Source organism: Lineus longissimus, chromosome 3 (assembly GCF_910592395.1).
Source record: "Lineus longissimus chromosome 3, tnLinLong1.2, whole genome shotgun sequence".
Taxonomy (NCBI): domain Eukaryota; kingdom Metazoa; phylum Nemertea; class Pilidiophora; order Heteronemertea; family Lineidae; genus Lineus; species Lineus longissimus.
The window spans coordinates 10,385,541-10,457,629 of record NC_088310.1 but is presented as its reverse complement, the minus strand read 5'-3'; the positions used below and the strand labels follow the sequence as shown (position 1 = coordinate 10,457,629).

At 41.3% G+C, this 72,089-nt stretch overlaps 6 protein-coding genes across 7 annotated transcripts; all 6 read left to right on the top strand.

Moving 5' to 3' along the window:
• Positions 1-17,838: 17,838 nt before the first annotated feature.
• LOC135485384 (ethanolamine kinase 1-like) lies at positions 17,839-25,152 on the top strand. 2 transcript variants are annotated; one of them, XR_010446561.1, is made up of 6 exons: positions 17,839-17,903; positions 19,874-19,960; positions 20,830-20,990; positions 24,208-24,293; positions 24,609-24,737; positions 24,952-25,152. XR_010446561.1 is itself a non-coding variant. In XM_064767359.1 (5 exons), the coding sequence occupies exons 1-5, from the start codon at positions 17,840-17,842 to the stop codon at positions 24,658-24,660; spliced, it is 450 nt and encodes a 149-aa protein (XP_064623429.1). In that variant the 5' UTR covers position 17,839; the 3' UTR covers positions 24,661-25,152. The 2 variants fall into 2 exon arrangements, 1 of the variants encoding a protein (XP_064623429.1); XM_064767359.1 differs by having other exon boundaries at positions 24,609-25,152.
• A 914-nt stretch (positions 25,153-26,066) lies between these two features.
• Positions 26,067-28,232, top strand: LOC135484648 (uncharacterized protein K02A2.6-like). The gene has a single exon (XM_064766283.1). It carries the CDS (start codon positions 26,067-26,069, stop codon positions 28,230-28,232), a length of 2,166 nt encoding a protein of 721 aa, XP_064622353.1.
• An 802-nt stretch (positions 28,233-29,034) lies between these two features.
• LOC135484647 (uncharacterized protein K02A2.6-like) lies at positions 29,035-30,132 on the top strand. The gene has a single exon (XM_064766282.1). The coding sequence runs from the start codon at positions 29,035-29,037 to the stop codon at positions 30,130-30,132; it is 1,098 nt and encodes a 365-aa protein (XP_064622352.1).
• A 21,604-nt stretch (positions 30,133-51,736) lies between these two features.
• Positions 51,737-54,499, top strand: LOC135484646 (uncharacterized). The gene has a single exon (XM_064766281.1). The coding sequence runs from the start codon at positions 51,737-51,739 to the stop codon at positions 54,497-54,499; it is 2,763 nt and encodes a 920-aa protein (XP_064622351.1).
• A 39-nt stretch (positions 54,500-54,538) lies between these two features.
• On the top strand, positions 54,539-55,183 carry LOC135484645 (uncharacterized). The gene has a single exon (XM_064766279.1). It carries the CDS (start codon positions 54,539-54,541, stop codon positions 55,181-55,183), a length of 645 nt encoding a protein of 214 aa, XP_064622349.1.
• A 107-nt stretch (positions 55,184-55,290) lies between these two features.
• Positions 55,291-56,382, top strand: LOC135484644 (uncharacterized). The gene has a single exon (XM_064766278.1). The coding sequence runs from the start codon at positions 55,291-55,293 to the stop codon at positions 56,380-56,382; it is 1,092 nt and encodes a 363-aa protein (XP_064622348.1).
• Positions 56,383-72,089: the final 15,707 nt, after the last annotated feature.

Sequence of the window (72,089 nt, the reverse complement as noted above, 5' to 3'; positions counted from 1 at the left end):
CCCTACCCATAGAACCCTAGAATAACTTTCATTTTAAAGTCTTCGGCATTTCAAATCACTATTCCAGAAGAAATACACAGGCCTCTTTTGGACTGCAGAGGTCAAGCCGGTGTAACATCTGTGGTTGTTCCCCATGTGTCAGTGTTTCCAAACAATAGGCAGCTAGAGAGACCACGACTTTTCAATAGGGGGGATACACAGAAAAACTTGTCAATCTATTTTTGAGCGTTCCCAAACAATGAGAGGAAACACTCAAAAACAGAAACACTCACATATATTACACCGGGTCTTTTTTTATTATAACGATCATTATCAGACCACACTCATCAAATCGGTCATCCCTGGGTTTTACATTTATCGCAGGTCCCGACGACTGACTCTGGCAATGACTCTTGCAGACAAGCGATTGATATATTGCATGCAAACTATGCGTCTGCGAGTCGCTTTACGAACTGATGACATACCTGCCGCCGACACTTGGCTGATTACCAGGTGTACCAAAATGCCGAATAGCATTAATGGGAGTCGTTGCATCTTCACGTTTTTACTACGAATTCTGAAATCAGAGGGACTTCAGGTTATGATAGACAGATTTTATTCCAGCAAGAAGACTTCAAACAAGATTCAGCCCCTTTCACAACTACATATAAATGCAAAAGACTATTTAACGTGTGTAGGCCCAATAGCACGAAGCACATTGTTCGAGTGCTCGCGGTTTATTGGGTGGCACACAGGCCAATCGGAGCCCAGAAAAGTGCCAAATAGTACGAGATGTAGTACAGTGCGGATCGCGGAGAAAATAGTACTTTTTTTGTCCGTCAGCAGGATATCGCTGCTACAGCATTACAAAATTCCTTGAATCGGATGCTAGCGACGTTCTGATTGGACGAATTTATTTCGTGCCTTGAACTTAAATGAGACGAAATATCTCTACCGTGGAGGTTGTGTGTAGGACCGATACACCACGAAAAAACGTTACCATAACGATATAATAAATAAAGTTGTGTTCCACCAGTTGGAATGTTTAATAAGCGAACACCTAATTTCCTAAGGATCGGGTATAACATATACAGCCCGCCTCGAACAATAATTGAGAACAGTGCATATTCAAAACCCAAAAATTACTTCTATCCAAATATCTGAACAACTAATGCATTCACTTTTGTGAGAATGGCAAGCCTTGAATGACCTGAAAATAATTTCATCCCTCAGCACCTTCACACGGTGACCGATCAAAGACAAAATTATTTTTGGTCGCGTATTCGTAGTTAATCTGGCATATGGAACGGATGGCGGATGATTACTTAAAAAGCTGTTGCCCCGGCTGCCTGCAAATAATGCAAGAGTAATCACCAAGAATACACCCTGCAGTTATGCCTGAGTGAAATCGCGTACTACGAATAAGATAACTTTGACTTTGATTGGAGACCGTACATCAGTGCCCAGCGGATAGGACTGTTCTTAGCAAGATACGTAAACAAGAGCACATGGTTTGTCCGAGCAAAAATAACATTGTTGATAAATCATGAACCCTCTCACTGCATTCTTTTCCAAAAATGTATTCCTTCAGTTATCAACCGAGACTGCTGATAATATTATCACCCTGCAGGCATGGCAGGATGGTGAGTTTAGGTAGCTGAGGGCTCTTGGGTGGGCCTACTAGTTTGACCAATAAAATTAATGAAAATACAAGAAAACAGCCATTAAGTGATCGAATTTACTCACTTTAAAAATTAGCTGAACGTGTACGGAATGTATGTGGCCACATGGTGAAACATGTTTTACACCAACTAAATCCATAACTGTCTGTTTGTTGTTTTTTTTTCGCGAGTTTAGCAAACCCAATAGTAGCCGATCGAGACCCTCCACCCTCCCACCAAAAAGACCACATCTTTACATGTTTTCCTTCTTACTCGATCGGCTGATATTTGTCCCTTAACTCTTCCTCAATGTCTCTAAGTTTCTGATTATGTGGGAGTTCACTTACATGTAGCATCGACTGGGCTGATCTGAGAAGCAAACCTTGTTTCACAAGTTCTAATCATAGACCCTATCTTACTTACCGGGTGCTGATATAGCCTTGCTTTTCCAAATTGTCAATTAGTCGGAAATACAAACTCACACGTTTGAGAAAGTTCGTGTGGATGACTGCCTTGATCATGCAAGTTGGTTTATTACAAAATAATGGGATATATATTCATAACATTAATTCAACAACTGCAAGCCGGTGACTTTTTTTGGGTAATTATCAAATTGATGCGAATATTGATAGGCAGAGATGTGCCAACCTCCATTTAGTATGCTGAATTAAGACGATAACCTTTTATTGGGTTGTCTATTTTACGTGGTTAACGGTCTGGCGGTTATATCTGCTGCTTGAACGCAGCGCCTTGAACAGCAGGCCCAGTATTTGTATACCCAAATAACATCAGTTCATCAGTACACGCTTGCCGGGAGAGCGATTTTTGGCTACGGAATATTTCGGGTAAATTCAGAACCCTGGAACATGAGGAACAAGAGATGCTCGAGACGGCGTAATGCTCGGAATTAAGAATATTGGTTCTCCGGGGCTGGGATGTTCAAAACAAGGGTAACTTTAACGGAGTCGTTAGATTTTAATGGGATTAACTGCAAAGATAACGTCCTTAATGATGCCTAACATAACTGTTAGGGATAACGCGTCCTTTGTGCCATTAAACATTCGGACCCTGGGTGCTTCTGCGCTTCATAGTTAACAACATTTGAAAGAAAAATCATCATGAAACGTATCAATGAAGATCCAGTCTAACGCATTCACCCTTTCAGAACGAGAAATGTAAAACGGCAGACCAATAATCATGAAAATTCATTCACAAATACTAGTATGATTTCAAAACGAACTTCCCTCGGTATAACGGCCACTACAAGCACGGGCATTGGATTCCTAACCATGCAGTAGAAAGATGCAAGGTTATTTTGTGAAACACTGCTGCTGGGAGCAATTGATGACAATTCAACTCGATATTATTCCGGTGGGTAAAGGTACTGGACAGGTTTACCTTTGCATCACAATGATATGTAAAGTGAAAGCTCTAGTAAACTCACACAACTGTTGACATGGGGAAGCCCCCAAACCCCGTCCTTTTGACATATTTTAGCCAGTGCATTGGGGGAAGCCCCCCCCCCCCCCCCCACCATTGGACTCTCAGTAAGTCCTTCTGAGACGCTTACCCCGGAGCGATGGAGTGGAACCTCAAACCATCTTGATGGTACAGTCCATAAGTCCTTCTGACAACCATTACCCAGTCATTTCGTGCTATAGCTAAATCCCACCATGACCCTGCCTTCTGATTTGCTAGAGCTAACTCCAACCATGACCTTTGATTTTGATGCCGTTGTTTACCCCAACCATTACCCATCCTTTTCTTGCTATTGCTAAACTCAACCATGACCCTTCCTTCTCATAATACTATAGCTATACCAACTATGACATTTTCTTTTGATGCTTTTGCTGACCCTAACAATTAACTCAGTCTCTTCATGCTGTAGCTTACCCCAACATTGGCCCTACCTTCTCATATGCCATAGCTAACCCCAACCATGACCTTTGATTTTGATGCTATTGCTAACGTCAACCATTACCCATACTTTTCATGTTAAGGCTAACCCCAACCACTGACTCTTAATTTTGATGCTATCGCTATAAACCCAAACCGTGACACTATTACTCTTCGTCAAATAACCATAATGACTCACCCGAAAAAAATGAATAAATGCATGTTTAGGATTCCAGCTCTTTCTAATGACATACTATACTTAAACTAAAATTTGGTAGTTAACATATAATCGATTAATCGATGAGTCAAGGAGGGTATACTTTTTTGAGTCACCCTGTAGTACACAATATTTTGATGTCTATTCTCGCACGAAAAATATCTACGAATCTTGAAAACCTATAGACGGGCACTTTTAATTTCTATAAACGTCATAAATGCCTTGCTCAAAGAAGACGAAACAGTAGTGACCCTTCCGAGAATCGAACCCACGACCTCCTGATTATGAGCCCGGTGCTCTAACCACTACGCCACTGATCTAAAAGGTTTAAGAAGGGTCTTTCCCTCAGAGTTGGTGATGCGGACGTTGATCTTGTTGAATCTGTTAAGTATCTTGTTATTGTTCTTGCAATGGATCCCTTAAGAAAGCAGAGCAAACATTAACAAGCAAAGCAAAGCAGGCAGTTTTCCAGTTGAATAAACATTTTAACATTTATCAGGGTACACAAGTAAAGGCACTCCTCAGTTTATTTAATCTTTTAATAAAAACACAACTTCTGTATGGTTCTGAAGTTTCGGGTGTTTATCTTTGTCGTAGAAAGCAGGTATTTGGTGGGGGTTTTTGTCTATGACACTATGAACAGCAACTCTCGTTTTTCTGTCGGAAAACTCTCGGAATCTGCATCGGTCTCGAAATCACTCGAAAATCACTCGAAATGCTTCACGGTCATTAAACCGTCTCTCGGAAATCTTACGGAATTCGACCCGGCCTTGGCAAGCCATGCTTGGCAAGAACTCGGAAAGTTTCGAAGAAAATCGAAACAGTTAATTCTATCGTGATTGCTGGTCTAATCCCTGTCGAATATTACCGAAAACGATCGTAAATGACCGAAAATTTTAATGCTTTTGCCTGAGAAGTATTTTCGATTTTTTTCGACAGAGTTCGAGAGGTATTCAGAACGAGCAATTATTCCAGTTGTGATAAGAATGTGGGTTTGCGACACCTATAACGTATTGCAGAACTGGAATAATATTTAAACCGCAGGTAGGGGTCTAAAAGTATCGAAAAGACTCGAATGTTATCGCAATTAGGTGCGGTGGAATACAAAAGGACTCGAAAAGTATCGTTTTCTATCGTTTTTCTCACAGGTAGTTTCGAAAACGGCATGTCCCGAGTAAATGTCCGCTTGTTACCCTCGTAACATTGGTTGTCACAACAACCTTCAACGTTGACAAAACGTGCAACAAATGTACCCCCACATAACCAACGCTTTTAATTTTATTTATTTTCAAAACGGTATGAACTAGGTTCTTGCTTATTAGACAAAAGCCGTTTTCATCCATTGAAAAATCATAAGAAGAAGAAGATTGTGTCAATATATATTCTTTCAGGCAATATGTGTGTGTTTGATGTATAAGCAATGAATTATTTTAGTTTAAATTAAAGTAATAATGCATAAAGGTCTTCGAATTCGAACTCGAAGCCGGTCACATCCGTTCTAACAGTTCTCACTGATAAATGTGAAATTCCCAACATGGCAGTTAACAACAACTTGTACAAAGTCAAATGGAATTGAGCAGCTCAGGCATGTCAACCAGATATTATTGTAAACGCGAACTGCATTGCGCAGACTTTAAACACCTCAACACGCACATTTATTTTTATGACATCACACCTCCTTCGGACATGTCGGACCCTTTTTTGCGCGTTTAATAGCTCACTGATATTTTGAAGATCGTGCGTCTTGATAGAAAAATAGTCCGTCATCCTACCCTGAGAGGGTTACCTTTGAAGTAACATGCACTATCTGCACCAGGGATTTCTATTGATGATTAAAAAAGACAATTCATTTTCGGGCATATTCGCGGCACTCTGCAAAATAATAATATTCCAACGAGTGGAAACAATATTCATCCCACTGTTGCTTACAAGCTTACAATCATCATCTGTCATTGGCATGACTGGCAATAACTTTTGCGATATGCCTCGCGAGCCCTGCCATTCCTGCTAATAATATGGACATTTTGTGCGCATAATTGTGGAAAAAAACGTTGATCACGCTATAGATGATTTGTCCGGCTGCTGGGCGGCCGTTTTTAAATTTGTGTCACAGTGTTTAGGTGATGCGCAACGAGCCACGTGCCGTCGCTGATTACCATGCTTACTAGGGATTACGCGTAAGTGCTACCACACGAGCGTCTCGTTGTGCAATCCTTTCTTTAAAATACAAGCAGAATTAACTTTGTTGATACTGATTTATTAAGACCAACACATTATATGGCCAACCGGAGGCTAATCCCTTGCTCGACAACCAAGAATGGAACAAAATTAATCTGACAATCGTCATTTATAACCACAAAGCAAAAGGTATTTTGTTGACAAAGCATGGTTTGCCCCAAGACCTGTTTTCAGATAAGCCCTTGGGTCAACAAAAAGTTGGACCTAACAAGATGGATTTATTAGGACCCCTCAGAGCGGACCAACTATATAAAGACTTTACATTGACTCCTCGATTTGTGCTAGGCAATATATATTACTGCAGCGTAGTATTGTCGCTAACACATGAGCAAATAGAAATGTGGTGGTCAGTTTGTGTGGACAGTGATCTTGCTTTTATCGCAAAATTTTAAATTGATCACAGATTTGGAAATATATGTGGATTAGGCGAACGTGGAATAGGCGAATGTGGACTTTTTTAGGCGAATGTGGATTAGGCGAGAAAGGATTAGGCGAATGTGGCATAACCCGTGGTTGCGGGGTCATCAAGCCCCATCAGTGCGACGTCGGAAAAATCAATATCAGTACCATGACGTCAAGGGGTAGTTCATGGCTCCAGGAATCGCCTTACTAGTGCATCGTTCCATGTGAGAGTTATTGCGTGGAGACCAAAATCGGGTCGAATCGGAGTCAACGTCGGAAAAGCGCGATAATTTCGTCAGATTTTGAAATTTTCCTTTTTTGTAATTTGTTGAAAGCAACTACTTATGTAGCATAGGAGGTGACTGGGCAGTCGACAGCTGGCCGGGTAATATTGCCCTTAATAATGCCAATGGTCCTTTAACACACTGATAGAGTGTGTAGGGTTCACAAATAATGACTTTTTGTTGTTGTCGATTAAATAGCATTTCGGTTGTTTGGAATATCTTATCTCATAGGATTAATTCAATTTTCAATTGATAGGTCTTAAATTTATCAACTCGATTTCCCTAAGGCTTTGGTCACACGTTATTATGCGATGAAATAAGAGTTTACAAAACGCAATGATCTACTTCTGCGGTTGTTATCAGATAATATTATGGCTTGTCCTCATCAATTGGTGTATTCCTGTTTCGCCTATTCCTGTTCCGCCTATTCCTGTTACGCCTATTCCTGTTTCGCCTAATTCCTTATTCGCCTATTCCTGATTGGCCTACTTCCTGTTTCGCCTAATTCCTGTTTCGCCTATTCCTGTTTCGCCTATTCAAATGTATTGCTAACCTCGCCCACAGACGTAGGAATATGAACCGTCCCTTACTATAGTCGAAGAGCAAGATTTATAAGTGGTTCATATTGATAGTACATGTACGTGGGTATGTACTGTCCTAAAGAATTCACTAATTCGAATGATAATCCTTTAGTTTTGTTCTATTTGTCATTGTACTATGCCCTTTGGTGCGACAATAATTGGTCTGATGAATGACGATGTCGTCATAAGCTGCACGTGAAATCATATATCATGATATGTATTTTCAACCTTGTTTGACTTGATATGTGCTGTACCTACATGTATATTATGACATGGGTTTTACAGCTGATTTTGATCAAATAATTATGAGAATGTACAGTATTATGTATTTTTATCAAAAACTCATGAATTCCTGTTTTTTTAAAATAAACGACTGCTTTACTCTACTTAATCTATAGTTTTTACTGTGTGTCAGTATGGTCCTATGGTCAAATAAGTCCCGGACTGTCCCCGGTTTCAAGGTGACTCTTTCAATATGGTCATGGCATGGTTTGTTAACAAAGTTGATGGCATTTGATTAGTCAAATTGTCATCACATCGTTAACATCATCCAATTGTCCCCTCACATTTTCCCCATAAAATGGACATGCATCCCTAAGGTTCCCCGTGGGAGAGTCGATTTATTGTAGGGGTACTGGAAAGTAGGCGAAACAGGAAGTAGGCGAAACAGGAATAGGCGAAACAGGAAATAGGCCAAACCGGAAATATGCCAAACAGGAATAGGCGAAACAGGAATAGGCGGAACAGGAATAGGCGAAACAGGAATAGGCGAAACAGGAATAGGCGAAACAGGAATTTTGTAGGCGAAACAGGAATAGGCGAAACAGGCATAAACCTATCAATTGATAAATCTTAATTATCAAACCTATAGGCCTCAATAATAATGCAAAGTGTAATTGATCGATTGATTGCATATACCGATGACCTCGATTACTTAAAGGCACAACGGTAAATGTGTTTAGAGTTCCGCAAAATCTTGGTTATAAATCCATATCATAATTGAGTTTACCTTTCCCAGACTGGATATGAAAGTACATATCCAAAGGTTAGTTTGTATATGTATGTGATTTGCTGTCTTGAGAAGTTGTTCTTACAATTCAAAAGACTTAACTGGCAGTAAGTAGATGTTTCCTAAATTATCCTAACATGCTTTATAAAAAGACAATATCGACACCATTTCTGGACTACGCAGATAATGTGCATGACACCCACAAGAGCACACATACACATGTAACACTAGCTATTGAAATAAACATTGCCAAAATACAATGGAAGCTGCGTGTGATGGTATCCTGGACCTAGACTTGAAGATTGATGTCGATTATGACGTTGAGGACGTATTAAAGGTTCTTGCAGAGGTCAAATCCGAATGGAGAACCGGGGATATAACTTTGCAAGTATAAAGTCATTTCAACCGCTACTTCATGTATACAATTTGATTGTAACCAAAGACGAATTAGTTTTTAAAAACCTCTAACTTGGATTTCCTCAATTTTTGAATGAAATTGCCACTTTTCAACCCCTACCTGGCGGTCGCAGTTTTTGGACGATTGTAATGGTTAGGGTCTCAAAATGACGCTATTGCTCTCCCCTTACAGCCGAACAGGGCAATTTAAACATTATTAAAGTGATACTATGATGTGATTTACAACTTTGCGGAAATACGTCCGTTTTTAATTGTTGATCACAAATATAAAGCTCAAATTTTCCATTTTTGATTAGATTCATTATAAAATCGCTGTTTTAATCGCGTCAAACTGGCCAACTGCCGAAGACGTTTTGAAAAACCCGCACTAAGTCACGTGACCTCATGACGTCACATTATGAACAAGTCAGACCGTCGACTATTTTCCTATTCGCTCTAGGAAGAAGCTATATCCTCAGTAGTTCGCGTACGCTCAGGAAAATCTAATGAATATTAAATAAGGTCTAAAAATAGTTTTAGGAATGCCATTATTATGACGTCATCGATGGAATTTCCTAGTTCGACTTAGGAAATTTATGATGAAATGACTAGGACTGTGGCCTTGGGGGGAGGGGCCGTCCCTTCCCTTACTTCGTTACTTCGAGATTTTTTCCAAATGTGCTGGAAGACCCCCAACGGCAGATGAATTTGGAGTTGGTTCTCGAAGTTGTGTTCCGGCGGAGCATCAAGGAGTAGAAGATGAACCACCGGCTGGTGACCTCCTAACTCGAACTTCACGGTGACGGCCCGGTTCTTTGATAGGGTCAGGTCAGCGGAAAACCCCAACACCTTCAGTTTTGCTGGTGTTGCCGCAAAACATCGCAGCACAACGCCACCCGATAACTCTTTTCTTCTTCTTCTCCATAATCTTCAGTTCTTATCGTGTATATATTGTGTAAGGACAGGATGGAATGTCAATGGTCAATGGCAGTTGTAAATAAATGGCCAGAGACCTCTATTAGCCAGCGTGTACATTCTGTGTACATTTTAATGAACATCGGTTGGTGAAAAAAGTACACCAAGGGTGTTTTAATTCCCACCAAATTTTATATGTGTTATGAAGAGGCTTTTACCGAAATGATAGTAAAAATTCAAAACATTCCAATACCGATTACCTGAGAAAAATTGATTTGTGTACAGCATTGCCATCAAATCGTCACTCGCGGACTGATATGGGCCTATTAGAATACAAGTTCTAAACTGGCCAGTGAGACAATATTTCCTTAAATTAATTATCAAAAAGTATATCCCTGTTATGGCCTGGCTCTGTAGATTAAGAATCCACCAAAGATTGAAGAATAAATCAACTTTCACCCATCACAGTCATGTATTTACCACATTTTCACAGTTCAGTACGGACTATGTGTCATGTATTTACCACATTTTTACAGTTCAGTACGGACTATGTGTCAGTGCCACACTTCCGCCTGTGGATGAATACATGTCTCTGCCCTAGTAGTGAGCCAGTTTTGACCCCAGATCAGAATTTCTGCCATTTCCAGATTCCCCTAGATGTTCACAACAGTCTGCAACAGAAAGTTTTATATGATATTGACTTTTAAAGAAATTTGAGGAGTTCATCTACTCAAAGCTATATCTGAATGTGCCGCGCCCACCTTTTCATTCTAAAGCTAAACCAAACTCAAGAGCTAATAATTTGTCAAATATGGCTTAATACTATGGAGCACTGTTTGTTTTATACAAGGACTATATATGTAATCAGAAATAACAATATAGTGGCACATGTTATCATTGGCTCTGGTGCCCAATGCCCCCAGGGTCTGCACTTATACTCTATGAATGCGTTGAAATCCAGCAAATATGTTTTATTCATTAAAAAGAGAGAAAAAATGTTCACATGCTTTGTTATGAATCCATCTCAACAGATAATAGATGTTAATTTGGTCACATTCTCAATAAGGAGGTATCGTGCCGATAGGCCTACAGCCTTGTCCTTGAAGAGTGATCTGATGCATCTGTGCCTCAATGAGATTGCGAAGCGAACTAACAGGACTCGGGTCTTGCAGGATACTGCAACCAGTAAAAGAGTCTGAAATAAAATGACTAATTCTGAATCTGACTGCATGTAAGGCCCTACATCAACTTATAGTACAGTTCATAGGCATGAAGTATATCACATACAACACTAGGCCCTATGGATTGGCCTGCACATTACATATCAGTTTCGATTTTTGGATTTCTGTTCAATAGCATGGAATGTGCTACACTTCCGCCTGTGGATGAATACATGTCTCTGCCCAAACGAATGAGATTTTTTTTTTCGCGGGAATGTAAACCACCGCGACCTCGAAAATGTTCATGTTGTGGCTTCTTCTTTTCAATACTGGAACACAGTCTATAGAGACTTTTACGTCCAGGCGCATGCGTTTAAAATCTTTGTCATTGGTAAAAGGTGCTGGTGTTAAAATCGCAGTTGGATAAAAGGTAGTTCAAGGTGCAGGATAAAAACATTCGATCACGTGGCCTGGCTATGGTTGGACTGGCTCCCTCAGCAGGTTGTGCCTGAAGGAGTCGAGGGTCTTGGCAGAGACCGTGTTCTCGGGGAGTCTGGTGGCCCTGGCAAGGATGTGTTCGATTTTTACGTGGTGGTGCAGGATCTTGTACATCATGATTACTCGGGATTGACGTCTTCTTTCCTCTAAGGTTACCTACCCAAGTGTTTGGAGCATGTCAGTGACACTTGAGGTGTTGTTGTATCGCCGGGTAACCCATCTCGCTGCTCTACGCTGGACCATTTCGACCTGGTGTTTCATTTGTGCAGTGTGTGGGTCCCACACCGGGGCAGCATATTCAAGTTTGGGTCGTACTAAGGTCTTATAGGCCAGTGTCTTGACTTCCTGGTTCGGGGTCCTGATGTTCCTTCGTAGAAAAGCTAGGGTGGAGTTTGCCTTCTTGGTGGTGCTGATGGTGTGTTTGTTCCACCTCAGGTCTTTTGTTATGGTTAGTCCAAGATACTTTGCAGAGTCAACTGAGTCCAGCCGGTGGCCATGCAGGTAGTATTCTAGGTGGGATGGATTTCTTCCTCTGGTTATGCTGATGACTACGCATTTCTGCGGATGGAACTCCATCATCCATTCTCTCTCCCAGGTCTCAAGGGATCGGAGGTCTTGTTGCAGTTGTTGTTCATCTGTTGCATTTCTGATAACCCTGTATATGATGGTGTCGTCTGCAAATAGGCGTATTTGTGACTTCACGCTTTCCAGGAGGTCATTGATGTAGACTAGGAACAAGGCTGGTCCAATGACAGATCCTTGGGGAACACCTGATGTTATTGGTCTAGGGTTTGACATTTCCTCTTCGACGACTACTCTCTGAGAACGGTCAGTGAGGAACCTCTTAATCCATTCTCTGACCTGTGAGGAAATCCCATACCTTTCCAGTTTGAGTAGGATATGGGTGTGGGAGACCTTATCGAAAGCCTTGCTGAAATCCATGACGATGGCATCAATGCGTTTCCTTGCTCTATGGGCTTCGTCTATAAATTCGATCAGCTGGGTTTCGCATGAGCGCTTGCTTCTGAAGCCATGTTGCTTCTCATGTAGGATGTCATTCTCCTCAAGGTGTTGCATCATTTGGCTGGTGATGATGTGTTCCAGGAGCTTGCTACAGATGCAGGTGAGGGAGATTGGGCGGTAGTTCCCTGGGTCGTCTTTCCTGCCTTTCTTGAATACTGGGGCAATGTTTGCTTCCTTCCAGTCCTTTGGGATGTCACCAGAGTCAAGCGATTTCTGGAAGATATCTTGGAGGGTTGGGGCGATGTGACTTGCTATGGCTTGCAGTACCCTGGGGCTCAGCTGGTTGGGGCCGGCAGCCTTGTTTGGTTTGAGGCCCTGCAGGAGTTTGAGAACACCGTTAGGTGTTATCAAGATGTTTGCCATCTTCTTTTTCTTCTCAAGTCCGATGATGTTTTTGCATGTCTGTTTAGGGGACGGGGCGTGATCTTATTGAAGACAGATTGGAATTTCTTGTTTAGCACTTCTGCTTTGCCTTTGCTGTCCATTACTGTATGGCCCTGGTCATCACGAAGTGCTGGTATGCCCACACTGTCCCTTTTAGTGTGCTTGATCAGCCCCCAGAATCGCTTATTAGCTTTGCTGTGATCTTCGTTGCTGTCGGTTTCTGGGGTTAGGATCTTATTGAGGTACGCCCAGTAAGCTTGGCGTATCTTGCGCTGGATGGTCGACCTCAGTTGCTGATGTTCATGGGTTGACTTGTGGCTGGGCTGTTTCTGCCTCTTCTTGTTGAGGTGTTTTGCCTTCTTAAGGAGCTTTACTATCTCTCTGGTGATCCAGGGTTTTTGTTGGATTGTCTAGTGGTCTTTTGTGGGATGTACCTCTCTATTCCTTTGTGACGTCATCAACGAAAACGTCGTCGGCTTAGCGCGATTTCAACGGCATCGAAGCGAGCCGTCCGGGCGGGATTAAAACCATCAATTTCTAGAAAATGTGCATTTCGATTCGAAAACCTTACCGGTTTATGAGAAAGTGACGTAGTCATTTGTTAAAAACAGCTAAAACATTATATGGTGAAATTTGACACAAGTTACCCTTTAAGGAATGCTTTCACCAGAAGACATATATACACATCTGTTTTTGGCCAAAACTGCCTGTCATGAGAGTGACTGTGGCCAGTCTGTTTCTGGGTGAATCTTGTTTTTACTGGTTGTAGCCAGCCTTTAAGCTTTGTAGATGGCTCCACCCATTTTCTCCTCGTGTTATCGCTTTTGCCGCCATTGTTAAGATCCAGAATCTTCCATATTTTTGGTCCATCAAATGGGTGAATTTGCCTCATCCCCGAAAGTTTTATAGAGAATTTAAGGGCCTTGCAAAGGTAACTAATATGTCTAGAATAGAAATAATTTCCTTTACTGTGATGACAAGAACTTAGGAGAACTTAGTGGCTTGTTTTTTAGATCAAGTATAGATTTAATATTCTCGGTGACATTTCTTTCATTACACCACTTCGGACATCTCAACCTGGCTAGTACTTGATTATATCGTGATGTGTTCAATCTATCGTCTCTGTGAGGTAGCTCGGTATTGGAGCTCTTCATCTTAATAATTTTGTTTGTAGTTAACATCAAGTTTTGGGGCAGCAATGTGGACTTTAGTAGCATTATCTCAGTCTATTTTATGAATATTTTAGTTCAATATTCAATCGTCAGGTGTCTCCACTTCCTTGAGGACAGTGTTGTGACAGGTTTTCCTGTCCTCCTGGTGGATGTACTATTGTCTTCCACGATTGTCTCTTTGTTGTTACGAATATGTACTTAGTTGTTGTTCAATTATTGTATCTTTCAGTTTATTACGTGGTGAATAGATGGGAAATGAAATCAAGCTTGTTGGTGTTGTCTTCTGGTAATTTAAGGGTGGATGAAACAAGCCACGGCATGATTATCAACGACTAAATATATCATTGCCGCTACAATGAGTGAGTGTGATAGTCATGAGGAGTACAAAGTGCCAAATATTCCAATAGAGCGCCCATAGATTGATTTGCATATATACCACGACACCAACGCACGTAACTTCTCCCACCAACTTGCTGTAAGATTGCTGGTAGGCCTTATCGGCTATACAAGTGGCATAAAGTTTGCAAACCATCGATGAATGGAAAAGTCATGTAATATGAATAACATGTCATTTCACCAAGCTCTTACAACGCTGTTCGTGGCCATGCTGGCTGTTAAAAGTCACCATACTTCAGGATTATCTAATAAAATTCCTGGAAATGCCACAGATTTGTCATATGCTTTAACATATAAATTTGTAGGCCTATTCCCATGTCCGTACATTAGCCCTCAGTGCAAGTTGGGTCCAAAACTGGTTCCTTTCAAAACCTCATGATTAAGCCCATTAGAAAAATTGAAAAAGCTGCAAATAAAATCACCACTTACTCATAAACTATCTACATGTAGGTGATTTTTTTCTGCAAAATGACAGCTTGCCCTAGCAATGACCCTTATTCACGCATTGATAAGGTTTTGGGCAGAGAAAGTCAACAGGGTTGCTTATTCTTTGCACCAAAAAATTCTTTTGTTTCTCATAATTAGAAAGATTTGTCAACCTCAAAGATTGTTTCATTTATTCAATATTTGTTACTGACCCAGATATATTTTTGATAAGTTAGCAAACATCATTCTTTATTTTATTTCATATTATTTTAGGACCATAGACTTTGGACAGTTCTAACAATACAATAGAAAGGAATCACATTTCAATGGTTACCTGGCCTGAAATGATTGCGGGATGACAGATAGATCACGGTCATGATAAATTATAAACTGACACGCCTGCATCAAATGTGTCTTATCCACCGAATACTACTTCATGCACACACTACAACGTTTTCACATGTATTACTTGCAACCATGTTGTTGAGAAGTACAAAAGGAAACTAATCAAAGTAGATTCTAGTTTTAAACACTGTGAGTTATTATTGCTAATTTCCATATTAATACCCACCCACTGGATTGGCGTAAGCTCTACCATGGCAACTTATTCATTTGTGTGTACACTTGCGGCAAATAGGGGGATAAAAGAACACAACAGGACCATTGCCTCAAAATTGGGCTCAGTTGTAAAAACAGCTGTACACATAATGCAACATGGTGATGAATTACTTAACTGAAAGACTAAGAAGTAAATGCCATTGGGGTAGTAAAGAGCAAATGCAGCTCCGTGGTACACGAATCGTCTGAATCGGTAGACTGGTGCCTGATCTACAGCAGCCGAAAGAAAGGTTATATTTCTGGTTTTTACGTTAAAGGTTTTTTGAACTAATCCGTCTTTGTTGTAACCTAAAAAGGCACTCTTGCCTATTTTGAAGGTGATGTCTTAATTCAGGCACTTTCGGCAGTTAATTATGCGTATCACTGATACGGCTAATATTGCTATGCTGCCATACCCGGTTTGGCAGGTGATGGGTGCACCTCTGTTCCGTAGGCGGTTGGCGGTGTTTTTCCCCCACTTCCTTTTTTTCATGGTCCTTTCTTGTAAATACTCAAATTATCTACGCTGCATCTTTCGTGCATACATTTGCACCATTTCGGGCCTATCATCATTATCTTAATTTCAAGCACGATGCGAAAGCGAATTGATATTTATCAGACCACAGTGGACCTAAATCTCATCGTAAACGAATTTAAGAGGGGTGTATATAATACACTCCTGATCGGACACCGTCAATTGCACCAGCAAAAATGATCGGGTAGGTCTATTGTTGCTGGAAACCCTTTTTTCCCGCCCAATGTGGTCGTGTTGAATAAAAGTCACTCAGTATACTTTTTATGTCTGTCTCCAACACATTCTTTACATGGTCCTGACAAACGTGTTTTATTTTTTTCTTTTAACAGGGACTAGAGGGGTCCATCCTAAGTTTCCTACCACTATATGGTTGGTTATTTTGCTTGTTCTGGCATAGGAACTAATTGCAACTAACCTTTACGTTTCATTTGAAGAAACACATTAAGGTAGTGTCGGATTATGTGCCTAGCTTAAAGGAATGGTCGGCTTTTTTATTGCAGTATGTTAATTGTTCTTCCTATGGTTCATCAGTAAACTATTTTTCTGAACGTGTTTAATGCTTTTCCATTTTCTTTCAGCTCTTAGAGCTCTGCGGGGTCATCGTGCGCCACCAGCGTGACGTCGGAAAAATCTATATCAGTACCATGACGTCAAGGGGTAGATCCTAGCCCCAGGAAACGATTTATAGTGCATCGTTCCACGTGGTGGAAAGAGTCGATGCGTGGAGAGCTAACTCGAGTCAAATCGGAGTCAACATCGGAATAGCGCGATAATTCAGTCTGATTTGGAATTTTTCCTTTTTTGTGCAATTTGTTGATCGAAACTACTAATGTAGAACAGGAGGTGACTGGGCAGCCGATAGCTGGGTAATATTGCCCTTAATAGTGCCAATGGTCCTTTAAGGACTTACAAAATGCCTGCCAATTCAAAAATCACTTATTCGATTCCCGGCCGGCGCATCACTTCTTCCTTGTTTGAAAGTCAGTGACGACGGCTCTATACCTCCCTGACAGCTTTGGTTTCGTCGTACTTATCTCAATGTTCTCCGTAGAATGAGGCCTAGGCCTTCTATCAGTACCGTTTTATAGTGCATATCGCGATTTTAATTATTTCTAAAATATGCCCTCTTTTCCAGTTCATGGGCGGCGGCTTTGTGAATCGGCTTCTTTTATGTCGTGACCCCTCCGATACCGAAAACCCAGGAGTTACGATCAGAATCTTCGGCGAATCGTTTTCTTTGCTTCATGATAGACAGAAAGAAAAGGAATGCACGGCATTATTATCCCGATTGGGACTAGGACCGAAGTTACTGTGTAACTTCAAAACAGGTCTATGTTACGATTTCCTAAATAATGGTCGAACTTTTGAATGGGATTGTGATGATCACAAAGCTAAATACCTCGTTGAGTAAGTATACGAACCATGCTGACTCGTTCTTTCAAATAAGCTGAAAAATCGATCATCTTTGCTGTTGGTTTTGAAATTAAATTGGGTGTTTCCTATATATTTTCAGCCTCATCATTGATGAAATGTTGAGATGGCACGACCCACATGTCCAGCAAGCAGCCATAAACTCAGGACTTGATACATGGATTAACAAGTCTGTTATGTATATGTACAAGCTACTGCAGGACTGGCCGAAGGAATTTCCTGATTTAGATCAAGATTTAAGATAAGTTTTGAAATCATCATATACATGTACATGTAAGAAAGCATTCACATTTTCAATTTCAGCAAATGGACTAAATAAAAGATTATAATGCAGGATTTTACCACATGCAAAACCTAAAACCTTTAAAAACAATATCCCATCAGGTAAGACGATTGCCTATAAGTGGCTGTAACTAGTGATCTGAGAAGCTGGTTCCTCTTCATATAACTCTCTAGAAAGCTTATTCAGCGAGGGGTCCCCTCTTTTTTGGGGGGGGGGGGGATTAGCACTTGATTAATTGAAGGATGATTTTAAAGATTGTATGACTGTCCCTTTCCAGGTTTCATTCGAGAATACCTACCTACGAGACACTCCTTGAAGAAGTTAAGAATATAGAGAAGATATGGGTCAAGCTGAACATGAAGCCCGTATTCTGCTATAACGATATCAATATTACGAACTTGGTATATCAGTCTGGAAACGGTAAGCTTACCAAAAATATATGAGTTCAAAACAACCTCTTGCTTGCGTTTTCTCAATTTTTGAACGAAATTGTCACTTTTCAACACCTACCTGGCGGTCGCAGTTTTTGAAGGATTGTAATGGGCAATTTAAACATTATCAAGAAATGCTTTCACCAGAAGACATATATGCACATCTGTTTTTGGCCACAACTGCCGGTCGTGAGCGAGTGTGATGGTCATGGGGAGTACAAAGTGCCAGAATATTCCAATAGAGCGCGCATAGATTGATTTGCATTTATACCACTAAACCAACACACACAGAACTCCTTCCCCCAACTTCCTGTGAGGTTTTGTCCCCACCTCACACCACCAACATTTCTGGTAGGCCTAATTAGCTGTACAATCAAGCAGCATAAAGCTATTATGAATAAGATGTCATTTCGCCAAGCTCTTACATTGCTGTTCTTGGCCTTGCTGGCTGTTGAGTCACCATGCTTCATGAGTATCTTATGAAATTCCTGGAAAGGTCACAGATTTGACACATGCTCTAACATATCGATTTGTAGGCCTATGCCCATGTCTGTACATTGGCCTTCAGTGCAAGGTGGCTCCAAAACTGGTTCCTTTCAAAACCTCATGATGAAGCCCATCAAAAAAATTGAAAAAGCTGTAAATAAAATCACCATACTCATAAACTATATATTTACATGTACGTGATTTTTTTCTGCAATGCCAGCTTGTCCTAGCAATGACCCTTCTTCACTCTCTGATAATGTTTTGGGCAGATAAAAGTCAATAGATTTGCTTATTCTTTGCACAAGAAAAAATTTGTTTCTCATAATTAGGAACCTGAAAGTCTGTTTCATTTATTCAATATTTGCTACTGACCCCAGATATATCATTGATATAAGTTAGCAAGCAGCATGCTTTATTTTATTTCAGATTTTCGGGCTTGTAAAATTTTTAGAAAAATTCATCCAGTATCTCTGCCTCTTAAAGCCCATCCTTGACAGATACTCCAGTAATCGCAGAAGGTGCTTGTTGCTAAAATAATGATAACATGGTCACAGTTTTGTATATAGGTCTTGTCAACATAATGTAAGCATAATGTCTGATCATGTCACTCCGATAGAAATTGGCAGATGTCATTTTCAGTGTTAAAGATTTTACCAGAGATATAGGCATACAAAATCAAAGTAATTCACCTTGCAGAGGAAAACAATTAAATCTTGTAGGAAAAATATAAATTTTGACCGAGTTTGTCTGCAGTTTGGCAACATGATTATGAAACTTTTTTGGCCACGGGCTGCGCAGTCATCAGACATGATAAATTCAACTGCTGCTCTAGTTGTTGGGGACATTTAGTTTGGGACATGTAGAGTGGATGAATCATCTGCCCTCCATCATATCCCGACCAGTGCAGTATGTCATCAGACGGCTTTCAGCCGGGTGTTATTTGGTGTAAATTTCACCGCGTAAATACGCCATGCGTGCGGGATAAGGGCAGCAATCTCGCAAAGAAGAACCCCATATCCCTTCGAACGTCATTCGATCACCCCCCCCCCCCCCCCCCCCCCAGCCATTGGGTTTGATGTGGTATGGAACAGTTTCTAGAACTGTTGAACTGTGCTGATAGACTTTGGACAGTTCTAACAATAAAATAGAATGGAATGTTCTGTCACTGTTCCAACCAACATCACATTTCAATGGTTACCAAGCCTGAAATGATTACGGGATGACAGATAAATCACGGTCATGATCAATTATAAACTGACACGCCTGCATCAAAGGGGTCTTATCCACCGAATACTACTACATGCACACACTACAAAGTTTTCACATGTATTACTTGTAACCTTCTTGTTGAGAAGTACAAAGGGAAACTAATCAAAGTAGATTCTAGTTTTAAACACTGTGAGCTATTATTGCTAATTTCCATGTTACTCCCCACCCACTGGATTTGCCTTTATTTCTGACTGATCCTTCCAGATCGTGTCATTTTCCTGGACTATGAATGGGCCGGATTCAGCTCAGTGGCATATGAAATTGGCTACCACCTTGCCTCAGTTCACTCTGGTAAGATTCATTCATTCAAGTTTTCTTTTGCACAGTTGAAAGTCCCTAGATATGATATAATTTTCTTTGCATACTGTAAAGAGATAAACCTTTATTTCGTCCGCCTTGAAGCCAGGATTTTGAAAACATCCTACTTCTCCGTGCACGGTGTCGACGAACTGCTTTTGTAACTTTTGTCAACGGTTTTATTATTACTGAAATCCAGGCGTCAAGAGAAAAAACCGTGGAATGACACGCAACGCTCTCGTGAAACATACTTACAGTGCTCTTGCATGTACGATCGGAACTGGTAGCCGCCAATTTGAAACTTACGTTCTACAAAACTGCCATCAACAATTGATTCAAAAGGTCAACATCCTTGTGAAGGACTTAATGGGGGTTACGCTTATGGCAACATTAATATATTAACAAAGTGTGTGTGTTGGGGGGGGGGGGGGGGAAAAAAACAAATACCTGGCACTGAAACCCTTCTGTCTTGCTTCTGAGACCAAACGAGCAGCTTGATGGACGACACTGTGTATACGTATACAAACTTGAAGATGCAAACGTTTTCCCGTTTCATTGCATAGAGTAGAACCGATGGCATTTATCGGTTTTCATAACAGAATCGCGCGAATACATGTATATTCGTATTCGTAAAAACGTGTCTCGCTGTTTGTGAGTATGGTTTTTTAAAGCGAATGGTCACGTAATATCACTCCCAACCTGTAAAAACGTCTATTGCAGTCAACAGAAACTCAAGAAGTGTATTCGGGGCACTTGCATAGCTGATATCACCGTCGATTTGTGCTTGTTCAGAGTAAAAAACACCTGCAATTTTGTTCATTCAATTCAGCTTTCACCAAAAAAACACTTTTTTTCTCAAACAGGAACTGCTAAGGATCTGACCGGTTTAATGCCTACAGATTCATACGTCAGAGAGTGGGTAAGCAAGTACCTCAGGAAAAAGGCACAGATTACGGGCAGTGGTGAAATGGTTTCCGAATATGCTATCAGTAAATTAGTCCATGAAGTGGATGTACTAATGCCGGTAGGTTCTAGGCTAAGTCTACATAGCAAAATGTTAAGCAGCAGAATAATGGTAACCCCCTGTGAAGTCAAGGACTAACATGGCTAAGGGGAGAAAAACTGTCGACAATGCCACATTTTGTAAACATATGTTGTTTCAGTTACGTACATTGTAGACATAGAAGCTATGTATCTCTTGTTTTATCCTATAAAAATCGGTTGGTACTGTCGATCAACTCACTGGGCAACTAAATAGGCACTGCTGCCTATTTAAGTGCAGGTTGCAAAACCCGATTTCAAAGCAAAGATGAGGGTTTGCAAGTTTTTACACACTTGTGCCATTTAAAAAACCCTGAGTTATCCCCGAGTGGCCTTTATGATGACATGATTCAATTATTTGTCATCTCGATGCATGGAACTCATTGGATTTTACTCAGGCGCCCGGACAGGCACGTTAAAGGGGAACTATAGGCAGGAGGAGAGAACTAATTCGGCCTTCTTCAAGTGACTAGTATACACAGTAACGGCCATTGATCCTGTCAAACTAAGCAATAAATACATCGCGTGAATCATTTCGACCCGACTGTGAGATGTGAGAGACCCCTATAGGCGGCTCTGTGTAATTTTATCTTGCCTGCCTCGCTGCTGCCTATATTGTCCCTTAATAGCAACCTCTCCATCCGGGGACTACTTGATTAGCAATTCAAAATGGCTGCACCATAGGCCCTGGTAGAATAAAACACCCCTACCTCACATGCTGTGTCACCAGATTCTGGGGGTGACCAGAGTCTTTCAAATAAAGAGTCAGGTCACGGCATGTTTCCTTTGATCCAACAGCTCTCTCGGGCAAATAACTGGAAGCCATGATGAAGCCCATTTTAATTCAGCTGAAAACTGACCTGAGGTGCAAAACAATATTTGAATCACCAAAAATTCAACGAAAAAATATACTCTGTACATGCGGTATGATTTAGGTTGTAATCAATGTCAAACTTGTGACAGGCACATACTATTGCATCTTATGAAATGACTCAAAATATACACATCATAAAGCCAAATGGCAAATATTCAACAATATTCGAATGTACGTATACCTCACACCACTTCGCCAAAACAAGCTCGTTTTCTAATCTAAAAAACCCAGAAAACTGGGCTTCAAAATAACAAAACAATCAAATTTCCTATTAGATAACAGTGACATCAAATTTGAAAATGTCAATGATAAATGTGATTTCTAAACATGTTAAGGTTTGACCACAAAATGCGAGACACTAGCAATTGTTCACACTTTTTAAATTGTTTACCTCGAACGCGAAATGAAACCTGCTGTCGGTGTCGTCGGTCAAATTGACAAGATATGAATATTACATTAGATGACAACAAAAGGAATCACATGATACCACTAGATGGTCCATTTAGCACCGACAACATACTAAACTGCTAACCACAAATATATGTGATGAAGTGGAGTAGAAAAACGCTTTTCGAAAAATATTCTTAAATCAGTATCATCACAACTTCTCAAAACTGGCGAAAAGTAAAGGACGAAACATATCGCTTTTCATATCAATGTTGTCTTTGACACTAGATCTAAATAGTTTTACAGAAATCAGTGAATTTGATTAAGCTGACGTTTGCTTTAAAACGGATCATTTGGTATGGCTATGTTAAGGTGATCGAAGAAGTGTACAAGTTCTAGTTGTGCGGAATTGTTTTGGTCAACGCGTGACCCGAGAGAGCTTTGGTTCCCTAGTTGCCTGACTCTTGTTTTTGAAAGACTATGGGGCGACGTAGTATATCTGACCCCAGACCCGTCTACTTGGCCGTTACGTGTCAATACTGTTTCTACACGACAAGAACATTTTTGTGTCCCACCAAATAAGTTTTAAATTGAGAACACGTTTATGGTAGACATAAATCAAAATACCTAACACGAACATCGAAAAAAAATTCTTTGTCGCTTATCGTGATATAATATTTTGCCACCTGCTTAAAACAGTACCACCATACAAACAAATCCACGTGGCTGTCATTTAATCATGATAACAAGTTTTTGTTGCTGTTAATTCACAATAATCATGCATCAAATGGTAAATATTAGTCATTGATATTCTAGATAGTGTCGTATGAAATATTTCAATACAATTTATTGTTTTTTGCCTTATGGGGGGAAGTTAATGCTTTTAATCTTAACCAAGTCAAGAGCGAGAATTCAACCCATAGGAGGCTTGGCTTGCTGTTCATCTGATTACTAGAAGCAAAATCAAAATTTTATGTGTTCATCATTATTTGCTAATGAGAAAATGACATGTGATCAATATTTTATGTAAATTGTCGTCAACTAATCACATAGTTTTTATTGTTGGATATGTCCAGGGGTTAATAAGAGAACCACCGGAAGTGGGAAGCACATTGATCCCTGGGAATAGAGATGGCACACGTTAAAGCTGGCGGGACAACTACACATTCCCGAAGCCGAACTCTCAGGAATAATCCATTATTTGCATTTGGATAGTCTACTGATCCCATTACCCCCAGTGCACAAATCAAAAGCGATGCATTATCTGTAGACACAGTAGGGTGCACATCGAGTGAGAGGCAATATTGACACTATTGGCACTAATTCGGCCCGAATATGACTAAGAGTCTGAACTGATGACGCACTATATGACGTAGGATTATCAAACACCTGAATCTCTGTGTGCCGATATCCAAGATGGCCACAATTGATCAAGTCCAGTGCCTGAAATTTTAAAACTCCGGCACTGTGCGTGTGCGACATTTCCGTCTTGATATGTTATACACTGATCTCTGGACGCATATTTATTTAACCCTTCAACTTTAAAGTGGTCTTATCAGGGTTTTTCAAATGAAAACTCTGATCTTGAAGGACGTTGCAGCGGCATGATATAAAAAAAACAACTTTCGATCGCCGTAAAGGACACCCAGTATCATGATCAGGAATTGGGGGATTTTTAATGTCCTGTTCAAATTAGCTGGCGGGATATGCTTTCAATAGTTAATTGTATGCTAACGGTGGTGTCCTTGAAACTGGAAGTCAAGTAAAGCTCACAGCTTGGCTAGCTTACAAAACATTCCCCCTGCATTAATGATGATGACTTCATTACTAAATTAAAATGTAGATCAGCTTGTTCAAAACGCAGTGTTAGAATATTTGACTTTTTTTGTTTTGCTCGCACATGTGGACATATTAAGTCCAGTAATCTCTATGATTTCAGATAACTGTCTTTTTAGTGGCCTTGATTTGTATTCGTTTGGCCTCGTTACCGGAAAAGGAAGACAAACTTGGTTTTGATTATATCGGGTAAGCAGCCAGGCAAACCTGTTCTCATTGCAAACTCGAATAATCCCATCGGAATTAATGATCATGTACTATAATAAGACGCCATTTTTATTACAAAAATATTTGGGATGAGTCAGAGAAATAACAGAATTTACTCAAACAAAACCTGATCGAGAGTGACCTGATCGAGGGTGAATTTTAATCGACTCTTGGTCAAATCTTTTTTCGAAAATTAAATTATTTTTTTTCTCTCTGAACTCTTGAATTGTATCATACATACATTTTAGGGTTCCTAATACAACTGCAATGCCGTTTTATGTTTTTTTTTCTCTTTAGTAATGGAGCTGCACGATTCGACTACTACTTCAAGTCCAAGAAGGAACCCTGATGAAGGGAAACATTAGAGAGACTGCAAACACATGAGACTCTCACTGCAGCTGCTGAACAAAAGTAGTCTAATGATTAGTATGCTTTCGATTAAACTTTACTTTATAATTTTTTAAAGATCAGCACAGATTTGACAAAAGTTGGAAACTCACCATCTCCGAATTGTGTATGTTCACCGCATATCGGCATGGAAATGAACGCTAAATAAACAGGTAATCTACAGCTCAGTCTGTTTATGCAGCATGGGAGTTGTCTAGACCGTTTTTGCCAATTCCAATGTTTTTTTTTCCAGGATGAACATTTCTGCATACCTTGTGTCGCGACTAAGCATGCTTTTAAAATGAAATAACTTGACGCTTTTCTTGGAAAGATGCCACCAGTCTGCTTCCTCTCAACAGTCCACGTTTAACCGACTTCCAAAAATTCGGTACATAAGCGTTTTATTAAAATGCGGTTCAAAGAATAAATCATTTTCATTTGATACGAGAGCTGACCTATGCCATGTCCTTCGAATCAAATGGCAGCTGGCCTCGGCTGTTGGGGACTGGTTGTTTTTACGAAGCAGAGAATACTTGAAACTGGGTGTTTCTCACTGACTGTCGTTTTCGGCCAAATCAACAAATTGGCAGCCTGCGGTACACACTTTTCTAGGAAAGACGCCCCTACAGTTTTCTTCTTTTCATCAGCATCAGGTAACCGCAGTTTTCGAGATTGGAGAAAAGAGAAAAAATGTCCTTTTTTGGAATGACATGTGAAGTCCAATTCAAGAGAAAGTGGAAATAATTACCTGATGTAGCCACTTTGTAGAGTTTACGTAGCCCTTTACCCAGTCTTCTTTTTCTTGGAGATAACAGAAGCTGATGAGACGAAGCAGACTGTGGTGGTGTCTTTCCTAGAGTGATGAAGTACGGCAGGCTGTCAAGATGTTTATTCGGTAGAAAATGACAGTCAGTGAAGAACTCCCCTGGCCAGTTTCCAGTATTATTTGCTTGGTTAAATAACCAGGCCAAGCAGCCGAAGACACGAAGGATATGGCATGTTGCGTGGTGTCTTCGGTTGGGCCACGGCCCACTCGGAAGTCGTCAATGTAGTTTACTTTACACATGTCTTGAATAAAGTTGTTAGATTCTAGCCGGCAAATTATCTCCTCACTGTGTCTTCTCATCGATTTTCTTGCTTGACGAAACATGGTGACAGCTGTAAAGAACTCCAAACAACTCTCAATGCTGTCGAAATATAGAATCTGACCGTGATCGAGGCCAAAGTCGAACTCTCAGTACCGGCCAAACCGCGCAGTGCTCAGCTACACAGGGTGTACCAGCATAGTGCAAATCGTGTGCATTCGTACAGTGGATGTACAGATCAAGGTCGCTGCCAACTTTCATTCTCCGAGAAGCTGCTGCAGTTATGTTTGAGCCTCCTGTTGCTGCTGCTGCAGCTGCCCCCCGTGATCCTGCCCCTATGCATGGAATCCGTCCCCCTCAATCCCCTCAACCTCCAAACCTGGATGGGGGGCACTCTGCTGAAAATTGGAAAATTTTCAAGCAAAAGTGGACGAATTACTCGATCATTACGAACCTTGACAAGCAGACCCGAGCATATCAAGTTGCCTTACTACTGCATACGCTTGGGGACGACGGTCTGAGGATCTACAATGGTTTCCAGTTTGAAACTGAGGAAGACGAGCGTACTGTTGACGAAGTTTTGGCTAAGTTTGATAACTTCGCCTTTGGAGAAATCAACGAAACGTTTGAACGATTTGTCTTCAATCAACGGAATCAAAAGACTGATAAAACTTTCGAGACATTTCTTGCTGCTATTCGGTTGCTAGTGAAGACTTGCAATTATCACAAGGAGACTGTGAACTCTATCTTGAGGGATCGAATAGTCCTTGGCATAAGTGATCGTGAAACTCAGAAGCGACTGCTGCGGGAGCGTGGCCTGACCCTGGATGGCTGCATCGCAATATGCAAAACGTCAGAGAATGCGGAGGCCCATGAAAAGGCCATGAATGCTGACTCATCGGTAAACTTTGTGAAGCGCTCTAGCAAAAACCGCACTAAGTCTAAGATGGCGCCACCGACTCAGAAAACTGGTGCTACACCATCTCAAACTGCTAGAGATTGCAAGTTTTGTGGTCGTACTCACATTATGCGCAAATCTGAATGTCCTGCGTGGGGCAAATCGTGTCGAAGTTGCCAAGGTCTGAACCATTTTGCCGCAAAGTGTACAAAGCAGGGCAAAACCAAGAAAGTAAACCAACTCCTAGATGAGGACTCTGAGCTAGGTGATGATGACTGTGAGTGGATTGATTCTATTCGACCTGGTAATGGTCACTCACCGAAAGATGTACGATGCCGGATGATGTTGACCGATTCCCGACAGGAAGTCACATTCCAGGTGGACACTGGAGCGTCCGTCAACTTGATTCCTCTACGATTGGCTGTTCATACTGAGCTTTCTCCCACAACGAAACGCCTAAAAATGTGGAACGGCAGTGAAATTCACCCGGTAGGATCGTGTAGGCTTGTGGTTGGTAATCCAAAAAACCGTAAGCGCTACTCAGTTGAGTTTGTTGTTGTAAAGGAGAACCTGATGCCTCTTCTTGGTCTCAAGGCTGCGCAAGGGATGAAACTCGTCACGGTCAATGACTCCATTATGGAACGCATCGCAGCTGTGAGCGTTTTAGACAAGTTTGCTGATGTGTTTGACGGCAAGCTTGGGAAACTCCCAGGCACCGTGCACCTGGAAGTTGATGGAGGTGTTATGCCTGTTGTAACACCATCGCGCCGCATACCAGTGGCACCTCTTGCTAAGCTTAGGCCAGAGCTCGAGCGTTTATCTGACATTGATGTGCTTGCCAGAGTTGAGCAACCAACTCCCTGGGTCAGCCAACTTGTCCTAGCTGAAAAGAAATCTGGAGAACTCCGCATCTGCCTCGATCCGAGGCCACTCAACCGTGCACTGAAACGTGAACACTTCCAGCTACCGATACTGGAAGACAAACTCCACAACTTGGCGGAGTCGAGAGTCTTCTCCAAGCTCGATTTATCGTCAGGATATTGGCACGTCGAACTAGATGAGGAGTCGAGCCTCCTCACCACCTTTCAGACTCTTTTTGGTCGTTACCGGTGGAAGCGTCTACCCTTTGGCTTGATTGTCGCGTCTGAGATTTTCCAAAGGAAATTGCTCGAAGCCATCGACGGGCTCACTGGAGTCGAATGCATCGCCGATGACGTCGTCATTCATGGAAGGAACACTGAGGAACATGATCGCAACCTGGAAGCTTTCCTACAACGCTGTCGGGAGAAAGGGATCAAATTAAACATTGCAAAGCTTGAACTGCGATTATCTGAGATAACTTTCATGGGACACATGGTTACTGAACGTGGTTTACAGGCTGATCCAGAGAAAGTGCGAGCTGTTGAGAGCATGTCCGCTCCTACTAACTTGGAGGGACTGCGACGTTTCCTGGGAGTGGCAAACTATCTCGCAAAATTTCTCCCTAATCTGACTGAGGTGACGACACCTATGCGCAATCTCACAAAAAAAGATGTGCCGTTCGTCTGGTAGCAGACTCAACAAACAGCCTTCGAAACTGTAAAGCGCCTTGTCACTCAAGCCCCTGTTCTGGCATTCTATGATCAAACCAAGGAACTCCTGCTAGAAAACGATGCATGTGAACATGGTGTTGGATCTGTCCTGCTCCAAGGTGGCCGCCCAATCGCATTTGCAAGCAGATCGCTTACCGAGACTGAACAACGCTGGGCCCAAATTGAGAAAGAGATGCTGGCTGTGGTCTTTGGCTTGGAAAAGTTCCACCATTATACCTACGGCCGCATGGTAGATGTGGTAACTGACCATAAGCCGCTAGTGTCAATAATCACGAAACCGCTCTGTAAAGCGCCCAGGCGGCTACAGTCGCTCCTTCTAAGGACTCAGAAGTATCAGATCAATCTAGCCTACAAGCCTGGAACCTCCATCCCTATTGCAGACACGCTGTCTCGCGCGCCACTTCCCGAAACTGACTCAATGGACTCGGTTAACGTGAGCATTGTGTCTTTCTTGCCCATCAAGCCACGAAGACTTGATGAAATCCGTCGTGCAACTGAAAGGGACGCAACGTTGATGTCTCTCAAAGACACCATCTTGAAAGGCTGGCCGGACTCTAAGCATAATCTGTCTGTCACCCTGACCCCCTACTTCCATCACCGCGATGAACTAACTGTGCAGGATGGCGTTGTGTTGCGTGGAGAACGTATCGTTATCCCCTTGGAACTGCGGAAGGAACTAAAGGCTAAGTTGCACGCCGGCCACTTAGGCATAAACTCCTGCTTAAATACGTAGAGCCAGGGAACTCATTTTCTGGCCAGGCATGTCGGCGGAGATCCGGTCGTTTGTCGAAACCTGTGATACCTGTGCCACCTTCGCTGACAAGCAGCCCCCAGAGACTCTGAACTTGCATGATGTGCCGGACCGTCCCTGGTCCAAGGTTGCAAGTGACCTGTTTTCCTTCAAAGGGAAAAACTATCTCGTTACGGTTGACTACTTTAGTTCATTCTTCGAACTGGATTACCTCCATGATATCACCGCAGACACCGTCATTGCAAAGATGAAAATGCATTTTGCTAGGCATGGCATTCCAGACATTCTAGTCTCGGACCGCGGAACACAGTTCACGTCTGATCAGTTCAGGCGATTCAGCACCAACTGGTCGTTCACACACGAGTTCATTAGCCCAGGTAACTCAAAGGCTAATGGTGCTGTAGAGGCCGCCGTGAAGGTGGCTCAGAAACTGTTGACAAAGTCCAAAGCAGCCAAGGAGAACCCCTACTTGGGGCTACTCAACATCAGGAACACCCCAACGGAAGGCCTACAGTCCAGCCCTTCTCAGCGACTCCTCGGGCGCCGCACAAAAACACTCATACCTTCTACCCAAGACAGGCTCCTCCCTCGCCTGCCATCAGGAGAAAAGGAACGTATGGAAAATCGTAAACTCAACATGGCTCAGAAGCGTAATGGTGGTCGCCATGACCTTAAGCCGCTTAAGCCTGGTGACCATGTTCGCATTCAGCCGACTCAGTTTGGTCAAACTGAGTGGCGTCCGGCAACTGTCGCAAAACGTCTCAAGTCTCGCACGAATGAGGTCACCGCTCTAGGCAAAACTCTCGTGCGCAATCGACAACAGCTAAGGTTCAAACCATCGCTGCCTACTGCAACCGCGACATCCCTGGAGTCAACCCCTGTGAGGCCAAGTCCAAAGCCAAACTCTGACGATTCGAACACTGAAAAATTGAACAATGAACAACTGGATGCGGAGATCATGACGAGCAATGATAGGTCAATGGTGTCAAGTGCCGCAAGTGACACGCCCGCTAAGGCCAACACTGAGCAAAGCGTAACCCAAACTCCGGCTATCCGTACTACGCGTTCTGGTAGAGTCATTAAACCTGTGGACCGTTTAGAATTGTGATCTGTGTTCACCAATAGTAGGGTACACTTAAGACTTTCCGCGCTATGTAGTGGATTATCAGTTTCATTAGTTAATACGGACATTCCGCGCTATATTATAGTGGATTATCAGTTTCATTAGTAGTTAGTTAAGACTTTCCGCGCTATATAGTGGATTATCAGTTTCATTAGTTAGTACAAACTTTCTGCGTTTCCTTTCCTCAAAAGAGGAAGGATGTTGCGTGGTGTCTTCGGTTGGGCCACGGCCCACTCGGAAGTCGTCAATGTAGTTTACTTTACACATGTCTTGAATAAAGTTGTTAGATTCTAGCCGGCAAATTATCTCCTCACTGTGTCTTCTCATCGATTTTCTTGCTTGACGAAACATGGCATTGCTCAACTCTCTTTCCAAATGAAAATGACATATTCTATTGTAACAAAATTAACCTTTAGCTCCTTCGTTTCGTCTTGGGACCTGTTTAAGTCCGCATTTTACATACAACCGCTGTGCCGTCAGTACTCGTTCTCCGGGTTTGCATTTTATGTGTACCTAGAAGATTTTTACCGGAGCAGATTTTCGTGTTTGAAGACAATTTTACACAAAACTGTGTGGTGTTAGATCATCAAACTTTGGAGAGACCTTTGTCTCCTTAGGACCAATTTATCTAGAGCTTCCTGGTAAGTTTATAAGTAACTGTGCATTTGTAATAAGTGTTTTTATGGGTGCAATTTCGGACTTTTGTAAACTTGTCCGCCATGTTTGATGACGTCATTCTCATCAATTTGTTTGGAAGCTGGACCTTTGTTTTCACGTGTTGTAAGTTTTAAAGTGGTTCAAAAGCAGGATATTTTGAGCATAAAGTGTTTTAAAGTGTTTCATGTGGTAAAACTATGTTTATAGCATCTGGGGATGTCGATTTCAAAGCTCTGGATTTTGAAGTGTGGTCACAAATTGTGCCTAAAGTTGGTGCATCTTTCAAAACTTCGAGCATCTTTCAAGGATCGTGAATTATCTGGGGACGGGGTAGCCCGTGGAAGGACCCCGTAGGGGGGTATAAAAGCTCATGTAAGCCCCAAAACAATCAGATTGCCTGCACACCAGGCCCAATTACACCAATTACATCAATTAGACCAATTAGCCAACTAGCGGTTCTCCTAGTAGAACTAATATGAGGAAGGCTCAGGCCTTGACGCAAGGGCCCAACGCGCCGCGTAGCGGCAAAAAAGCGAAGCTGGCGAAACATTTATAACGGGTCACCGTCACTTATTATTGGACTTATAGCGCATTTACGGGGTTGCAACTATTTTGCTTTATAGTGTCACCAGGAAAGAAAAGCATGCGACCTAACGCCGATCTATTTGTATAAAGTGATAATTGGAAGGTATATAGTAGGAAATATCAATAAAATAATCATTCCATGTCGTCTTTTGAGGGCATTTTTGATTGTAAAAAATATATGTGTACGTCACCGTAGTCTCTGCAATGATAATTTTATCAGAGCAGTCTCGCGCAAGTAGAAGTTCTTTACCTATTAGTTCTTCACTTATTAGTCTCAACGTCTGGCGCAAAGCCAGACGTTTTCCATTACGATTTCACTACGATGTTTGACAAGAAGGAGCAGTGCGCGAGATATGCTAATGAGCAGACTTCCCTCGCTTGAGTTTCTGAAGAATGTTCCATATCGCGCTAAGCTCATCACTACTGATTATGACAGGCGTGCAACGGTAGGTATCTGCTCCCCAACTTCCACCCTAATACGGTACAATAAGTTACCATTTGATGGGAATGGGACAATGCCCTCACTATGTATGGAGTCATAGGGATAAGAAGACATTATTCATTAGTGTTGGTACAAGTGATTTTGCCCAAAAAGCATCCGCAATCAAAAAACAAAATATGCAAGGTATCACGTACATGGCCATGACGACGTGCAGAAAGTGCACTGGCCAGTGCATACCCTATGGCTATGTACTAGTAAACATGGTAGGCCTAAACATGAACAACATCATTATTCATCGGCAGTTCATTTTACTCCGAGCTTTTCCTGAAACATATAACCATGATGATTAGGCCTACCATGTACCATGACCAATAACAGCACTAGATCATGTGGATGTCAACAAGTTCACATGAACCGTATAATCCCGCATAGCGCATGTGGGGCATGCGTCTAAACCAAAGCCCCAAAATCACTTGTTTTGGTCTATTTCAGTTTCACTTGTGTTTCCCCCGTCTCCCAGTCCATAATACATTTACAGTTTACAATCCCCGATCATGGCCCAACAAAAGGTCATCGGTTGACTAAAGGAACACAACTGTTCAATGGATTTATAGTTGAATGCGATCAAACTACGTCTTTTCAATCGTGGATTGTAAATTTAACCCCATGGGCCTAGGGAAGGCCCTATAACAATACTTTCGACACAGTTATTATCTCCGGTGCCTCCACCATGTTACACACAGTGCTCACTGCTGATTCTAAAATGCGCCACCTAGTCAAAACAGGACATATGTTCTTCTAGGAATAGATCTCTTTCCAATATTTCGTCATTCCACTATCGTCATCACCTCATCATACTTTCATTGACATTACAGGCACACATCCACAGAGCACTCTTCAAATCATCTACGCAGTGGTTATCCAACTAGGATTATAAAGGTAATTTCTTAGCCCCACACAGTGGGTTTCAGTCTTGATAAAGGGGCACTATTGCTAGCAGCTAGGTAGGTAAGATAAAGTTAGACGAAGTAGCCGATAGGGGTCTCTCACCCCTCAAAGTCCGTCACAACTATTCAAGCTTGTACAAGGAATACATGCAGCGCTGACTCTAACAAGACCCAATGGGAATGTCGCACAGTCATCTGTCAAAAACAAGACCTATGTTGCAGTATGATCTCTTGCCAATATTTAATAATTGCACTATCGTCATCACCTCATCATACTTCATTGACATTACAGGCACACATTGACATTGACCACTGTTGCAGTCAATGACACAGTCGCTATCCAAGTAGCATTATAGAGGTAATTATCATTATCATACCTCATTAGCATGTGAACCAATCACGTCGCGTCCTTTGCGATCACGGCAAAGCCTCATGGAATAATGTCTTTCACCGTTGAATAATTTTTCATATTCCATGCCTACAAGTACAACTTCAATTTCTTCATATTCCATGGCTAGAAGTTCAATACTAATATAATATCCAAGATAAAGTTACAAGAAGTAGTCAATACTGACAATAGGGGTCTCTCACCTCTCACTGTATGTCCACACTATTCACGCTTGTACGAGGAATACATTCAATGCTGAATCTAACAACACCCAGTGCCCTTACTCTGTATATTAGTCACTGGAAGATGGCCCATTTCACTCCTTGCTTCTACTTCGCCTATAGTCTCATTGCAAACGCCTCAGTTCTATGATATCACATTCACTTTCAGCTGTCATGCAACGCAACAACTGTGCTATCTGCGATCGCACATCAACGAAGAAGTGCAGCCGCCCACATTCCACCTCACGTCTGTCCGACCAGCTGCAATCCTCGAGGACGCCCCACTGTACCACGATTTCACTACGATGTTTGACAAGAAGGAGCAGTGCGCGAGATAGGCTAATGAGTAGACTTCCCTCGCTTGAGTTTCGGAAGAATGTTCCATATCGCGCTAAGCTGACCACTGCTGACCATGACAGGCGTGCATTGGACTGGTACAGGTTGGAACTAAACATTGAATATGCTGGTGGTGACGCTTTCTGATGAAAAGTTGGTCGTGACTGATGCAGTATCCTTGGACTTGTCCACAGCATCGTTCAATCATTGCTCTCTGAGCTGCCTTAATTCTGTACTTACCCAAATACTAAGACCAAATGCCTGTTGACTGTGCTTTAAGAGAGACTGGCGCCATGCCTAGAGATATGACTGACCCCTATTGGCAAATTTGTATGACTTTATCTTGCCTACCTAGCTGCTGCCTATAGTCTCCCTTTAACTGCGGAACACTTCAAAGTCGATAAAATGCCATGTTCCACCTTTTAATGTGTTCAGACCGCCATTTTCAAAATAATCAAGTCAGGACACTGCCTTCTAGTCTCATAATAAATTTTGCTTTCCTCAATAATAACATTTCTTCTTCTTCAATGCTTTCATCATTCCAAACTTCTCCTCCTCTGACTTTTACAGGGGTACAGTCATGGCAATCAAAACCCAAATACTGAGACCAAATGCCTGTTGACTGTGCTTTAAGAGAGACTGGCGCCATGCCTAGTCTCTCTTAAAGCACAGTCAACAGACACCAACCCCCTCAGACTCAGAAACCACAAACGCCCAACCCTTCCTGCTACCTTAATACTTCTGGATAGGGAGCTCTTCGTTAATAGGGCTGGTGAGCGAGAAGACTCGGTGGGGGGGGGGGGGGGTTATATAGTTAGGATGATGCCATCATGGCAGTTTACCGAAGAAGCAGTTGGCTAGCACACAATGTCAATGATTGATGGCGAGTAGTTGGTGGGTGGGAGAGGGGGGATATAGTTAGGATGATGCCATCATGGCAGTTGACCCAATAGACGCTGTCGCAGTATAGAAAATAAGTGGGGAGAATTTGGGAAACTAAACACAACAGGAGAAGGATAGGTATTTTTGCCCGGAGATAAGCATAATGATCCCAAGACCCAAGTGTAATTAAGATTTATATTCTAATTCAAAAAGACCAACGTCGCCTAGACATACAGTCATGCATAGACTGATGTAGCACAATGCATGAGACACCCTGTATAACGCAAATTTGAAAAAATTTCACCTCTATGCCTTATAACTTTAAGATTAACACCTGATCACTTGGTCAAACTTGGTCAGATGTATTCTACAATACAAGAGACATGCTATTCAGAAATGTATTGGTTTGTGTGAGAGTAACGTACTGCCAAGTCTACAGCCGCTGGAACAGGGGTATGCATGAAATGACGTCGCGTCATTTTTGGAGGCAGGTAAGCCTGGCCTCCGCACCGGCTTGTGAGACCTGAGGGTAGCGCGTGCGTTTGAGTTAAGTGCGCATGCGCTTTCTACGGAAAATTAAAATGGCCAGTGTTGTGGACGAGTGGTTTCAGGTTTCACGGTAGGATTTTGACATGGAAACGGGGAAATAGACATTGAGACCAATGTACTTTCAAGATTATTGCATTATTAATGGAACCAGACCGTTGACATATTGTCACACCCCATGATATTGACGAAATCGTCGTCGAAACGGGCAGCCCCGGACCGATCATGTTGGTGCGCTTGAAACTACGGAAAAGTTAGCAGACGGAAAATCTTTTGCGGAAAATTTTGCCAGTTCAAAGCACGATTTCGTCGCGGAAAGAGAAAAATAATCTCTGGCAGCGATGCAGCTTGTTGTTTAATGCATTTCGATTCGCCCCAGGGTATCGTTACACTTTGATTCGGCCCTGTTTTGACGAAATCTTCAACCGAACAGCGGCTTCTCTGCGTAAACATCGTAGCGTCCCGCTGAATTGTTTAGAAAAAGAAAATCTCTCCCCAGGTAAATTGCTGTGCATTAGCGTATACGATTCACGTGCAAAAATGTCACCTGGGTGCAGAGGTTTTCTGGTTCCGGTCAACCGGGTCAAGTTTTTTTCGTTGACGGTATACACACACACATTCGACACTTAACCATAAAGCTCGCTGACGTCATTCTCATCAATTTGTTTGGAAGCTGGACCTTTGTTTTCACGTGTTGTAAGTTTTAAAGTGGTTCAAAAGCAGGATATTTTGAGCATAAAGTGTTTTAAAGTGTTTCATGTGGTAAAACTATGTTTATAGCATCTGGGGATGTCGATTTCAAAGCTCTGGATTTTGAAGTGTGGTCACAAATTGTGCCTAAAGTTGGTGCATCTTTCAAAACTTCGAGCATCTTTCAAGGATCGTGAATTATCTGGGGACGGGGTAGCCCGTGGAAGGACCCCGTAGGGGGGTATAAAAGCTCATGTAAGCCCCAAAACAATCAGATTGCCTGCACACCAGGCCAAATTACACCAATTACATCAATTAGACCAATTAGCCAACTAGCGGTTCTCCTAGTAGAACTATTTCTAGTACACTGAGAATTATCATTTAGGTAAGGTTAGTACTGTCTTACATTCTGTCAGATTCTTCACGCACATGTTCATGCATTGTGTAGCTTGCTAATAGCAGCGCTGGACGCAAGGGCCCAACGCGCCGCGTAGCGGCAAAAAAGCGAAGCTGGCGAAACATTTATAACGGGTCACCGTCACTTATTATTGGACTTATAGCGCATTTACGGGGTTGCAACTATTTTGCTTTATAGTGTCACCAGGAAAGAAAAGCATGCGACCTAACGCCGATCTATTTGTATAAAGTGATAATTGGAAGGTATATAGTAGGAAATATCAATAAAATAATCATTCCATTTCGTCTTTTGAGGGCATTTTTGATTGTAAAAAATATATGTGTACGTCACCGTAGTCTCTGCAATGATAATTTTATCAGAGCAGTCTCGCGCAAGTAGAAGTTCTTCACCTATTAGTTCTTCACTTATTAGTCTCAACGTCTGGCGCAAAGCCAGACGTTTTCCATTACGATTTCACTACGATGTTTGACAAGAAGGAGCAGTGCGCGAGATATGCTAATGAGCAGACTTCCCTCGCTTGAGTTTCTGAAGAATGTTCCATATCGCGCTAAGCTCATCACTACTGATTATGACAGGCGTGCAACGGTAGGTATCTGCTCCCCAACTTCCACCCTAATACGGTACAATAAGTTACCATTTGATGGGAATGGGACAATGCCCTCACTGTGTATGGAGTCATAGGGATAAGAAGACATTATTCATTAGTGTTGGTACAAGTGATTTTGCCCAAAAAGCATGCGCATTCAAAAAACAAAATATGCAAGGTATCACGTACATGACCATGACGACGTGCAGAAAGTGCACTGGCCAGTGCATATCCTATGGCTATGTACTAGTAAACATTGTAAACATGAACAACATCATTATTCATCGGCAGTTCATTTTACTCCGAGCTTTTCCTGAAACATATAGCCATGATAATTAGGCCTACCATGTACCATGACCAATATCAGCACTAGATCATGTAGATGTCAACAAGTTCACATGAACCGTATATAATAATCCCATGTGGGGCATGCGTCTAAACCAAAGCCCCAAAATCACTTGTTTTGGTCTATTTCAGTTTCACTTGTGTTTCCCCCGTCTCCCAGTCCATAATACATTTACAGTTTACAATCCCCGATCATGGCCCAACAAAAGGTCATCGGTTGACTAAAGGAACACAACTGTTCAATGTATTTATAGTTGAATGCGATCAAACTACGTCTTTTCAATCGTGGATTGTAAATTTAACCCCATGGGCCTAGGGAAGGCCCTATAACAATACTTTCGACACAGTTATTATCTCCGCTGCCTCCACCATGTTACACACAGTGCTCACTGCTGATTCTAAAATGCGCCACCTAGTCAAAACAGGACATATGTTCTTCTAGGAATAGATCTCTTTCCAATATTTCGTCATTCCACTATCGTCATCACCTCATCATACTTTCATTGACATTACAGGCACACATCCACAGAGCACTCTTCAAATCATCTACACAGTGGTTATCCAACTAGGATTATAAAGGTAATTTCTTAGCCCCGCACAGTGGGTTTCAGTCTTGATAAAGGGGCACTATCCAAGATAAAGTTACAAGAAGTAGTCAATAGGGGTCTCTCACCTCTCACTGTATGTCCACACTATTCACGCTTGTACGAGGAATACATTCAATGCTGAATCTAACAACACCCAGTGCCCTTACTCTGTATATTAGTCACTGGAAGATGGCCCATTTCACTCCTTCCTTCTACTTCACCTATAGTCTCATTGCAAACGCCTCAGTTCTATGATATCACATTCACTTTCAGCTGTCATGCAACGCAACAACTGTGCTATCTGCCATCGCACATCAACGAAGAAGTGCAGCCGCCCACATTCCACCTCACGTCTGTCCGACCAGCTGCAATCCTCGAGGACGCCCCACTGCACCACGATTTCACTACGATGTTTGACAAGAAGGAGCAGTGCGCGAGATAGGCTAATGAGCAGACTTCCCTCGCTTGAGTTTCGGAAGAATGTTCCATATCGCGCTAAGCTGACCACTGCTGACCATGACAGGCGTGCATTGGACTGGTACAGGTTGGAACTGAACATTGAATATGCTGGTGGTGACGCTTTCTGATGAGAAGTTGGTCGTGACTGATGCAGTATCCTTGGACTTGTCCACAGCATCGTTCAATCATTGCTCTCTGAGCTGCCTTGATTCTGTACTTACCCAAATACTAAGACCAAATGCCTGTTGACTGTGCTTTAAGAGAGACTAGCGCCATGCCTAGAGATATGACTGACCCCTATTGGCCAATGTATGACTTTATCTTGCCTACCTAGCTGCTGCCTATAGTCTCCCTTTAACTGCGGAACACTTCAAAGTCGATAAAATGCCATGTTCCACCTTTTAATGTGTTCAGACCGCCATTTTCAAAATAATCAAGTCAGGACACTGCCTTCTAGTCTCATAATAAATTTTGCTTTCCTCAATAATAACATTTCTTCTTCTTCAATGCTTTCATCATTCCAAACTTCTCCTCCTCTGACTTTTACAGGGGTACAGTCATGGCAATCAAAACCCAAATACTGAGACCAAATGCCTGTTGACTGTGCTTTAAGAGAGACTGGCCCCATGCCTAGTCTCTCTTAAAGCACAGTCAACAGACACCAACCCCCTCAGACTCAGAAACCACAAACGCCCAACCCTTCCTGCTACCTTAATACTTCTGGTTATCCATGAGGATAAATGTACTTTGATTAATCTATAGACAAAGCAAAGGCAATAGCCTTGATCTTTTTGGTTGTACCAACTCCAAATTGACTTGAGTCAGCTCCTAAACCCGGAGGGTTATAATATTTGAGCAATCCTATCTAATCTATTGGTATTTCTGGGGAGGTAAACAATCAATTCTAAAGATGCCAGAACCTTCGGTTTCCCTGAATGCACCAAGTGTGCACATATATCCAGATGATATCATCATCATTGGCACTTTTATAGAACTAGAAGATCTAGTTGAGTTTTTGGACGAGTTAATTGAACTCTTAGTCCGTCTTATAGAAGGCGAAGATATTGACATGAGTCAATATCCTACTCTCAACCAGTTACTGTAAATATGAGATTGTTTGGGGAGTGTTTTAATCAGACCAAGCGCTGATTGCTGTGTTTAAAGAGTTCCATGTTGTGTCATTGTATTTGTGTAGTTGTAAATAGTTGTAAATAGTTGAAGTCAAGTGTTGATATTAAAATCTATAATCACATATAAGTGTCTGTCCTTTGTGGTAGAGTAGCATCTTCATCTTCCTGACTCATATCCTCCGATTCTCCATGGCCCTGATCCCTTTTGAAAGTCCCTGCCTGAAGAATTCAGAAATGTCTTCCTGATTGTGCCTTTGTCCCTGTCTCTAGTGACACCTGGACCGCTCGGAACGGCTTTCCCGTTACATTGGTGACCGGCTGTGGAATTGAATTTCACCAGGTATTATACTGATATTTCAATTCAGTGATTCGAACCTTGCCCTTTCACAAAGTGAAAATGGCTAAAGGCAGAGGTAAAAGTAAAGGGAAGGCACAGGCTAAGAGAAACGCTGGGCTGACCACCAGTAGTGCTAATAAGACTAGCAAAGACATGATAAACGAGGCATACAATGTTGATGTATCTGATGGCGAGATGCCAGGTACAAGTAGACCCTTGTTTGAAGATGAACCCAGTGATCTGGAGGTAGAATTTTTGGGTCCCAAGTATAAAAATGAAAAAAGTGAGCCAGGAGATATGAGTCAAACAGTTATAATAGATCCAGATGAACAGTCTACTCTTACCACCACAAAAGGAAAACGTACAAAATCTGTACCAAATTTAGGGGCGAAAGCTGGCGGTTCTAGGCCAAAGTTGCCAGATGATCATGTGGATAATCCACAACCGATTACAGCCGCAATCATCTCTCAGTTGGTGAATGAAATATGTGATAAGATTATGGGTAACCAGTTCATGCAGTTAGTAAATGAAATATGTGATAAGGTTATGGGTAAGATGAGCGAACACATTGAAAAAGTGTCAGTGATGCACAATTTGCTGCAAGATCATTTGCCTTCGTTAACACAAGACGTGAAAGAAATATTTCCCGCATTAGACGATGTTAGGCTCGATCAAAAAGTAACACTTGTCAGATTTTGTGATGAAATAGAGGGGGCTATCAATTCTCAAGGGGAATCGGTCACGGCTAACTTACAGCAATCTATGGGTGAGACCAATGACAAAATTAATGCTGAAAGCGCCATAGTTACAGGGGTTCTGACCAAAGGACTTTATGAATTACAGTCCAGCAATGACAAAGAGCACAAAGCACAGGTCATTGAAGCAACAAATGCTAAGAGTGCTAAACCGTTAGAACTGAGCAGCTACAGCGACCTCACACATCTTGGTGACTCACCCAAATTGGTTACGTCAACCCCTCGATCAATATCGCAAGCCACTACTACAGATACTGTAGCTAAAGAAAGAGTAGGTGCGAGTAAACGCCCTAAATTGTCGCCATTTCTGGCAAAGGGTCTGAGACATGGGAGATTTGGTTCAACCGATTCTCAGCGGTAGCAAAACGTGGCAGTTGGTCAAATGAGGTCAAATTAGATGAATTGATACCTCGACTAGAGGGTGACGCAGGTGAATTTGTATTCGGCCAGCTTTCTGAAAGTACCCGTCTGGACTATCATAAGTTAGTAAGGGAGTTGGGTAGTCGATTCAAAAGGATCGAGTTAAGCACCACATACGGCAAGAAATTTACAAACCGTGTACAAAAGCCGGAAGAATCGGCAGAAGCCTACTGTGCTGATCTAAAGAAGTACTATGATAAGGCATACCCTGGTAGGGACACTGAAGTCCGTGAAGCGGATATACTCCGCCGATTTTTAGACGGCCTATGGGATGGTAAATGCCAACATCAAGTGGAATTCTTGAAATGCCCAGTGACAGTTGACGAGGCAGTAACTCATGTAGTCAACTACAGAGAGTCTAAGGCGCTCAGGAAATCGCGCGCAAACAGAAATAGGCCAGTGTATGGGTATCATTCTAGGACTTCGGATGACATGGTGGTAGTATCCGAAAGTGAAGAGTCGGAGGACGAAGAGCCTCAGCCAATTGTAAGGCAGACCAAAGTCGGCACACATGCTCCAGGGCAGACCCGCTCTAAGAAGGTCTCATTTGACGCCCCCAAGAGCCAAGGCACTGATAAGACAGGTAAGGCCACAGTCGCTCCAGCCGATAGTAAGGAGATAGAGCCGCTGACTGCTGGTGGTATGAGAGACATTATTAAAGATGAGTTAATAGCGGTAATACAGAAATCGCAAGTTTTGCACCCAAACTCTCGCTCAGACCACTATGATAAACCACGGGGAAATAATAACAATTATGTCTCAAGGACACAAGGGCAAGCACCACCAAACCGCGGTTCTCGTATGGGTCAGCACGACATTTGTTGGAAGTGTGGGCGGTATGGCCATAGGCAATATGAGTGTACCGAACACCAGCGCTCGTACAGCATGTACAGCATGAAAGACGAGTATAGGCAAAGAGGACCACCGCAACCTCACATGCAAAGCATGGACGGCAGTAGGCCACAATCACCGCACCCTTCTGGTAACCGGGGCAATAATGAGGAAGGGCGACCACGCTCGCAAAACTCCCCTCGACACCAGGAAAACTAGATCAGGCCGTTCCTAAGGGCAAAGAAACGGTCTGCAAAAGTTCGGTTGAGCTGACAAAAAGTTGCGATAAAATAGGGCTAAAAACTGGTAAAATTAGTGGTAAAATTGAAGTTGAGAGTGGCATTGAAAAAGATGAAAAAGTAAGGCAACAGAAGTCTCTGCCTTGTGGGGTTTATGTAATAGGTACAGTGCAAAACAAAGAAGTTTTAGTAACTGTAGATTCTGGGGCCAGTACATTCATGTCTGAGAAAATTTACGAACAGATTGAGAAAGAACAGCGACCTATATTAGATATAGAAGAGAAACCTGAGATAATGACAGGTGCTGACGGGAATCCTATATCGCGACTTGGGAAAGCAAAGTTTGAACTGAAACTCGGCCCACTCACAATTCAAAGAGAAATTATTGTGGCAGAGATAGAGGATGATATACTGCTAGGGGCAGATATTTTATTAAAAGAGCCAGAAGGGCCTGCAAACTTGTTGTTAAAAGACAAAGTGATGATTATTAGCTCCGCCATCGGCTGAGACTTTTGTACTAGGGTATTATTCTCCTCAAGTTATTCTCCTCAAGTTATTCTCCTCAAGAAATTATTCCAGCAAACTCTCGTCTCCAGGTGAAAGCTTCATATCTACATGAACACGGCAATGCATTGCAAAACATCGATAAAACGAGGGTGTCCATGAACTAAGAAGTCAATCTGGGTTACAGCCGCGAAAGTGCTATGGGCATGCATAGCGCAATACATGTAAATTTTTAACCAATAAACCTCGCCATACCGGCACGATGACTGGTGCCCCGCGTTATGTGTATTACATATTGGCTGCACATATGGAGGAACATAATGGATAAAGACCAGGGACTAGTCTACACCATCGAAGCATTTTTCTATAATACCGGTAAATATAATATAATATTTGGAGTTTATGGGCTATGAAATAAGAAAAACGGCAGTGAATTAAAGCGGCTGAGTTTCAAGAATGTGTTCTTCCCTTCTGGACACTTTATGTTGCCTTGATCAGTCGTATTTCGCACATAAACCATCGCTCCGCTGAAGTGAAAGTGCGATGTTTTTGTTTTGTTTTTGTCAACATGCCTGGCTGTGTGCATTCACGGCTGATCATCCATGCACTGGATTTTGGTCGGAGAGCATTTTTAGTTCCTGCTGAACATATAGTTAGTCCACGTTATTCGGTGAAAATGTGCTGTAGGCCTACCGACGTGGATCTATAGCACTTTCCACAGTATGTGGCGAATTTAAGTCGGCCTGTGGCTCATATCTTTATTTACCTCTTGCAGTAACGATGTCATCGCCGCCATCATCATCATCATCATCAGCTTCACCCTTGAAGATAACGTACTCCACAACCACAAATTACACCACCCCTTCAAAGTAAACTTCATCACCAACTTCAATGACATCATCCCCATCACCCTTGAAGAGATCGTCCACAAGCTCAAATCACACTACCCCTTCGAAGAAAACGTCGTCGTCGTCATCGTCACCAGCCACGCCAAGCAAACAGGAAGTTGTCGTTGGAACGCAGCATAACAACAAACGGGCCATTTCAACCAAATGGCAATAAAAACAATAAAAGCCACCCAAACATTTTCGGGATGAGTATACTGCAAACCTAATCGCAATCATAACTATTGTCAATGATATATATTGCTTGAAATACACCAGCAATCAATAAACAAAATTAATATTATTCATTTATATTTATTCATTCATTCCTTCCATTCATACGAAGCGCACATTCAACTGCGGCTTCACATCCCTTCCTCAAGGGCTCATCTCAAAATGTCCTTATGAAAAAGACGACATAATTCGGTCTCCCCCTTCACCCCTCCCCGCTCTTGCAACAAAACTAAACAAATGTCCCATAATTCTTCAGAACATAAATTTATATCACTCTCAACCCCCTCCCTACCACTAAGACCACATTATTTCGTCTTTTTCCCCTCCAATCAACCAAATCGATCGTCTTATCCCAACATCCACTCTCACCCAGACAATTTCTCAATCCCCCTTCCATTCACAATGCGAACAATACCCCTACAATGAGGCGGAGACTCCAGAGTCTGCTAAGACTCAACTGACAATTCTAGTTAATGGGGTTGAAGTACCCTTGAAGCTTGTTGGAGTACAAGCCAAAGCTAGAAGAGTCTATGCTGCAGACCATACACTGGTGCCTGCACTAAATGAGTGTATAGTAGACTGTTTTGTTGAGCCCAGAGAGGGGGTCCAGAAAGCTGTGACCGTTGTTTGTTGGTAGAGAATTTAGAAAGAACAACTGAAACATTGGGAGTTCTTGTAGCACCATGCTTGGTGAATGCATTGGACAATGCGACTATAAAAGTGAGAGTTTTGAACCCAGACAGGGTACCCAAGTCTATCAAACAGGATATGACGATGGGCATGGCTAATGATGTGAGTGAGCCATTAGAGGTAATTTGTGAAGAGGAAGACCCTGAAGTGAGGGATGACTATGCGTGCACACGCCGCTTAAAAGTAGAGACCCCAGATATTATGAGTGTCAAAGAAGACACTGAGGCTGAGCATGGAGGGTTGAGAAAAGTGACGGTAGAGGAAGGGGGGAATAAACGTAAATTGACGAAGGACAGAAAAGGGCCATCAGAGAGTGAGAAGCCCAAGGTAACCGAGGAAATTCCCGAGTTACCGGAACACCTCATAGACTTGTTTGAGCGCTCGTCAATCAACTTGACCCAACCACAGAGAGTGGAATTGGCAAAGCTGTTACTTGAATTCCAACATGTTTTCTCCAAAGACGAGAATGATATTGGGCAAACCAATTTAGTTGAGCATGTAATCGATACAGGGGATGCACATAAAACAAAATCCACATAAAGTACCGCTGGCGTATCAAGATGATGAGCGGAAAAGCATTCAAAAGCTGCTAAAACAAGGGACAATACGCCCTTCCACCTCTCCTTGGGCTTCCCCGATTGTTTTAGTCAAGAAAAAGGACGGTACAGTGCGTCCCTGTTGTGACGGGTAAATAAAATAATCAAGCCAATAAGCGAAGCAACACCTTTGCCACGTGTTGCAGATTGTCTTAGTGCACTGAGTGGAGCAACACTGTTCTCCACTATGGACGTCACGAGCGCTTATAACAATGTGCCAGTAAGGGAATCAGACATTCCAAAAACGGCAATTTGTTCAAGGTATTGACTCTACGAGTTCCTATACATGCCGTTTGGCAGCGCCAACTCAGCGCAGACTTTTCAAAGACTCATTGAGATAGTTTTGGGAGCCATGCAGTGGATTTCCGTGGTCTTGTAGCTCTATGACACTATCTGCCACGCGACCAATTTTGACACACACTTGGCGAGACTCCATGAGGTCTTTCAGCGTCTAAGTGATGCAGGGTTGAAACTGAAGCCAGCAAAATGTGCTTTCCTTCAAACTGAAGTATTATTCTTAGGCCACTTGGTCAACAAATCTGGCATCAGACCGAATCCAGACAATGTCATGAAGCTAGTCAACTGGCCAACTCCAAAGAATCAGACCGATGTTCGTGCAGTACTGGGGCTAGCCTCCTATTACCGCCACCATATTAAAGGCTTTTCAGAAATAGTGCGACCCCTCACAGAATTAACCAAAAAGGACAAGAGATTTGCATGGACAGACAAGTGCCAAGAGGCGTTTGATGACCTCAAGCAGAAACTTACTAGTCCACCAGTGATGGCTTATCCAAAGCCCAACTGCAAATATATACTGGACTGTGATGCCAGTGGGGAGACAATTGGTGGGGTTCTGTCCCAGATTCAGGACGGTGAGGAGCGAGTCATAGCATATGGGTCCAGGACACTGAACAAAGCAGAGAAAAACTACTGCGTGACAGACCGTGAGCTACTGGCGGTCAAATTCTTCATAGAGTACTACAAATATTACTTGTTGGGCCAACCTACTTTTACTGTAAGAACTGACCATCAGGCTATATTATGGCTCTACTCACTAAAAGAGCCCAAAGACAGAATAGCCAGGTGGATTGAAACGCTGTCTCAATATTCCTTTGAAATTCAGTACAGAGCAGGAAAAAACCATCAAAATGCTGACAGCATGTCTAGGTGTCCCAACCCTCGGGATTGTCAATGTGTAGACACAAATGACACAATACCATGTGGGCCTTGTAATAAGTGCCAAAAGAGGGCCATGAATATGTTGAGTGACTGGTATGACCACAGTGAAGTTAAACGTGTCACCTTGAGGTCAGAAAATCAACACCAGTCTGTGTCTGTCCCAGTGAATGAAGATCTGGAAGAACTTAGAGCTAAGCAGCTCAAAGATCCAGACTTAGCACCTCTGATGAAGTGGCAAGAGAATGGTGTCCGCCCTTATGGCAATGAAGTGTGTGAATCCAGTCAGACCACACGCCATTACTGGAATTACTGGAGTAGTTTATGTATGAGAAGTGGAGTGCTGTTCAAGAATTTTGGCTCGACACCGCGGCTTGGGAGTGCTGTCTGCATTCCCTTTGCTAAGGCAAGTTACACGCCGGCACAGTTGCCTCAGGCAACACACAGTAATTGGGGACAACTGCGAACCCCTGGACTTGACTGTCCATCCAGTTGCCGACAATAGCCGTAATACCGAGGAGACGCGACCTGACCCTGTTTTGGGCAACGAGTCCAACAAGGGAAGTGCTATCAGTTCAGAGGTATCAGCTGAGCTGAAGCAGAATATATTGAGTATAGTAAAAGAGGTATTGGTAGCCGAACGACGACCGTCGCCACTAGAGGACAACTGGCCACTAATCAAGTCCCAGCTGGACAGGCAGACCGCGCTGCTAGAGGAACTGGTGAATAGGAAGTGTAGTTGCACTTGCACTTCGGCCCAAACAGTGGAAACTCGCCCTGCAGAAAACGAGGAGGAATCCGGTGCAGATATACGATTTTCCAAGTTCACCAACGAGCGTGATGACAACGACTCGCTGGACAGTATTTTTGAAATGTTTAAATAAATGACTTTGACTCTGTTTCTCGTGAGTGTAAACTTACTCATCTAGCTTAAGGATTGTTCGTGAGGTGATATGAAGCCTGTTGTATAAACCAATTTAAGTAGAAACTAGTTTTTTCAAAGTTTAGGTTGACTGCCATTACATGTTGTTTCATTTCAAAGTTTATGTGACTGTTGTGCATTTAAGAGTATTTTGATAACGGTGCATTCCAAGTATTTTTGATAACCGCTTATAATATTGTGTATATAGCAACCCGACCTGCCGATTGAGATTTTAAGCGCTGTCCATGAACAGTTATTTTAGCCTTGATGCTTGAATCTCAACTTTGACAGCGTTATTTAGATACGATATTTTGAGATTGTGAGTAGTGGAATATTGCAAGTGTTGAATGTTTCAATTTGAACTGGTTTTCTCGGGTAAACAAATTTTATAAGTATTTTGAACCATTTGTTGTACATTTATATACCTGTGTTTTACTAGTCGGATATTTTGGTGTTGCAGTGGTCTTGCACTGTGCAGGTGCTGTATGTTTTAGATTGATCACCGTCAGAAAAAGTTGAGAATGGGAAAGGTGCTCTTGGGAATGTCTCAAGTTATGAAGTCAGGATGTGATAAGAACAGTTGGGAGATGATGTGTGTTTTATTGGGTACATAAGATTTTATTTGATACCGTACTGTACTGTTGAAGTTTGTGTAGTATATTGTGCATAGGGTAATTGAAACTTTTGGAACTTTGGTTTTAAGACAGCTTTTACTTATGTAGTTTAATTTTGTTTGAGGCAAAGAAGTTATTGACGAGGGCGTCAATGTTTCAACCGGGGGGGGGGGTAATGTAACAAAATTAACCTTTAGCTCCTTCGTTTCGTCTTGGGACCTGTTTAAGTCCGCATTTTACATACAACCGCTGTGCCGTCAGTACTCGTTCTTCGGGTTTGCATTTTATGTGTACCTAGAAGATTTTTACCGGAGCAGATTTTCGTGTTTGAAGACAATTTTACACAAAACTGTGTGGTGTTAGATCATCAAACTTTGGAGAGACCTTTGTCTCCTTAGGACCAATTTATCTAGAGCTTCCTGGTAAGTTTATAAGTAACTGTGTATTTGTAATAAGTGTTTTTATGGGTGCAATTTCGGACTTTTGTAAACTTGTCCGCCATGTTTGATGACGTCATTCTCATCAATTTGTTTGGAAGCTGGACCTTTGTTTTCACGTGTTGTAAGTTTTAAAGTGGTTCAAAAGCAGGATATTTTGAGCATAAAGTGTTTTAAAGTGTTTCATGTGGTAAAACTATGTTTATAGCATCTGGGGATGTCGATTTCAAAGCTCTGGATTTTGAAGTGTGGTCACAAATTGTGCCTAAAGTTGGTGCATCTTTCAAAACTTCGAGCATCTTTCAAGGATCGTGAATTATCTGGGGACGGGGTAGCCCGTGGAAGGACCCCGTAGGGGGGTATAAAAGCTCATGTAAGCCCCAAAACAATCAGATTGCCTGCACACCAGGCCCAATTACACCAATTACATCAATTAGACCAATTAGCCAACTAGCGGTTCTCCTAGTAGAACTCTTACTAGTACACTGAGAATTATCATTTAGGTAAGGTTAGTACTGTCTTACATTCTGTCAGATTCTTCACGCACATGTTCATGCATTGTGTAGCTTGCTAATAGCAGCGCTGGTTATCCATGAGGATAAATGTACTTTGATTAATCTATAGACAAAGCAAAGGCAGTAGCCTTGATCTTTTTGGTTGTACCAACTCCAAATTGACTTGAGTCAGCTCCTAAACCCGGAGGGTTATATTTGAGCAATCCTATCTAATCTATTGGTATTTCTGGGGAGGTAAACAATCAATTCTAAAGATGCCAGAACCTTCGGTTCCCCTGAATGCACCAAGTGTGCACATATATCCAGATGATATCATCATCATTGGCACTTTTATAGAACTAGAAGATCTAGTTGAGTTTTTGGACGAGTTAATTGAACTCTTGGTCCGTCTTATAGAAGGCGAAGATATTGACATGAGTCAATATCCTTCTCTCAACCAGTTACTGTAAATATGAGATTGTTTGGGGAGTGTTTTAATCAGACCAAGCGCTGATTGCTGTGTTTAAAGAGTTCCATGTTGTGTCATTGTATTTGTGTAGTTGTAAATAGTTGTAAATAGTTGAAGTCAAGTGTTGATATTAAAATCTATAATCACATATAAGTGTCTGTCCTTTGTGGTAGAGTAGCATCTTCATCTTCCTGACTCATATCCTCCGATTCTCCATGGCCCTGATCCCTTTTGAAAGTCCCTGCCTGAAGAATTCAGAAATGTCTTCCTGATTGTGCCTTTGTCCCTGTCTCTAGTGACACCTGGACCGCTCGGAACGGCTTTCCCGTTACACTATCAACAGCATTTTTATAAGTTTTGTTGCACTGATCTTGGAGATTGGATTGATGTATGTGGACTTGACACCTTTACATTGGGACAAGGGGTCGCATTGGTGAGTTGTGATTCTTCTTCTGACTCATGTTATTTGATATTTAAAGCATGCTTTTGTAGCCAGACAAGGTCTGCACAAGTGTTTATCCTGGAAGAAGTTCGTAAAGTCGGACAACTCATATTGTGCATAAACTGGCTGAGCTGCATATTACCTGTGTATAATGTACATTTCTATGCTAATACACGGTAAAACCATGGTCTAAATGGGTTAGATATGACATTCTCTATCAATTACCCATGGATTTTGTTCTTTTTATCAAAAGTTAAGGTATCAAAGCTGCATCCTACCCTGAGTTTTTGTCATGGGGAGCGATTTTGCATGAAATTGGCATAGTTCAGAAATGGGTGTGGTCGCCCACCATCCATAATCCGGGACCCTCTTTCTCCTTGCAGAGTACGTAGCCAAGGAACTTACCCATATTTATTGTTAAGAGACACCTCCTTATTGAAAAACAGCCAGAAATTTCATGGGCACGCCATTCTGCCCTTAGTTACGGTCAAATATATGGGCTGCACAATTCACACTTTCGGGTAATCCATGAGGTGGCGCTAACGTCAATTAAACAGAAGCATGTGCCCATTAGTTTTATTTTTGAAAATGGTACACCTTGGCCATTGTTGTGCCCTACAAATGTTGAAACCATGGAATGACAGTTCTGTTCATCAAAAATAAATGCAATCGAAATGCTAAGGTTGTAAAATGACCAAAACGTTCGTGTGGCTAACTTCGTAGGGGAGGGGTTAATCGGAGTACTTCAAAACTGTGATATGTAAACGATATCGGAGATGATGAGTTTTTACCTCAGTACTGATCTTTAAAAAAGTGCCTCTTAATTAACGATGTAATTGCCTGTCGTTTTCCTCAACCACTTGATCTTTCAAAAAAAGCATTTGTAATTCTTCGATCCGACCTGCATTATGGCATGACAAAGCGGAATTTATTCAGGACCGATTTTTTTACATCAGGACACAATTTTACGCCAGAATCACGCTACAAATTGCGAAACTGTATAAAAATTTATCTCAGGACCGAAATTTGACAACAACAAGTTAAAGATTCCGATCCGTGTATTTTTTTCCTTCATAATAATTCATTCATTTGCATGTTTCAAACATTTTTTTGGTCAGAACGAAAGACACGGCAGGATTTTTTTCCTTCCGAATTTTAACGACAACAGCACTCACGTGACTCCTGCCAGAACGCACGTGACCACTTAAACTGCTGATGTCATATAATCTACTTTTCTCCACTCCCGCACTTTTTCGAAGTTGGCGATTTTGTTCTGCATCATGACATCAAATCGAGCACACGAATTGAACAATTGTTTTAGCAATTTTGAGGATCTCTTGAGAGATCTACGGAGGAACACTGTCACTGTTTTCAAGTTGAAACAGCGAAGTTTTTTAAGTTTAGAACTTGGCGCCTTGAGTAGATTCGCGCCTTTTGATGTCACGTGACGACGCCATCTCGAGCACGCTTTTGCCCGATTCTCTTGAGAGACAGAGTCGTATTCCGGGGCCAGTCCGTTCTTCTTTCCCGTTTATTCATTGTTATCAAAGCTACTGACGGAGGCAACAGAGGTAAATGAATTACGAATGTATATAGGCTGCACTGAATAATATGATAGAAATCACTACGGACCGCAGGTGGTCTTAATCAGGTGTTTTATGAGGTGCCTTGAGCATAGCCTGAAGCGAATTGGTTTCTAATGGCAACGACAGATGACAGCACCTTCCGGAACCGGAATTGAAGTGACAGAATGTAAACAAGAAACGAAATTGCTAGAAATAGATTTCTGTACACTTTACTACACCTTTATGGTACTTTAATGACATTTACTTGCTCTGTACTTAGGCCCAGTCAAGGTAATTAGTGAATACGAGGAATATTCAAGTGTTTATAGCGGATTTCTGCTGTAATGGCTGCAGTACACAAGGTTGTGTACTCGGATCACATGCATTGTGTGTGTTGTTCAATGTATCAATGTATAGACCATCCCTTGGTAATTTAGAGGGATGTTAGGTAATCCTTGAGACTGTCAAATAGTTCCTTGGACTTTAAAGTGAATTAGGCTACAGGTCATGCCCAAATTTTCCATGACAGTTTCGTCCTTTCAGCTAGGCTCCCTGTAGATTTCCTTTCTTTTGTATCCTTGGTATCTGGCTGTGTTGCATTTTACTTATCTTCCCTATATTTTTGTATCTTTCAGTTTTTACGTGATCTGTGGAATGACGTAAATAATAAACCATGTAAACGAAATGAGAATTGTTAAGTTACTGGGCTAATGCCGCCACAGTAAAAACTCTGCCTACGATAACGATCAACGCCAACAATGATGAATGGTGAAGAGGGCCAAGATCCCCTCCAACTACTTCTGCAAGCCGCAGATATGGAACGTCTTCGTCATCGTGAGGAACAACGCTCAATGGATTTACATTTAATCCAAAGAGAAAACAAAAGACTCACTGAGGAGCTCATAAAAACTCAGCTTGAGTTGGAACGTAGTGTGAAAGGGCGAACTTCAAGAAACTCGGACTCTGTCCCTCAGCGAGTCGTCGTGACCCATAGGCCTGACTCTGCCTATGCGGTCAATTTGGCCAGGGACGCTGGGGTGGGGACTGATTCCCCCCTGTTATCAAGAACTCTCAATACTGAAAATATTGATGATGATGTTGTGATGCCACCAAGCCGGCCTGCTGCTGGCTTGGGATCAGCCGTTAGTGACACTGTTCGTGAAAATACTAATGGACAAATTGGTGCTATGGCACCACTGTCCCAGAACACTAGCTTGGCAGATGCATTGGCCATGTTTGCCGATGTGATCACTAAAAAGGGAGATGGTCTCCCAAAGAAGGAGACTGTAAGGTTCCAAGGCGACATATTTGAATTCCCAGTCTGGCTGAACTCATTCAAGGTCCTTGTTGAGGATAGATACCCAGACGCCGCGGATCGTATGTACTATCTTGGGCGCTACACAGCCGGAGAAGCCAAGGAAGCCAAGGAAGCCATCAAAGGACTGCTTCTCATGAGCAGCAGCGATGCATACGTCCGTGCCAAGGCCATTTTACAGGATCGTTTTGGTAACAAAATTCGATTGGCCCAGAACTTTAGAGAAAAGTTGGCAAAGTGGCCTCAAGTGAAGACTGGGAAATCTCTTCGTGAGTTCGCTGATTTCCTGAATCAATGCGAGGGCGCCATGTCAACCCTTGGTCAACTGTCGGTGTTGAACGACTCCCTGGAACAGGATACCATACTCACCAAGCTGCCAAGAGGTCTACAGATCCGGTGGATCAAGTTCGTCGACAACTGGCAATACGAGGATTCTGAGAACTGTCGTGGGGAACCAAGAAATGAACATCCGCCCTTCTCGAAATTGTGTGCATTTATCGAAAGGGAAGCAAGGATCCTTTGCAATCCTTTACTTGAACGACAATCATCTGTTGTAAATGTTCCCAATCATGGCGCTAAACGTGATCCTCAATCTGTGCAAAAGGGGCCTAGTCAGAATGTTTCAAAGGGGTTTAGTGTTTCTGCCTTTGCAACTAATTCTGATATTTCTGGTGGGCGTAATGATTCTCAGGTGAATGTACCTACTGGTAATAATTCTGGGGTGAGGGCACCTGCTGTTTGTTTATTATGCCAGCGGGCCCACTCACTGGAATCTTTTGCAGTGTTCAGGGGCAAATCTTTGATCGAAAGGTTGGAGTTAGTGAAGGGCAAGGGTCTGTGTCTGGGGTGTTTCAAGAAAGGGCATAAAAAATTCCGGTGCCTAAGCAAGATGAAATGCGAGGTGTGTCAATTGACACATCCCACCCTACTACATGATTACTCGCGCCAGCCCGCACCTACCACTTCGCGTACCACAGATCAGAATGCCGTTGTGCGCTGTACTAAAACATATGATTCAGATACTACTAGTTGCGATTGCGCTCATTCATTGATAGTACCTGTTTCAATTTACCACAAAGACCACCCGCTGGAAACTACTGTGGTTTACGCACTGCTAGACGATCAGGCAAACGCTTGCCTGGTCCTTGACTCGGTATTGGACAAACTAAATGTACATGGTGACGCCGTCAATGTGAAGATGTCGACAGCATTGGGCGAGGAAATGGTGGCATGCCAGAAAGTAGACGGATTGGTGGTAAGAGGACTACGCGAGTCAAGTGAAGTGAATCTGCCTGCCGTTCTTTCCCATGCAGCTATACCTGCAGACCCGAGTCAAGTACCGAGACCAGAAACTGCCAGGAAATGGAAACACCTTGAGAAAATTGCAGAAGAATTGACTAGGTACTTGGATTCAGTTGAAGTTGGTATTATAATTGGCAACAATTGCACAAAGGCCATCAGACCGCTAGAAATTGTGCCTGGGGACGATAATGATCCCTATGGCGTCCGCACCGCCTTGGGGTGGGGGGTCGTCGGTCGAGTTGGAAATTCTAACAATCATTCGGTTTCAGGTCATTTTGTCTATTCTATTAGTGCCAAAGAGATGAATCCCAGCCAAGTTGTTGAGATGTTCCAGCTAGAGTTTAATGAGAGGGAGACCAACCCAGATGCCAAGACATCAGTCAACGACAAAAGGTTCATTCAACTGATGAAAGATGAGATTCATGTTCGAGATGACGGCCATTTTGAGACGCCCCTTCCTTTACCGGACGATGTCAGAATGCCCAACAACCGACCAATGGTCGAGAAGAGACTGAAGCAGCTGAAGGGGAGGTTGTCAAAGAATCAGCAATACAGAGAAGATTATAAGGCTTTCATGGATGGCCTACTTAAAAATGGGTTTGCTGAAAGGGTGCCCGAGGACGAGCTTGACATGAACAATGGTAAAATCTGGTACATACCTCACCATGGGGTGTACCATCCGCACAAGCCCGGAAAAATTCGGGTTGTGTTCGATTGCAGCGCGGAGTACAACGGCGCCGTACTGAATAAGCAATTATTGCAAGGTCCCGACATAACCAACAATCTTACAGGCGTATTGTGTAGGTTCAGAAAAGGGCTGATAGCCTTCTCCTGTGATATAGAGGGTATGTTCCACCAAGTGGGAGTAAACAGGGAGCATAGAAACTTCCTTCGCTTCTTGTGGTAGGAAAACTGCTGCCTAGACAATCCGCCTTGCGAATACAGGATGACCGTTCATCCCTTTGGGGCCACCTCGTCCCCAGCATGCGTAAATTTTGCATTGAAAGCTGCCGCTAATGAACTGGAGGACAAGTGTGGTAAGGAGGCTGCGGACTATGTGAGGGATGACTTTTATGCAGACGATGGGCCCAAGTCCCTGGATGGTATCACTGAAACTATTGACATTGTTACAAAATCCACTGCATTGTGCTCAGAACGGGGTTTTCGCCTGCACAAATTTGTGTCAAGTGAGAAAGAAGTACTCAAAGCTGTACCACAGTCCGAGAGAGGAAAGAATGTTCAAAGTCTGGATCTGAGACATGATGAATTGCCCATGGAAAGGACCTTGGGAATAGGATGGCACGTCCAGTCCGACATTTTCCAGTTCTCGATCAGTTTGAAGGACAAACCACTCACCCGCCGAGGTATTCTATCAACGGTCTCTTCAATATTCGACCCACTAGGTCTGGTAGCACCCGTTCTTTTGAAGGGACGATTGATCCTACAGGAATTGTGTGGCCAGAAAGCCGATTGGGACGATCCTGTGCCAGAAGACATCAGTATGAAATGGGAAAATTGGCGATCAGACTTGAGAAACTCACACAAGCAAATATCCCAAGATGCTATAAAACAAGGGAGCTTGGACCAGTAGTGCGTACGGAGCTGCATTGCTTTTCAGACGCCAGTGAAAATGGATATGGTCAGTGTAGCTATCTCAAACAGGTGGACGACAAGGGGAGAGTTGAAACAGCATTGGTTATGTCAAAATCCAGAGTTCCGCCACCCAAGGCCATGACGATCCCAAGATTGGAGCTACCCGCCGCTGTAACATCCGTGAAAGTTGGAGCCTTCTTGGAAAGAGAGCTTAAGATGCAAGAAATAGAAGCCCTGTATCATACAGACAGCATGGTTGTGTTGGGTTACATTTCAAACGATTCCAAGCGATTCCATGTGTTTGTAGCGAATAGAATACAGCAAATCCGTGATGTCACAACACCAGGTCAGTGGAGACATGTGGCTACAGAAAGCAACCCTGCAGACATAGCATCGCGTGGTACAAATGCTGAAGGTCTCATAAACAGCAGATTATGGTGGAAAGGTCCAGAGTTCCTACAAAACAGTGAAAGCTCCACTCTTATGATGACAAAGAAGCCGATCCCAATAGCAGACGACGACCCAGAAGTGAAACGGTCTGTCACTGTGAATAAAACGATTGTGTCTGTGAATCCGGCCAAGTTTGCAAGCATGACTGAAAGATTTGAATATTTCTCCGACTGGTTTAGGTTAAAAAGAGCTGTTGCTCTGTGCTTGCGCTATTTCAAGTTGCTAAAAAATAGCACTGCAGTTCAAGGATATACACCAGTTAAAGTCCAGGAAATGCAGACGGCCCAGAACAGAATCCTGAAGATAACACAGAACGAATCATTTCCACGAGAGATTCAAACCTTGATGACAGCCAACCAGCCAACCCAAAGGAAAGAAAAGACAACAGGAACCAATCATGTGGGTAAAGACAGCAGTCTTGTCTCCTTAGATCCATTCCTAGATGCCAAGTCAATCTTGAGAGTTGGAGGAAGAATCAAGCATGCCAAAGTGTCTTCGTCAGTGAGACTGCCGATTCTATTGCCTCGAAGCAGCCACATCACCAATCTGATCATTGACCATCACCACAAAATGGAAGGACATGCAGGACGTGGCATCACTTTGAATAGCACCAGGCAAGCTGGGTTTTGGATTGTCGGGGGGCGAGCCGCCATGACCACTTACATCATGAAATGTGTTTCGTGTCGCAAATTAAGAGGAACCCCATGTGGTCAAAAAATGGCCAATCTTCCAGAGGATCGCTTTTAGCCCGCAGCTCCATTCACGCACAGCGCTGTCGATTACTTCGGGCCGTTCATTGTCAAATCTGGTCGCAATGATAACAAGCGCTGGGTAGCTCTTTTTACGTGTATGTCCTCAAGAGCTATTCATCTAGAGGTAGCTAACAGTCTGAATACAACCTCGTTCATCGACGCATACCGTCGCTTCGCTTGCCGCAGGGGGCCAATCAGAAAATTGCGCTGCGACCGCGGAACAAACTTCATAGGGGGACGAAACGAATTCGCCGCCGCATTGGCTGAAATGGACAATGATAAAATAGCTCGTGAGTTACTCAAAGACAATTGTGACTGGGTCCAATTTGATATGAATGTTCCTAGCGCCAGTCACATGGGCGGTAGTTGGGAAAGGATGATTGGGTGTGCTCGAAATGTGCTGTCCAGTTTACTAGCAAAGCATGGGAATCGATTAGATGATGAGCTGTTACACACTCTCCTAGTTGAAGTAGAATTGATTGTCAACAGCCGACCCCTGACATATGTGGATACGAAGTCACCAGACTCCTTGGAGCCATTGTGTCCCAATCAACTGCTGACGCTCAAGTCTAAGGTCGTCATGCCCCTCCCCGGTAAATTTGTAGAGCAGGATTTGTATTGTCGAAAACGTTGGCGCGCCGTTCAGCATTTAGCCAATCAATTTTGGACCCGGTGGAGGAAAGAATTTCTGCCCACGCTGCAACAACGCAAAAAATGGACCAAAGTCCAGCGCAACTTGACCAAAGATGATATTGTCTGTATAATGGATGACGCCCGTCCACGTTGCGACTGGCCTCTCGCCCGCGTGTTGGACGCCCGCGAAAGCCACGATGGCCTGGTAAGAACGCTAAAGCTACAGGTAAAAAACGGCCACCTTGAGCGCCCCATCCATAAGGTAATCGCGCTTATTTCCCGGGACGTCCCGGATGGAGAGCCAAACTAAACTAAAGGACAATTTAGCAGTACTAGTGTGGGATTCTATTCCCGGCACAGACTCTCTGCCCAGAGGGCTTTGAAATCTGAGGATTATTCATCATTCATCATGATCTTGTGATTTCATAGCCCTCCAAACTCTTTGTAAATATGTTGTTGGAATCTAGGCCAAATGCCTTACTGTGGGTCTGGGCTCTGATTCAATTTCTTTGCCCAGAGGAGTTTGAAATCCGTAGATTATTCATTTATATGATCTTGTGATTTCATACTGTAAGTGTGTTGAATTGCAGGCAAAATGCCTAACTTTAAGAATTCTTCTGGAGTCTTAATTGTTGTTTCAGCGGGTTTAAAGCTGAATATATATCATATATATGTAACTGCGTTACTTAACTGTAGCATTGGTCAGCAAGTTTAAGGTTGATCAAAATCTTGAGGCGCATCCATCCAAAGCGTTGCTAATGTTTCAGCAGACTTAAAGCTGAACCGTGTTTTATGGACTGTTTGTAAGGCTTCAGCAGGCTTAAAGCTGAACTGTGTTGCGGTAGCGTTAGAAAGTGTATATTGCGATGGTAGGAACTAGGTTATGTTTTAGGCCCTTTTGACCAAAGACCTTACAGGTCTTTTGCCCCAAATAAGCCTACAACCCCCAAAGAACCATCCACCACAATACACACTTTCTATCATTCATGAGATTCCCAGTGAAGCGTTGCAATGAAATGGTCAGTGAAATGGTGAGGGAATACTAGAGTTCAATGGGTTAATGTAATCATGACTTACTGTATTCCAACAGAAAGTACACGTCAATAGCTTTCCAAGGATACCTCATCAAGGCAAATATCCGTTAAAAAATAGCAGAGAAATTGACCCTATTCCCATGCATGTGCCACACTGAATGAGATATCACATGACAGCTGTGACGCGTGCCTAGTGAGATAACATATGCTTACCACGCAGAATACCCGGGTTCGAGTCTGGCCTATGTCAAGCTTGTTTAGTTAGATGTTACAATGAAAGATGTCGCAATCGGTTCTGGTCAACAAGATGGTAGTTTGTGTTTGTACATAGCAACCATCCTTCTCTCAGGGATCGTTGGACCAAAATGCGCATGACTGAATTGCTAATGAGAGCCGATCAATATTACAATAAAGAATAGTTTATCAATTACCATATGTGGCATAAAGCCACGCTCCATGAATTTTAGAGGCCTTAATTTTGCCTGGAAAATGTAAGTATTGTAAGTATTGTACACTGTACATTCGTTTCCGTGCATTTTACCTGATATATGATGTTGGCACTGTTCACTGCATGTACATAATTTTACTAGTAAATAAATAGAAATGGCAACAGGATATTTATTAAATACCGAAAGGGCACATAAGATTCCACTTGGTTTGAAAGCTGAGAGGCAGCATCATATCATTACTCATAACCCCTCATCTGCTAACCCCAAAGAAACACTGTATGTTAGAATACCGGCATTGCGAGAGAATACATTCTTTGTACCTAAATCTCTTTATCTGTCTGCTGATGTAACCATTTCTGGTGATTCTAAAAATAGTGTTGTAAATAATCTTGGTAGAAACTTGATTTCAAAGATGGTGGTTAAGTGGGGAACAGAGCAGATATTTGACCTTGACGAATACAGTCATTATTCTACATTTAAAGATCTGTGGCTAACTGGAGAAGAAAGAAATGATAGAGTTTTTCAGGGTATTCAGTCAAAAAATCTTAGAGAATTAAGATCAGGAGTCGCTGAAGCTGATGTCACTGGAGAAACAGCTAATGAAAAGACTTTAAAGAAAGTGTTTGACAAGAAGTACAAAATACCATTAGATTTTGAACTATTCCATCATCATGCTCCATTTTACAAGTTTCCAATTCAAGAAGATGTTATCATTGAAATCACATTAGCACCAAAGGAAGAGATCATAGTTACCGCAACCACAGCAAGTATGGGCTACAAACTAGAGAATATTTGTTTTGAATACGACACGGTTACTAATAAGATGATTGCTAGTCAATTGAGTAACAAGTACAATTCTGGATTCTCAATATTTTATGATTGGGTAGACCATTTTAAGACAGTCAATGTTACTGCTAATGAAACACTAATTAATGAGAACATCAACTTTCCAAGAATGTCTATTAAAGGATTATTATTACTATTTGTGTCTGACTATGTAGATGGAGCTAGAGATTCAGAGAAGTTTGAAAACCCTAACATAAGTAAAGTGCAGATCACAATAGAGGGTGTTGCCAATCAGGTGTTCCCAGAAGGAATGAGAATGATGGATCAATGGGAGGAGATCAAGAAACATTTTATGTCTGAAGATTTGAAGAAAACTCATGACTGTAACATGACCATGGAGAAATACTATGGTGATTCTAATCACTATGGTTTATGGTTGGACCTGAGAACTTCTGAAGATAATCGTCTACACGGATCAGGAAAGAAGCTCCAGAACACAAAAGATGGTATTCAATTATCTATTACAAAGAAATCTGGAAAGGGACCATACAAAATGCACATATTCGTGGTTTCTGACGCCCAGGTAAACATCCAGAATTCTCAGATTGCTTCACTCCAACACTAAGGTGTTGCAAGAACAAAGTTCGCTCCAGCACTGAATACTAGATAAATGAGTTTTACTAGTGATTTTCTAAGTAATTAAATGGATACACCAGGAAAGAAAGATATCATAAATACACTGTATCAAAGTTTACTGTTGGCATCAACAACAATTGGTTACTCTATGTTACTGAAAAGGTTCTTGAGAATCAATATTGGTCCCCCAAGTCAGGCCAACCTAGAGGAAATTCTTAAACTGGGTGGAACTGTAGCTATTAGTAATGGAACATTAGAGTACCTTTACGATCAAGGAATCCTACCCAGAAATATTATGAAGTAAGAATAATTTACTTATTTGATAAAAGGTAAATTTGAAAACGAAAATTTGCTTAAGTAAATGGTTACTGTAATGAACATAGATTCAAGTGACTATCCAGATCAGAGTTCAAGTGATTTAACAGTCAATCTCAAGACTGAAATTCAGGATGCATGTAGCATCACTTTAACTTTTGCAGTAATACCTTTTACATTCTACAACATAAGTGCAGCCAGGGAGAATAACCGAATCAAAGTTAAGGGGTTTGATGTGGCAGAGATTACGCTACCAGATGGTCTCTATGACCTACAGAGCTTTTCAAAAGTATTTGCGGATAAGTTGAAAGAAAATAGTATGAGTAGAGGTGCTGTCAGATTTGACCTTGAAGAACCAACAGGTAAGGCCGTCTTACACTTCCTAAAGAGAAACAATGAGGCGCATTATCAGATCTATTTTATTGGTAAAAGTAATGAGTTATTTGGCATGAAATCAGAATGGCCTTACCCTTTAGACAATAAAATTAAGGATGATGTTGTAAGCGAGAAACCCATCAATTTTAGACCAATTAACCATTTTGTTTTTCACTGTGACATAATCGAATCTAATAGTGTATTAAGTAGTGGTGAAGCATCTGATGTGCTAACCACAAGACCAATAAAGGAAGCTGATTTTGGAGATTTAATAGCATACACATTTGAGAAACCAATAGCAATTCCCTGTAAACCAAGATTCAATAAGCTGAATATTCGCTTAACTGATGAAAAAGGTGACATCATCGATCTTAATGGTCATAATGTATAGTACCAATTGGTATTAACTCGAGCTATGCTCTCAGGACAAAGTCCGACACATCATTAAATTCACTGGAATTAAATGGCTGGCATTGGTATGTTATTTGGATCTGCAATAATCAATGGATTAGCATTCACTGGATCCGGTTACCTTTTTAAAAAACTAGACAAGAATAGCTATGAGACTGAAATGAAGAGACATAATTTAGCTCAAGAGCAATTGCAAAGAGCATCCACAGAATGGGATGAACATAGGAAAAGTACCATTGACTTCGTTAACCTTGAATTAAAGAGAGAAAGAGACGCTTCTATTGATTTTAACAATACTGATTCAGCACTTACTGTTTACAATCATTTACATCCAGAAAGAACTATTGTACTACCTCAGCGACCACAATTAAGTGATTACTACCAACCTAGTGATGAAATGAAGAAATACGAATACCTATGGATTATCCTAGGACTTAGTGGTTTAGGGTTAATAATTTATTATTTTACTAGGGTTAGAAAGACTAAGACCACTGATCGGACACAGTCCTGATGATCGGACACAGTCCTGATGATCGGACACAGTCCTGATGATCAGAAGCGGGACTAAGATTTTTGATGGGAAAGAGTAAATCCAAATGGATGTTGTAGTCTAATGATCAGTTTTGATCCTTTTTTCATCTTAAGTTCTTCTATGTAGTACTGTCTTTTCTCCTTAGGAATAACACTGTTTTCTTCTAAGGCATCTTTCATGGCTGATTCATCCTTGTTAAAGAACAGGACTAAAATTCTTATGTTCTCTCTGTAGTCCTTGACAACTGAATTGTACTTCTGAACTAGTAACCAAACAGTGAGATTGTAGTGCCTGCCGGAAAAGGCAAGATTACATAACTCGGACACCTTCTTTTTTGTGTCTCTCAAATTAGCACAGTCATCAATGAGGAATAATGTGTTAGAACCAGCAAAGGTCAGAGTAGCAAACTGAAGCACAAGGTCCAAATTACTGGCCACAGCTTCGGGATTAACTATGTAGACGTTCTTGTCTTGGTAAATCCATTTCCTTTCATATGTCTTATTGTTGAAATATGTTGGACAGAAAATGACTATGTTCTGGAACTTGTGCCGATACTCCTTTTCTAAGAGGTCAAGGGCAAAATATGTCTTACCACAATTGGTAACACCAGAAATTAACATATTGTGTGGCTCGTAAATAAATACTTCACTCATTTAAATGAATGTAAAGGATGACACACAGCAGTATCTAAGGGATTTGTACTACAACCCCGAGAGTCCCGTGGCTTACAGTTCTTTGAGTAAAATCTGGAAACAGGTCAAGGAAGATATGACTTCGTCACGAGAGCAGAGCTCAGGAAAACTTATTAAACAAAAAGAAGTGAAAGAATTTCTAGAAACACTACCAACTCACCAACTACACAAACCGGCCATTAAGAAATTTACGTTCCGGAAGACAATGGTATCGTACATCGATCAACAATGGCAAGCAGATCTGGTTGACATGCAAAAATTCGAGAAACAAAATAAAGGCAACAGATTCATTTTAACAGTCATAGATCTATTTAGTCGTTTTTCTTGGGCTCTAGCAGTTAAGAGTAAGAGGGAAGAAGAAATCAGAGATGCATTTGAAGTGATATTTGAGGAAGCAAAACCAACGAAAATCCAGTTTGATGACGGTAAAGAATTTTACAACAAACACTTCAAGGAACTCTTAACAGAAAATGACATAGAATGGTTCTCCACAAAATCTGATAAGAAGGCAGCAGTAGTAGAGAGATTCAATAGAACCCTTAAAGAAAAAATGTGGCGTTATTTCACCGCTAAGGAGACAGACAAGTGGATTGACGTTCTGGATGACCTGGTCAGCGGCTACAATAACACATTTCACTCATCAATAGGTATGAAACCTGTAGACGCCAGAAAGATGGAAAACGAAGGAACAGTGTGGTACAATCTTTACGGTCTTCACCTCAAAGAGACATTTGGTAATCCAAAGTACAAAGTAGGTGACAGTGTAAGAATTTCAAAGTACAAGTCCATTTTCGGTAAAGGTTACATGCCCAACTACACTGAGGAGGTGTTCCAAATCAAACAGATCATCTTTACTCACCCTATCGTCTACCAGCTTGAGGATAACCACAAAGAAGAAATTCAAGGATATTTCTATGAAGAGGAATTGAGCTATGTTCCTAATCCTGACCAGCTAGAGTACAAGATCGAGAAAATCCTAAGGTACAAGACCAGTAAAGGCAAGAAATACGGATTAGTGAAGTGGAAGGGTTACAGTGATAAGTTCAATGAATGGTTACCAGTTTCTGATATCAAATCATTGAAATGAAATAAAGTCTCTAAAGTGACTTAAGTCACAAGAACAAGTTCGAAAAACGTAATTTTAAAAAAAAATGTCCTACTAAATAAAGAAAGAAATGGATGGAGCAATATTTGATAATCAAAATGGTATGATGAATCAAAATGGTATGATGAATCAGAATAATATGATGAATCATGATAATATGATGAATCAGAATATTCAGAAGTTTTTGTATTATTTGCATCAAAATAATATGTTAAATCAAAATATGATAAATCAGATTATGTTAAATCAAAATATGATAAATCAGTTTATCTTAAATCAAAACATGGAAAATCAAAATATGGAAAATCAACCTACAATTTATTGTGTTAAGTGCTGTGAAAAGAAACCTGAAATTAATTTTGAAAAGAACAGGCGTAATAAACTACTTGATTACTGTAAAGAATGTGGTTCAAGTAAAATCAAGGGATGTAATAAATGTTATGAAATTAAATTACTAAGTGATGTTGAATTTGGTAAAGACGGAAATAGAGGTAACTGCAGATCATGTTTTAATTCATATTACAAAAAGGATTACCTTGACCAAAATGGTAATAGAGACAGACACAAAATTAGAGTTGGTCTAAACCGCATTTCTAAGGGAGAGTGTAATCGAGCTCTGCTCTCAGGACGAAGTCCGACTGGTAATTCATCATTCAATCTAGGATGTACAGACAGTTTCTTCTCACAGTGGTTAGAGTACCAGAGGAGTCTATCTCCAATAGGACAAAGTCCCGAGAACAGAGTTCGAATAGTAGAAGAAGAGTTGGATCATGTCTTACCAATCAAGGAATTCAAAGATAAACCTGAACTGTGCTTTGCTTGGTTTAACATGAGACAAATGGAAAAGACAGAAAACAGACAGAAGAGTGCTAAAGTAGACTACACACTATTTAAGGATCAATTGGATAGGTCAATGGATTTCATGGTAAAGATGAGAAGTGAAAACTGGTTTGTCTTTCGAGACCAGGATGTAATACCAAATTGGAAAATAGTGATATCACAGCATTTCGGGGATTATCTTCGTGATGAAAATATGATTCTGCTTGATAGATTATCGAATTTAAATAATAACATGAGAATGAACCAGAACATTAACATATGTAGTCAGACAGAAATCATAAACGAGATGATTAAGTTGAATAATAGACTTGAAAGAAATTTACTCTTTGCAGTGAATTGATTTTATTTTACTTAATTAAATGAATAGAACTTGGGGTTACACAAAATGACCACGTAATTGGAAAGAAAGATTAGAACGATTTCATAGAGAATTAGAGGCAGAAGTAGAGTCAAAGTTGGAGCCTGGTCCCGAAAAACCTTTAAAACCTGCTGGGCCTGCTGGGACAGAAAAACCTTTAAAATTTAATGTACTTCAAAAACCTGTAGTGTCTGTAGGATCAACACTAAACACTAGAAATGACAGAACAACTGATTCTAGTTATTCCCACTAATTAAATGGATGGAGACAATAAGGTTTATCCAGATTTAAGTAATTTAAACTCTGAAAGTCAATTGAACTATGAAAGGTCTGAAAAGCATACAGAAAGTAACCCTCAGGCTTTCAGACTACAACAAATATGTGAGGTTAAGAGTTTCTTAGAAAGCGAGATTGAATTTAGAAGAAAGATATTTTCAAAGTACAAAAAAGCATTTAGCGTAATTACTGGCATTAGCCATTTCCTTAACTTAACTAGCGTAGCAGCCGGATCTGTTGGTGTTTCCGCTCTAGCTGGTGTCATCACGGCACCGATAGGCTTAGCTTTGGGTGGCGTAACAATAGGTAGTGCCATTATTTCATCAGCCTTAGGCTGGGAGAAAAAGAATATTCTAAGGAAAATTGAAAAGCATGAGAATATCAGAATGTTGGCAATTTCAAAACTGAACACAATCAATGATTTGGTTAGTAAAGCCTTAACCGATTCTCACATATCTACAGATGAGTTTACTTTGATTCTCAAGGAGAAGGAGAAATACATTTCGATGAAAAATGCCATTAGGAAAAAACAAAGGGAGGCAAGTTCAGCTGTTGATGTAGAGTCCTTAAAAGAAGACTTTTTTAGAAGAAGGAAAAAAACTAGCACAGACAGAGATGCTAGAAAAACTAAAAGTTCAGTAAATCAAACAGGACCCGGACTACGTCCAGAGAACAAAGTTCGACTCGAGCTATGCTCTCAAGACGAAGTCGGACTAGGACAAGGTCCCGAGGACGAAGTCCGACTAAATAGTCCTAATCCTAATGTGGTGTATCACTATCACTATTATCATTACTTTGGTGTTAGGGATGAATTTCACCAAGTAACACTACCATCAGCACCACCCTATTCATTAATTTAATCGAGCTATGCTCTCAGGACAAAGCTCGACTAGGACAAAGTCCGAATAATGATTTTTGCAACTCAAGCGAAGTTTGAATCGCTGTAATCTATGTAGCCTTCATAATACATTCCAAATGGTAAGGTGCTTATTCCATCTTCAAGTATGAACCTCTTGTCATCAAAAGGACTGAGGCTTTTTTTGTCAACTTCTTCCAAATAGATTTGGTGTTTATCTGATCTTAAGTGTCTCATCTTGTGGTAAAATGACCTACTCTTTTCAAGACAATCAACATAGTCATCAAATGAAATATTTCTCTTTACTACATTCTTGGCAATACCCTTTAATTTCTTAGAATCGTAATTTTTTGTCCTGTAAGCGTACATCTTACTTCTCAGGGCAATGAATTCAGTCATCTCTACTCCTCCTAGCTCATCCTTAAAGTAGCCTGGTACCTTCTTCTTACTGGTGTCATAGAGTGTATGATCTTTTGGATAATTACTGAAGTCAAAATAGTGTTTCAACTCCTTTAAGTCTTTAGTTAAGTCATCAGTATTAATGTTAAGTACAAAGGAATCTGTATCTAGATACAGTAGTTCAATATTTTTCTCACCAAAGTACGGTTGAAGAACTTCATAATAGAATTCATACATTAATAATTTAGACAATTCAAGTACTGAAGCTCCTATGTAGATTGGTTTGTTGAATTTCATTGATGTTTTCCTCATGCTAATAGCAGCATTATGTTCGTCAAATACGCATATCGATGAAAACCTGGGATTGGCCATTACATTCCTGGCTCTCTCCCCGTCCAATACAAATTCAATTTCAACCCTGTTCCTTACATTCTCACAAGTCTTTCCGTAGAACGCATTATTCATGAGCTTAAAATAGTCTTTCTCAAAATCAGTCTTAGAATCCATACGTCTTTTAGTGTTAAAATCAATGTATGGTGCTAACCACTTTGATTGTTTAAAGCTTATCACTGAATGAACCCTCTTAAGTACCATTTCGTGCTTGAGGTAAAATTGTAGCATTCTGTAATGCACTATGTAATTAGTTTTATCCTTTTGTGTTAGTATTAGTTTCTCTACATTTGATCTTTTATCATCGCCCAGTAACTCTCTCTGGTAAGGACTTAATTCATCATCTTCAATAAAGAGAGATTCGGGACAGAATGGAAAGTTCCTTGACTTAAATTTAATATTTCCTGGATACTCCAAATCCACCTCTAAGAAGTAGCCTACTTCACTATCACTTGGAATTGCCATAATCTGCTCTTTACTGATAACATTCATGTTAAGTCGGACTTTGTCCTGAGAGCATAGCTCGAGTGGATCAATATCTATCATTTCAAAACTACCATAAGGTTGAGGTTCCATCATGGACCAGCCGTAGAGATTATTTGCGTCTACGTAGAGTAGTTTGTGGTGTTCATCTGCCTTGACATGTCTTGTTCCCATAACACCCGAAATTCCACCTCGTATTGCTTTTTCAAAAGTAAGTAAGATGTTGGTATCAGTCAGTAGTTCTAGGTTTATTCCTGTGTACTTCAAACCAGCTTGCCAGGTTAGGCCTGGTGCCGAGTAACAGTGACATGGATCTATCTGAAAGTAGTTCAAATTGACATCCCTGAATTTCTCAAATAAATCAGCTAAAAGGATCACATCAGTTTTGAGGTAGAGGTCAATGAACTCACCGTGATTCCTGATCTTGAAATGATCCCATATTACCTTAGCCTCATCATAGGCAGAATCAGGTGCCATTTCATTTTTCAATTCGTCAAAAAACATAGACTTTTCTAGGTAAGTAACATTGTAGCTTTCATGTGATGTGTAAAAAGAGTAAGGTACTGAACCCTTCTTCCTCAATAGCTTAAAGTCAGTGGTATTTGGGAACAGCTGTCTGGTAATTTTAAAATCATCATCCAACATTGATTTGGTTATGTTGTCTAAACTGGACTGCAGGAATCTGTACGAGTCCAAAAACCTGAAACAACCGAACTGAAATGAAATGTATTCCTCTGATGTTTTGGCAAGTATTTTCAGTTTCTTGTACTTCGGTAGCTTAGTCATTAATTCTTTAATAAATAAGTGAGAATCGTAATTACTGAGATTGTGAAAAAACACTGGAACAAACATAGCTTTCTTTTCATTCAAATTACACGAGTTGTGAGCAGCACCTCGATATCTACCACAGTAGTGATCATGATCCTTGACCTTGTCATATCCCAAAGGTTGATTACAATAGTAACAATGTGTTTCTAATTGATATTTATGCCAGTCTTCATCTGTCATTGTTAGAGGAAAGTTACAGTTCAATAAATTAGAGAATTGTTCTTCCATCCTGATTAACCAATTACAGAACACATCTACAACATCAGCACCCCTGTGAGACACATACTGGCTACTGTAAAGGTGTTCGTAGTCTGAGTGAACATAAACACCAACAGCTGATGCATTTTGTTTAAAAAGTTTTTTAGTGGTAACAGTGGTATCTGTCTGAGGACGAAGTCCGACTCGAGCTCTGCTCTGAGTTGTGTCGGACTTCGTCCTGAGAGCAGAGCTCGAGTTATCATTGACTGTTGTGCTTATCGCTTCGAAATCAGCATAGATCACAAACGGAACTCTATTTTTGAATGAGTGTTTTTCAAATTTAATTTGTGACCATTTACTGTTAGGTGGAGGCAAAGTAATCTTACAGTAATCGTGTTCTCCACATTTCTTTTTATGCTTATCTAGTGTTGACTTCCTGTAAAAGTAATTCATGCATCTCCTGCAAAGATACACTCTATGAGCTAGTGTCCTGAAGAAAAGATTGATGTCTCTTATGTACATGAAATGGTCCTTGAAATACAGCAGATCGATGACATCATCATCATCATGATTCTTGGACAGGTAGAGAGGTTCTAGTTTTGCCTCACAGGTGCTTTTAGCCCATTCGTTCTCTAACTTGAACACATTAATTTTGAGATTATTATCACTCTCTATCTTAGGGATATCCTTTTGAATACATACAGGAAATGATTTGATTTTGATATCAGTAGTTTTCGAACTCTGTTCTCGTGACGAAGTCATTTCTAGCATATCGGTAGTAATATTTAATGTACTCTCGAGCTCTGCTCTCAGGACAAAGTCCGTCTCTGGATTTTCTTTCAGATATTTAGCGGCCAATAAAGACCAGAGAAAACATTTATTGTCATTTGATTCCACATTTATTACTGCTTTTGTTTTAAATGGTAATTTAGTGTAATGACCACCTTTACACCTCTTGTAAGAACAGATGGTCATGTTACAAGACTCTATTTTATTTAAAGTAAGTCCAGAACCTTGAAAGTACCTTTCCTCAATCTGTGTCTTAATGTAGTTTAACTGGTTGGTTATGGCATAAATTGCCTGGTTCCTTGAAATTATGCTTTCCATTGGAGACTGTATGGGGTGTGTCGAACTTTGTTCTCGGGACTTTGTCCGGGTTACACTTTCACCCTGACGATCAATGCTCTGCTCTTCGACCAAAGGTCGATCAAACTGAGCAAATACTGGTATGCTAATTTTGTGATGGTAATCATTGAGTTGAAATAATACCTCCTCTAATTTATCTCTGTATTCATACACTTGTTTAGCTTCTCTGTCAATCTTCAAACTAATGGTGACTACAGGCTTTCCAAATTGTTTTACTATTTCTATTCCACTCACTTTCTTTATGCCATCTAGCTCATTTTCCTCAAATGCAAGTTTCTTATCCATAGTTTTAGGGATCAGTGATGGGGCTCGGGGTTGAGCAAGAGGCACATAATCCGGATTTAATTTACTTAAGTGACCTTTGGTTCTCCTGTGAATAGCTATATTATTGTAGGATATGTACTTGTCACATGTAGTGCAAAGTATTTTCTGATTCTTATCAGTCATTCTATTTATTAGATTAAAATTTATTAAATTCAATTAATCTCTTGAATTAAATAGAAATGGACTTCATAATCAATGAACAAGAATGTAATGAAGCCAAATTTGATTACTACTTAACATACCAATTAGACATAAAATCCATTACTTTGAAATCGATAACCTTTTACAATTCATGGTGGACAGGTGATTTTCTACCAGAGGGAGTCAGGATTTTCTCATTTCTAGTCGAAATAACCAGAATTACAACAAATGAGCCCTTAGATAAACAATTATGGTGTATGGATGTATTTAGGACATTATTTGCTCCTGGACTTGAAACAGATACACTTGAAAAGGAAGTCATGAAAGTTTGCGAACGGTATTTGGAAAATGAATCTACCACAACTAAAGACACCATTACTCAATACACATTTCCATACTCTCGACATTTTAGTTTAAGTGAGTTTTGTGAGGTATGGCAAAAATACATAAAAGAAATTGGAATTAGCCACATTAAGATCAACTGTGATAACAATAATTACATAACCCTTGAACTTACAGAGGATAAAGAGTACCCTCTGAAAGTATACAAGTTAGATAAATATGAAAAAATCAAGATTGAGAGAAACACAGAAGGTTTTCAAATAAGAAAAACCATAAGAGAGGTGATAGAAAAACAGCTCACAGTGGTGAATGAGTGGTTTGGCTTTAAGCAAACTAAATTCACAAAGAATGGAAAATACTACTCCACAAGACCACTCAACTTTTACAGGAAATATCTATTCCTGCAAGCTAATTTGGTTGACAAAGCTAAGACCCTCTACAACAATAAACCATCTAACATTTTCTGCATCATACCTGTAGAAGATGGTGACCAAATAAAAATGCAGCGATACGAACCGAATTGTAAGAAAACGATAAATAAGTGTACTAATCACATAAAATTCGAAATCACTGATGAGAATGGTAAGCTAGTTAATTTCAGAGGAACAGAGGTTTCTTTAGAGTTAAGAATCGAGCTATGCTCTCAGGACGAAGTCCGAATAGAGTTAAACTCTCAGGACAAAGTCCGAATAGAGTTAAACTCTTGTGGTGAAGACAAGCACCTCGGACTCGAGCTCTGCTCTCAGGACGAAGTCTGACTAGGACAAAGTCCCGAGAACAAGGTTCGACCACCTGATGAGATCATTCCATTAAAGGAATAGTACATTTCTTCTCTTTAACTACAGGTTTAACAAGAGGGTTAATTGATCCCTTCATGACTGCTTCATTCGGACTTTGTCCTGAGAGCATAGCTCGATTAGGACTACGTCCAGAGAACAAAGTTCGATTCAAGCCTGATCGCTGCTCTTTACTTACTTTTTTAGGAAGTTTCTTAAACATAATGAATGCTGCTAAAATAACGGCACCTAAACCTAGTACATAGACATAGGTATTACTACTAGATTCACGCAGTGATACATCAGTATTTTGAGATTGTGGTTCTTCTTCCTCTACTTCTTCTTCCTCCTTTTCCATAACTCTGTTTTTTGGGACAGAGTCCTGTACTTTAAATGTCGTCTTATCCTTTTTTATCCTCTTAAATTCCTTAGATCTTCTACCCAGTTCTCTAGACCATGCTAATTGTTTCTCTGATCGAGGTTTCTTAGACACTGAAACTTTAGTCGGACTTTGTCCTGAGAGCATAGCTCGAGTAGTATCAGTTACAGTTTCAAGTTCCATTTATCTTGCTCAAATTAATTGGAACTATGTTCTCATAACCAGGTTAATTTAGTCTTCTTTATCATCACCACCTGTGATATCTTGACTTTCATCTATTGGTTTGTCACATTCAGAGACAGTCATATTTGGTGTATTCATATTTGATGCAGTCATACTCGATGTATTCATAGATGATTCCTCATGACAATGACCTAAAGTAATAAGTGTTGTTGAGGCAAGTGCAGTTAGTGCACCCATTCTCAAACTCAACCATCCAAGCCATTTATCCAACTCGTTAGTTATCAAATAATCATTTCTAAGATCATGATAAAGATCATCTTCATCATCTATTGGTAATAACCACCTTGATAATTTAGTGTAAGCTTTAAGTACTGTCTTACCCAAAGAATCATTAAGTCTGGCAGCCATCTTTGTTTCATACATTCTATGGTGTTTTAAGATTTCTTTTTCAGTCATATTATCTAAGTCATTAAAAGTTATTTGTTTATTAAGGAAATCCTTGCTTTTACCAGTTGCAATTAAAATTTCTAAGTCTTGTTTGGCTTTAAGGCCACTATCAGTCAAATAGTTCAAATTTTGTTGATTGCTACTTGAACCTTGTTGATTGCTAGTTAATCCTAGTTGGCAACTAGAATTAACTATTCCCTGACTAGGAGTAACAAAATTTGAACTATTCAACTGCTTGTTTGAAACTTGTTGATTTGTAGAGCAGTTCTGTTGAAAGTTAGTTCTGTTTTGTTGGTAACTACCAGTGTTCTGTTGGTTAGAAGCCCCAACTCGAGCTAAGCTCTCAGGACTCATAACACCAATCTGTT

Excerpts from the sequence above, each read along its gene's own strand:
- LOC135484648 (XM_064766283.1), top strand. The coding sequence starts at position 26,067 with ATGTTTGAGCCTCCTGTTGCTGCTGCTGCAGCTGCCCCCCGTGATCCT.
- LOC135484647 (XM_064766282.1), top strand. The coding sequence starts at position 29,035 with ATGTCGGCGGAGATCCGGTCGTTTGTCGAAACCTGTGATACCTGTGCC.
- LOC135485384 (XM_064767359.1), top strand. The coding sequence starts at position 17,840 with ATGAAGCCCGTATTCTGCTATAACGATATCAATATTACGAACTTGGTA. Across the intron at positions 17,904-19,873 it reads GGTATATCAGTCTGGAAACG|ATCGTGTCATTTTCCTGGAC; the intron begins GTAAGCTTACCA and ends TGATCCTTCCAG. Across the intron at positions 19,961-20,829 it reads CCTTGCCTCAGTTCACTCTG|GAACTGCTAAGGATCTGACC; the intron begins GTAAGATTCATT and ends TTTCTCAAACAG.
- LOC135484645 (XM_064766279.1), top strand. The coding sequence starts at position 54,539 with ATGACCGTTCATCCCTTTGGGGCCACCTCGTCCCCAGCATGCGTAAAT.
- LOC135484646 (XM_064766281.1), top strand. The coding sequence starts at position 51,737 with ATGAATGGTGAAGAGGGCCAAGATCCCCTCCAACTACTTCTGCAAGCC.
- LOC135484644 (XM_064766278.1), top strand. The coding sequence starts at position 55,291 with ATGTCAAAATCCAGAGTTCCGCCACCCAAGGCCATGACGATCCCAAGA.